The sequence below is a fragment of the Prinia subflava genome, chromosome 23, assembly GCF_021018805.1.
Source record: "Prinia subflava isolate CZ2003 ecotype Zambia chromosome 23, Cam_Psub_1.2, whole genome shotgun sequence".
Lineage (NCBI taxonomy): Eukaryota > Metazoa > Chordata > Aves > Passeriformes > Cisticolidae > Prinia > Prinia subflava.
Genome location: NC_086269.1, coordinates 1,713,724 through 1,769,489, shown reverse-complemented (window position 1 = coordinate 1,769,489; position 55,766 = coordinate 1,713,724). Strand labels below are relative to the sequence as shown.

At 54.4% G+C, this 55,766-nt stretch overlaps 2 protein-coding genes and 1 long non-coding RNA gene across 12 annotated transcripts; 1 reads left to right on the top strand and 2 right to left on the bottom strand.

Annotated features, from left to right (window-relative positions):
• Window positions 1-2,999: 2,999 nt before the first annotated feature.
• LOC134561270 (Krueppel-like factor 15) lies at window positions 3,000-9,747 on the bottom strand. Of its 7 annotated transcripts, none has more exons than XR_010082882.1 (5): window positions 9,612-9,745; window positions 7,901-8,043; window positions 6,568-7,502; window positions 3,726-6,123; window positions 3,000-3,641 (listed from the first exon to the last, which is right to left on the bottom strand). XR_010082882.1 is itself a non-coding variant. In XM_063418126.1 (4 exons), the coding sequence occupies exons 3-4, from the start codon at window positions 7,437-7,439 to the stop codon at window positions 5,946-5,948; spliced, it is 1,050 nt and encodes a 349-aa protein (XP_063274196.1). In that variant the 5' UTR covers window positions 7,440-7,502; window positions 7,901-8,043; window positions 9,612-9,745; the 3' UTR covers window positions 3,000-5,945. The 7 variants fall into 7 exon arrangements, 2 of the variants coding, with proteins under 2 accessions (XP_063274196.1, XP_063274197.1); XR_010082885.1 differs by having other exon boundaries at window positions 3,000-3,500; window positions 3,748-6,123; XR_010082883.1 differs by having other exon boundaries at window positions 3,000-3,727; window positions 3,760-6,123.
• Window positions 9,748-9,925: 178 nt separating this feature from the next.
• LOC134561282 (uncharacterized) lies at window positions 9,926-13,014 on the top strand. Of its 2 annotated transcripts, none has more exons than XR_010082894.1 (2): window positions 9,926-9,995; window positions 10,065-13,014. It is a non-coding gene; the product is annotated as an uncharacterized LOC134561282 (long non-coding RNA). The 2 variants fall into 2 exon arrangements; XR_010082893.1 differs by having other exon boundaries at window positions 9,962-9,995; window positions 10,030-13,014.
• A 54-nt stretch (window positions 13,015-13,068) lies between these two features.
• Window positions 13,069-37,797, bottom strand: SLC45A3 (solute carrier family 45 member 3). Of its 3 annotated transcripts, XM_063418108.1 has the most exons (6): window positions 37,739-37,797; window positions 37,222-37,302; window positions 20,630-21,020; window positions 18,733-19,536; window positions 16,297-16,562; window positions 13,069-14,494 (listed from the first exon to the last, which is right to left on the bottom strand). In XM_063418108.1, exons 3-6 carry the CDS (start codon window positions 20,775-20,777, stop codon window positions 14,021-14,023), a joined length of 1,692 nt encoding a protein of 563 aa, XP_063274178.1. In that variant the 5' UTR covers window positions 20,778-21,020; window positions 37,222-37,302; window positions 37,739-37,797; the 3' UTR covers window positions 13,069-14,020. The 3 variants fall into 3 exon arrangements, with proteins under 3 accessions (XP_063274178.1, XP_063274176.1, XP_063274177.1); XM_063418106.1 differs by lacking the exon at window positions 37,739-37,797 and having other exon boundaries at window positions 37,222-37,707; XM_063418107.1 differs by lacking the exons at window positions 37,222-37,302; window positions 37,739-37,797 and adding an exon at window positions 23,312-23,535.
• Between the last annotated feature and the right edge of the window lie 17,969 nt (window positions 37,798-55,766).

Here is a 55,766-nt window from a genome sequence, read left to right as displayed (position 1 = left end):
TCGGGGAAATTCACAGAGAAAAAAACCCAACGTTTCCAAAAGCAAACCAAAATCGGGGATGTGGAATCACGGCTCTGATTCCCCCTCGGCTTTTCCCACCTCGTCCTTGCTGAGCCAAGAAAGGCTGGATTTTCTGGGGAGCAGGGAAAGATGAAACTTTTCTGGGGAGCAGAGGAGGATGAAGATTTTCTGGAGGACAGGGAAGGATGAAGATTTTCTGGAGGACAGGGAAGGATGAAGATTTTCTGGGGGACAGGGAAGGATGAAGCTGTTTTGGGGAGCAGGGAAGGATGAAGCTGTTCTGGGGAGCAGGGGAGGATGAAACTTTTCTGGGGGAAAGGGAAGGATGAAGATTTTCTGGAGGACAGGGAAGGATGAAGATTTTCTGGAGGACAGGGAAGGATGAAGCTTTCCTGTGGCACTGCCAGCCCCTGGATCAAACAGCACCAAAGAGCTGACCAAGCTCCATCACCCTCATCCTCTCCCATGGGAAATCTTCCCCAGGAAAGGCACTTTGGGCCAAACTTCAGGAAGCAAAAAGGGCTTTACCTGCAGTGGAGAGCAGCTCCCAGGAAAGGTGGATCCCTGCAAATCCTGCTAAGGACAAAAGCCCACGGCACGACAGGGACAAAAGCCACTCATTCACCAGCCCTGTCCCACACCGTGATGTTCCTTCCCTGCTCCTGCCCTAGGAGAGCCTCCTCAGCATGCTGATTATCAAGGAATAATTCCCCCAGCCCAGCCAGCTGTTTTAATTAACTCCTTTGTTCATTAAGCTGCTGTGCCCTGAGCCCTCCCAGCCCTGGGCACAGCCTCAGGTGGGAGCTCCTGCAACTCCAGGTCGGGATAAACCCACATTTTGTGGTGTTTTGTGCTCAGTGATGGCTCCAGGAGAGCTTGGAGCTTCCCCTGGGATTTGTGTGGCCCAAAAAGGGGCTCCTGTCCCTCTTCCTCCCCGTTTCAGGCACACAGAGTGCTGTGGGGACATCACCCTGCCCACAGGGCTGCAAAGCTGCTGTTTCCCATCACCAGCTCCCACCTTTTGTCACTCAGGGCCAGGAGCTGGCCCAGCCGGTGGCTGGAGGAGCTCTCCATGTTCCCTCTCTCATTTTCGGATCCCATTCCCACAAAGACCCTCCCCTGCTCCTCCAGCTCTGATTTTCTCCCCGCCTCGAGCCAAATTCTGCTGCTGAAGCACTGCGAGCAGCAGAAACTCCTCCAGGAACTGCATTTCCCCCCAATAAAACCGAAACCTGGAAGGGAGAATCATTAATAAAAATCCAGTTTTGACTTTATTAGGGGAAAAAAAAAAAAAAAAGAAAGAATGAAAGAGCCCCTTGAAGCCCTGATCCACCTTTGTGTTCCCAAAGGGGCTCTCAATCAGGATTTGCAGTGGCCCTCGGCTCATCGTGCAGGATGAGCAGCCAGCACGAGCTCGCCGTGGGCAGCCCGGGGATGTCACTGCTGTCACTCGTGCGGTGCTGCCGCGGAGGCTCTGCTGCTCCTGCTCTCCCCACGGCCCCAGCTGCAAATTTAGCAACAGCGCCCGAGCTCCTCTTTGTGCTCTCCCACGTCCTGCCCTGCCGCAGCTCCCGCCTGCCTGCGCAGCTCCTGCAGAGCTCTGCTTAGCAACCCGGCAGCCTCGGGCTGCAGCGCCGGCTGCTGCCCTTCCCTCCCTGCCCTTCCCTCCCTGCCCTTCCCTCCCTGCCCTTCCCTCCCTGCCATTCCCTCCCTGCCATTCCTGGTCCTCCCATTCCCATTCCCCTCCTGACATTTCCACTCCTTCCCATTCCTGGTCTTCCCATTCCCATTCCCATTCCCATTCCCATTCCCATTCCCATTCCCATTCCCATTCCCATTCCCATTCCCATTCCCATTCCCATTCTCATTCCCACTCCTGCCATTCCCACCCTTCCCATTCCTGGTCCTCCCATTCCCATTCCCATTCCCATTCCCATTCCCATTCCCATTCCCATTCCCATTCCCATTCCCATTCCCATTCCCATTCCCCTCCTGCCATTCCCACTCCTGTCATTCCCACTCTTGTCATTCCTGGTCCTCCCATTCCCATTCCTGCTCCTGCCCTTCCCATTCCTTCCCATTCCTGGTCCTGCCATTCCCATTTCCCTCCTGCCATTCCCATTCTTCCATTCCCCCTCCTGCCATTCCCATTCCTCCTATTCCTATTCCTATTCCTATTCCTATTCCTATTCCTATTCCTATTCCTATTCCTATTCCTATTCCTATTCCTATTCCTATTCCTGCTCCTGCCATTCCATTCCATTCCATTCCATTCCATTCCGTTCCGTTCCGTTCCGTTCCGTTCCGTTCCATTCCATTCCATTCCATTCCATTCCATTCCATTCCATTCCATTCCATTCCATTCCATTCCATTCCATTCCATTCCTACTCCTGCCATTCCCACACCTCCCATTCCTGCTCCTGCCATTCCCACTCCTATTCCCACTCTTCCCATTCCCCTCCTGCCATTCCCACTCTTTCCATTCCCACTCCTGCCACTCCTGGTCCTCCCGTTCTGTTCCCATTCCATTCCATTCCATTCCATTCCATTCCATTCCATTCCATTCCATTCCATTCCATTCCATTCCATTCCCACACCTCCCATTCCCACTCTTCCCATTCCCACTCCCTTCATTCCCACTCCTTCCCATTCCATTCCCACTGCTGCCATTCCCCCTCCTCCAGGTGGCCAGCCCAGGGCCCTGCTCCCTTCCAGCACCCCCAGGGCCAGGTGCTCACCTGGTGACACTCGTGTCACCCCCTGGCAGCCCTGGGCGGGCGGGAGGAGCCTCATCCCTGCTGCTGCCACAGGGCTCAGGAACATTTCCGTGGAGCAGCATCCCGACTGGAGCAGGGGAGAGGTAATTACAGAGCCCTGAGCAAACCTTTCAAACCATCCAGAGTCCCCCAGAGGGAAGCAGGTGAGGCTCCGACAGGCATTGCACAAGAGATACGGATCTAGGGTGGTTTATTTTGTAAAAATATCTCCTCTCCCTTTGCGGTTGGCGGAAAAGGATGGAAAAACAAACCAGGGGAGCTCCAAGTCCCTGCTCCCAGCGCTCCCAGCCCTGTGTTCCCCAGCAAAACCAACCCAGGAGCAGCGTGGATCCTCTGGAGAGCGGAGAGGGGCCTTGGATTGAGGATGAGACCCAAAACTTCCCCCTCCAAAATCTGGAAACTCTGCCGTGTGCGCGTTGCCTTGGGCTGGGAGCGGAGGGAGGCAGGACGGGGCAGGTCCGGGACGGGCAGGGAGCGCTGAGAGGAGCAGGGGGATGGATGAAGGCAGAGACGGGCGTGAGTCAGGCTGGCACGGGGCCCGGGCACAGAGCCCGCGGCACAGAGGGCACGGGGCGAGTCTGAGCCGGGCACGAACCACGGCAACAAAAGGAATGGGCTGGGGCAGAGCCGGCTGCTCACCCTGCAGCATCACCCAACAGGGGTGGGGCTCCCCGCTGGATCCTGCTCACACCTGGTCACACCTGGGACCACATCTGGTCACAACTGGGGTCACATTGGGGTCACAGCTGTGATCACATCTGCTCATATCTAGGATCACCTGGGGTCACATCTGGTCACATCTGTTCATACCTGGGATCATCTAGGGTCACACCTGGGGTCACCTGCTCGTATCTGCTCACACCTGGTCACACCTGAGGTCATGCCTGGTCATATCTGAGGTCACACCTGGTCACATCTGGGGTCACACCTGGCCACACTTGGTCACACCTGGGGTCACACCTGGGGTCATGCCTGGTCATATCTGGTCATACCTGGGGTCACACCTGCTCATATCTGGGGTCACACCTGGGGTCACCTGCTCATATCTGCTCACACCTGGTCACACCTGGCCAGCCCAGAGCAGCGCTGCAGCACCCACAGCACACGGGGACAGCTCCCAGGGCAGCTCAGCTCTCCAGGAAATCCCTGGGAAAGGCTCCCGGCAGGAACAGCTCTGCAAACACTGCCAGGAGCCCCCGGGGCTCTCACACCTCCACCTGCACACCCGGGGACAGAGCCCTGCCACAGGCGGCGGTGGCAGCACAGCCGAGCCACACCTGGGGCTCAGCAGGGAGGGCTCAGCCCTGCCAGGCCCTGGGGAGAGCCTGGAGCTGAGGAGAGCAGTGGGACTCCTGCCACAAGCCCTGCCCGGGCATCCAGGGCGGCAGGGACGCGGGTGGATTTTGGGAATCACCCTGAGGACTCTCCTCAGGAGCAGCCACAGCCCATTCCCCGGGCCAGGAGCCATCCCTCAGCTGCTGTTTCCACAAGGAAGGATCCAAACCCCAAGCCAGCTTTGGTTACATTTCTCCTCAGCATCTGTGCACAGGGAGTTTGGGGTTTGGAGGAATTTTTAGCTGTTTGTGGGGGAAAGGACACTTCTCCTGCTCGTACAGCAGCAGGTGCCAGGCTGGATTGTGGCCCTGGAGTGACAAACTGCAGGAGGAGCCCTCAGTGCAGCCTCAGAGCTGAGAAGGGCCCTGCCCTGTCGGTCTCCAGCTCCTTTGGGGAAGGAATCAGCATCCCCAAATATTTTAGAATAACAAATAAATGCAGGATTTTCAGCTGCCTTGCTCCTCTTTCCTTGGAGCTCTGCTGGGACACCACAGCCACCTCCAGCCCCATAAGGGCTGAGCCCTTCCCAGCCTCACGTTTCTCACCCAGAATTTTGGTGCCTCACCCAGGGGAGCTCCTCTCAGCCCTCAGAGCAGGACACCACCTCCATTTCCACCCCTGCAGCCTCCTCCTTCCTCAGGGCCAGCAGGGAACATCCTCTGCTCTCCAAACCCGCCCTCCACGGGGCAGCCAGAAGACCTGAGCTGATTTCGGGTTCAACTCGACCTCCCCTCTCCCCACAGCAGCTCAAGGGCAGCTCCTGGAGCTGTGCCCTGCCAGGGCATCAGCGAGAGGGCACCAGCACAGCCCGGAGCCTGCAGGCACCGAAATCCAGGCTGGCACAGCCCCGTGGAAAGGGCAGCAGCCCTCCCGCAGCTCCTGACGCCGATCCCGTGTTTGTACAAGCACCTCGCTCCCTCCCAGGTGTTTGCAGAGGCTCGGGGAGTTGGCAGCCCAGCGAGGAGCTGGCCTTTAATTAACCAAAAGGCAAACAGGGGGAGGACGTCAGCAGCCTGAGAGCTGCTCTGCTGCCCTGGCTGGGGCTCTCAGCTCCTCGGGGCTCCTCGCACATCCTTGGGAATGTCCTTCTGTGGTGGGAAGGGCTTGGCTGGTGCTGCCCGCTGTTCTCCTGGTGCCTTTGAGGCTCCACAAAATCCGGCTCCTGTCCCTGTGGTGTTGTCGAGCAGCCAGAGGACACCACAGTGTCCAGGGCCAGCCAGGTGAGAAACCACCAGCACCCCAAAAAAAGCAGATTTAGGGACAAAACAACCATGTTGGGAAGTGTCAATATTGGTTTCAGCCCCCATCCATCCCCATCCCATCAGGGATGCAGGGACAGGACACAGGGAACGGCTTCCCACTGCCAGAGGGCAGGGATGGATTTGAGGATGGAATTCCTGGCTCTGAGGGGGATGAGGGGCTGGGGTGGAATTCCATGGATCCCTGGAGGTGTCCCAGGCCAGGTTGGAGCAGCCTGGGATAGCGGGAATTGCCCCTGCCCATGGGATGAGCTTTAAGGTCTCTCCCAACCCAAACCATTCTGGGATTCAGGGATCCTGAAACACCTGATCCCTGTTTTTCAGCGTGACCCCAATTTCCCCCACACACCCCAAACCCACGCTGGTTTCCATCACGTGTATTTCAAAGAGGGACAGAAAGGCCACAAACAACCCGGGAATACCATCACCCTCGAAAAGAGGGACAACAAAATCTCCTGTCACTTGTCCAGGAGTCATCTCCCCCTCCTCAGCAGCGCTTCCTGCTCTGAATCCCCCTCCCTGGCACCTCCCTGGAGGGACGAGCAGCAGGAATTAACTCCTGCTGCCCCCTGGCAGCGTCCGCGGGCTGCAGGGCTGGCCCCGGTGGATCTTCAGGTGCTTGGCCAGGTGGTCACTGCGGGCAAACCTCTTCTCGCAGGCCGTGCACTGGTAGGGCTTGACCCCGGAGTGGGAGCGCTTGTGGCGGGAGAGCTCATCCGAGCGGGAGAACCTGCGGGAGGAGGGGGCAGCGCTGGCACCGTGAGCCTGGCACGGGGCAGGCTCGGATCTGTCCCTGTCACTGCCTCCTGCGCCACCCCTGGCCCTACAGAGGCACCCCCGGCTCCCGAGATCAACCCCCCCAAGGGTTTGGGAGTGGAAGAGAATTCACCCACTGAGATCTGAATTTCTTCCCCTCGCTCTCAAAGGATGCTGTCCACCTATTTCCTCCGGTTGTTTTCCCTGCCTGGAACCTTCCGGCAGCGGAGAGGCCCAGACGAAGAGAGGAAAATTGGGTTTTTTTGGGAAAAGAGCTCAGGCTGGCAATGCCCAAAGGCTCCACGGGGTGGGAATGCTTTCCTGGAACTCCAGCAGCGTCGCTTGGGGAGGGAAGGTTTCTTTTCCCTGGGGCTGCGGATCCTCCCCGCGAATTCCCCACCCGGGGACCCGCACTCACCTCCAGCCGCAGTCGGGCCAGGCGCAGGTGTAGGGTTTTTCCCCCGTGTGGCGGCGGAAATGCGCCTTCAGGTGCGAGCTCTTGGAGTAAACCTTCCCGCAGCCCGGGTGGGCGCAGCGGTGGGCGCGGAGCGGGCCGGGGGAGCCCTGCGGAGCCCCGGGGGCCGCCCCCGCCTCCCGCGCGTCCCCCGGGGCCGCGGGCAGCGGCGCGATCCGGATGTATTTCTGGTCCAGGACGGGGCCGGGGGGCTGCAGCTGAGGGATGAGGGGCAGATTCGGGCCCTGCAGGCTGATCAGCAGCTGGGCCACCCTGACACCCCCAGCCTGTGCCGGGGAGGGGATGCTGTCCATGGGGAGAGGCTGGAGCTGCAGGACAACGGGGATGCTGCCAGCAGCCGCTGCCTGGTCAGCGGCAGCGTTTGGGATGTGTCCTCCCTCTCCCTGGTGCGCCCTGGGGATGAGCTGTGCCCCAGAGCTGAGCTCAGCTCTGCTCTCCACCTTCCACCCCGCAGGGTGAGGCTCTCCCGCTCCATCCCTGGGGAGCTCTGCCTTCTCCCTGAGGAACTCCTCGATCTCCTCCAGCGTGGGGATGAAGTCCTGGGAGAGGCAGAAGTCGGGCAGCCTGAGCTGGGCCTCGCTGAGCTGGGCTTTGGGGGGCTCTGCCTTGGCACCGGGCAGCGGGATGCCCTCGGCGTGGCCGGTGCTGCCCGCCAGGACGTGGCCAGAGCCCTCTGGGTGGGCACAAGGCCGGTCACCGGCGTGTCCTGGCAGAAGGGACGGTGGCATCCTGCACTGCAGGGCACTGGCCAAGCTCTCGAGCAGGGAAGGGCCGGTCAGGGAGGGCAGCAGGTCCTGGCAGCTCACAGAGACCATTTGGTGCCTCCCCGCACGCAGCTCTTGGCTCAGGAGAGCTCAGCTGGGGAAGTCTTCGTTCATCTGCGAGGCAACAGCACCAAGGTTATTTCCAAACGAGAAAACAAACACTCAAACCTCAACCTTTTCACAGAACCAGGCTGTGCACCGAAAAGAAAACAGCAGAACCTGGCAGCGGCCTTTGTTTTCAGAGTCTGCTGCTGAGAAAACACGGCCTGACCGCTTTCCTCCGCTGGCTGCCAGCAAAGAGGCAGAACCCCCCAAGAAACAAACTGCTCTGGGGAGTTGATGGAGGCACAAACACACAAAGAAACCCTTCATCCCTCCCTGTGCCACCCACGCCGGGGGGCAGCTCCGGCGCAGGGGGCGACTCCTGATTAGCCAGGAGTTAATTGCGATCCCGCTGTGGCAAACGTGGGCAGGAGCACGCCCCAGCACGGGGCTGGCTCAGGGCTCCTCACCTGCACAGGTAACACCGGGCAGCTGCGAGGCGCCGCTGCCAGCCCGCCCCGGGGGCACGGCGGTGCCCGGGCACGGCGCGGCTCTGCCCGGGCAGCTCCGCCCGGCCCCGCTCACACCTCGCCGGGGGTCAGCTCCGGGGCTCCTGGGGACACAAACAGCGCTGAGACAAAGTGCAGTGTGGCCGGGGGGAGCTCAGGAGGGCACTGGGGCTCAGGGGGTGGGAGGGAGGTGTCCAAGGACCCCCAGAGCAGCCACACGCTGTCCCTGTCCCCGTCCTGCTCTGCAGCTCCAGAGATTTGTTTGTATTTAATACAGAAATGGAGTTTCCAGGGAAAAGGAACCACCTTTGTCCAAGTCCCCTAAGAATCCCTTTTCCATGAGGTTTCTGAGGAGCTGCAAACCAGTCTGGCCAGTCCTGGTTATCAGCGCTCCCCTGGGTCCTGGGAGCTGCCAGAGGGAATTTTGGAGCACTCTGGGTGCCACATAAATGCTCTTCTCTTTAGGAAATAACCCTCACACCATTCCAAACCCTCCAGGAACAAGATGCAGGGGTGTTCCTGGTGCTGCTCAGTGTGTCCAGCACAGCTCTGCACCAACGAGGGACTGTCACTGTCACTGTCACACCAGAGGTGAGCAGGTGTGCAGGCCAATCTCAGCCCCCAGGCTTCAAATTTTCATCACAGCCCAAATCTGTGCTCTGAACAACCTCCTCCAGGCAGCTCCACTCCTTCCTCCACTCCAGTTTTGGGATCTTTTGTCTTTTCTTCTCCATCTCCTCTCTCTGCAGGGAAAGCCTCCCCCCTCTGGCTACCAAAGGCTCCTCTTTACCTCTCCCAGAGTGTCCTAAAACCTGATTTTCCAACCAGCTCAGGGATCTCCATCCCTCCAGCGTATCCCCAGGACAGCTGAATTAAACTCTAAACTCATGGAGCACAACCCTCCTGCTGAGCTGAGAGCAGGAATAAAAGTGTGACCAGAGGGCAGGAAGGTGCAGAGGGTCAGGACTGAGGAGATCTGAGCAGGGCAGCCCTGGGGGAGCTCTTGGAGTGCTCTGCTCCTCATTTTCCCTTCTCATTTGGGGCAGTGGTGATGCCCCAGCTGGCAGAGCAGAGCTGTGGGGCAGGGTGGCACATTCCTGTCCTGTCACAGGTGTCACTGCCCTGCCAACCCGAGTGCTGTCACCTCAAAGCCACTGTGAGGAAACGGAGCCCTGGCCCTCACTGCAAGGACAGCGTCCTTTGCATTTTTGTTCCTCGGGGTTTTTCCAAGCCCCGAGAGCCCCGGGCTGCTGCAGGGGAGCAGCACATGTGCAGCCCGAGCACATGGAGAGCCAGCGCTGCCCAAGGTCAGCCAGCGAGCGGCGGGAGCCGGGAACGCAGCCGAGGGTCACGGTCCCCTCCCGTGACCGAGCAACGCCAACAAACACCTGGAACTCGGCAGAGCGGGGCTCACCCGGGCCCGCGCAGAGCCGGGGCCCGCCGAGCCTCTGGGGACAAACCCCGCGGTCCCAGCCGCTGCCACGCGTGGCCCATCAAAAGCGACGCCCAAGGACAAGCGAGGCTCCGGCCCCAGCGCAGCCCCCGGCCCCGGCGGGGCTCGGAGCCGGGCCGAGCCGGGCACACCGAGCCCGGTGCTGCCAACCCCTCCCCGCCGCCCCCGAGCCCCCGGGGAGCGCTGCCGGCGGCTCCCCGCGCCCCCCGCGCCCCTTACCCCGCTCCGCCGCCCGCGGGTCCCGCGGCTCCGCCGGGGGCGGCTCCCGGCCCGCCCCGCCCCGCCGAGGGCTCGGCCGCGGCCGCCGATCCCATTGGCACGGGAGCGCCGAGCCGGGAGGGGCACGGGATGTCCCGGCACGGTCCCGGCACGGTCCCGGAGGAGATCCCGGAGCAGCTCCCGCCACCCCGCCGCTGTTTCCTCCTGCTGCTCGCTGACCCTGGAAGCGCTCCGGGTCTCTCCAGCGTTTCAGGAAAAGGAGGCGAGTCCCTGCAGGTGCCGGCAGCGGATCCAGGTGTGCGGGAGCTTTGGAATCGGGATAGATCCAGATGTGCGGGGGGGTGAATTCAGGTGGATCCAGATGTGCGGGAGCTTTTGGATCGGGTGTGCGGGAGGTTTTGAATCCGGGTGGATCCAGATGTGCGGGGAGGTTTTGAATCCGGGTGGATCCAGATGTGCGGGGAGGTTTTGAATCCGGGTGGATCCAGATGTGCGGGGAGGTTTTGAATCCGGGTGGATCCAGATGTGCGTTTTTGGGCAGGGCCGTAGCGCTCGGATGCTGCTGACGGGACAATGAGTGAGGTCTGTCCTTGTCGCGGCTTTGGGGTCCCCGAGGGTGGCTTTGGGCTGAGCCCCCTCCACAGCACACCGAGTTCCTCTGCTCCCGGAGAAACGTGAGATTTGGGGCCTGAACAAAACACCTAGGCCAGGGTGAGGCTTCGAATTTACAAAAACCAAAGCAAAATCAAAAAAAAGAGAGATGCCAGCGCTGAAGGTGCACAGGAAGGGCGGCCCGTGGCTGTCCCCGAGTGTCACTGAGTGTCACCCACCCCGCGGCACAGCCTGGCAGTGCCTGACATTACTGCTGATAACATCGGATAAGTATTGATAATAATTAACAATACTTATTTGTGGCCTCGCAGAGATTGGGAAGGTCTCGGAATCCTAAGGTACCCCCGGCTGCGGCGGTTCAGTCGCGGAGGGCTCTGATTTACACCGTGTCACAAAATTCCCGGGGACAACAGCCGGGAGCGGCTCCTGCTCGGGTGGGGCGAGCGAGGTCGGAGCTTTTTTGGGGGAAAGGAGCGGCTGTGCTGCTCCAGGGCCGCGGGGAAGAGCCCGGCCCTTGCCCCGGGGACACCGGCGGCACCCGGAGCCGCGACACCGCCACCCGGAGCCCTCTGGCCACGCCCACTGCGCAGATTTCCCGCCCACAAAACACTAACCCCGCCCCCGGCCACGCCCATGACCACACCCCGCCCCGCCCCTTTGTCCCTGGCCACGCCCCAATCCCCGCCCCATGACTCCTCCCCTTGCAAAGCCCCTCCCCCCCGACCACACCCATGAATTGGCCCCGCCCCCTGACCTTGCTCCCGCCTATATCCCCATCCCAAAAGTGAAATCCAGGCCACGCCCCCTCGGCCACGCCCACCCCTCATCCATTGACCACACCCCGTCCACGTCAATCATTTATTGGACACGCCCCGAACCGCTCCCTCATTAATTAACCGCGCCCTCGCCACGTCAGTCATGCCTTGGCCACGCCCATCGGTATTTGGCCACGCCCATCGCCCGTTGGCCACGCCCCTTCCCTCCCGCGCGGTGGTGGCGCCCCCTCGCGGCCAGCTCAGGCGTTTTTTCCCTTTTTCCACATCTTTTATTTTTCCTTTTTTCCACATCTTTTATTTTTCCCCCTCCCTTTTTTCCATAAAAATTTTGTCATAAAAGCCTTCCTCTCGCGCCGTATACAAAATATTCACTCTAGCGAATAAATAAAACACGAACGGGCAGGATGTGACCAGCATCCATCCATCCATCCCCCCAGTCCTTCCCTGTCCCGGGGATTCACAACAGCGAATTCACACAGCAGCTCTCCCTCCTCCACACTCCAAACGCGACAAAGGAAAGGTGAGGCAGGAGTCACCTGTGAGGGAGAGATTCACCTCATACCTGGAGGGGAAAAACTCCTGCTCAGCAGCCCTGAGGGGCTCCTACCCAAACCTGGATATAAAGGACAAAATCCCAGAGAAATCCTGTGCTCACACAGGAATATCAGTGACAGCAGGGAAGGGATGCTCTTACCCAGACTAGAACATCCATTGCTGGTCATACACGTGGTCCTGATGCAGAAATTTTCTTAGAAGAAGCCAAAAAAAGCCAATTTTGTGAAGATTTCCCCTCTCCCTCACCCTGATCTCCCTTTACAAGCCCCAGCTCTGAGCGCCTCTGACCCTTTTATCACCTGGGGGTGTGAAATGAAGAATTTAAGGCCTTTCCCACCAAACCCCTTCACCTGAAGCTCAGTGTGGAAGCACCTGAGGCACTTAAATATCAAAAGCATTCCCTGTGCAGGGGAAAGTTCCTCATACTTATATCAGAAATATTCAAAATAAAGGGGTTTTCAGCCTTGGAAAGAATTAATTCAAGGACACCCCACCTCTGGCAAAATAGGATTTTGTCTGGAATCCTCCCTGCAGTGGGGTAGGAAGTGCAGACCCCACAGCCGTTTCTGGAAGTGGTTAAGCCAAATCTGTCCCCAAGGCAGCCCTTGCTGTGGGAAAGGGAGGCTGGCAGCCCTATAATTTGAGAAGAACTAAAACAAAAACAGTGACCCCTGACGGGAAAAGGGACAATTCCAAACCTTTGAGGGCCCGGCTCAGACAGCAGGGGAGTCACCCCGGCCTCCCTGCCAAGGGACAGGCTGACAAAACTCTGCCAAAATAGCAACATCTCTCCCTCCAGCCGACCTCAGCAGCGCCTCTGGCTGCCCACACACCTCCACAAAAACAGAAATCGCTCACAAACAGCCTTGAGCCCGGGCAGAGCCGGGTTATTGTGGAGTTTTTGTGCTCACAGCACCGACCCAGCCTTTCCTCTGCACGCTGTGGATCATTCCTGAGCAGGGCCAGCGCCTCAGCTCCTCCTCGGGAGCTCCTGGAGAGGTGGGAATGTGGCAGCAGCGGGTTTGTCCCAGCTGGGGACAGGGAGTGGGACTGGCCAGGGGGACTCTGCTGGGGGACTCAGGGCTGGGAGCCAGAACAGCCTGGAGGGTCGGGTTAGGGCAGCAGGAGCTGCTGTGCCTCAGTGAGAATAAAATCCATTTTAACAAAGCCCAAACAGCCACAGGCAGTGACCAGGACTGAGTTTAACTCGCTCAGGAACTCAGGAGAGCTCCTCCTGCTCTGCTTCACTGCCACAGGACTGAAAACCCCTCTGGGGACAGATTTCCCTCGTGTGTGGCAGCATCTTTTAGGGGCACAGAGCCTGGATCCATGAGGGGAGAGAGCAACTGCAGGCCCAGGCACTGAGGTGAGGAGTGAGAGGTCAGAGTGACTGGGAACTGTGTGAGGAAAGGTAAAAACAATCATTAAAAAAATAAAAAAATAAATAAAGCTCAGAAGTTCTCTCTATCTGATGCAAGCTGGTAAATAGGTAAAGGTTAAGTCACCTTTTGGAACTGGTCCTGATGAGATGTTCCTTGTTTTTTTTTCCCAAAACAAGGCACAGTAACTTCTCTCCTGGATGGTTTTGGGTCGAGGTGGGGAAGGGCAGCAGGGCAGAAATGTGGGTGCACACCCGGGCACCCCCTCAGCCAAACCTCGGCCGCCCCCTACCTCCTTCCCCCCAGGAAATCTCCTCCCAGCGCCCCATTTGCTGAAGGATTGCCCAAGAAATTGGGTAAAACTGCAGCGAGCAGGGGGAGAGGGAACAGCTGGAGGAGAGGAGAGGGGAGAGGGAACAGCTGGAGGAGAGGAGAGGGGAGAGGGGAGAGAGGGGAGAGAGGGGAGAGAGGGGAGAGAGGGGAGAGAGGGGAGAGAGGGGAGAGAGGGGAGAGAGGGGAGAGAGGGGAGAGAGGGGAGAGAGGGGAGAGAGGGGAGAGAGGGGAGAGAGGGGAGAGAGGGGAGAGAGGGGAGAGAGGGGAGAGAGGGGAGAGAGGGGAGGGGAGAGGAGAGGAGAGAGGGGAGAGGGGAGAGGGGAGCCAGTGATTGTTCCCCTCCCTGTGCCCTGCTCAGAGCACGACCCGTTCTACCCGAGGGAACCCCAATTCCCCTCTCCCCCTGCAGAACCCCTTTGGTGCTGCCGTGCCCGCTCCCCCTGCTGAAGGCACCTTTGGAAAGCACTTCTGGCCTGAGGAAAACACCCCAAAGCCTCTTATTTACACCTGAGATTAACCCCGCGGTGCCCTTGGTCCTGGAGCCAGTGTGGGCACACACGGGTGGCTCTGTGGCACACACATGGGTGGCCCTGTGGCACTCACAGGTGGCCCTGTGGCACACACACACACGGGTGGCCCTGTGGCACACACAAGTGGCCCTGTGGCACACACACACAGCTGGCCCTGTAGCACACACAGCTGGCCCTGTGGCACACACACAGCTGGCTCTGCCACCCACGGGGCGGCCCTGCTGTCACACGGAGCACTTGGCCATGTCACCCTTGTCAAAGACCACTTTGGTGGCGAAGTAGATGGCCACGAGCCCGAGGCCAGCAGCAGACACCATGTAGGCAGTGACGGACTGGGTGAGCTGCACGATGGAGCCCATGAGCAGCGAGGGCAGCACCTGGGACAGGAGGAAGGCGCTGTCCAGGATGGCCAGGTCCAGGCAGATCCCCCGGCCGGGAGCCCCTGGCTCCGGCTCTCCCACCACGATCCGCAGGGAGACGTCGCAGGAGGAGCTGACGCACAGAGCCGAGCTGGACACGGCCGGAGAGGAGGAGGAGGAGGGTGAGGATGAAGGGGAGGAGGAGGAGAAGAGGCTCCCAGTGTGGCCGTTCTGGTAAGGCAGCTTCTGGCTGGAGAGCAGCCCCTTGGGGAAGGCTGAGTTCTTGTCCAGCAGGGCGGCGTCTTCCTCCTCTTTCCTCTTGTATTTGTGCAGGAACACCTGCGGGGAGGAGGGAGAGGGAGGGAGGAGTGTGAGGAAGGAGCTGGAGGGAGGGAGGGGTGTGAGGAAGGAGCTGGAGGGAGGGAGGGGTGTGAGGAAGGAGCTGGAGGGAGGGAGGGGTGTGAGGAAGGAGCTGGAGGGAGGGAGGAGTGTGAGGAAGGAGCTGGAGGGAGGGAGGTGTGTGAGGAAGGAGCTGAAGGGAGGGAGGGGTGTGAGGAAGGAGCTGGAGGGAGGGAGGGGTGTGAGGAAGGAGCTGGGAGGGAGGGAGGGGTGTGAGGAAGGAGCTGGGAGGGAGGGAGGGGTGTGAGGAAGGAGCTGGAGGGAGGGAGGGAGGGAGGTGAGGAAGGAGCTGGAGGGAGGGAGGTGAGGAAGGAGCTGGAGGGAGGGAGGGGTGTGAGGAAGGAGCTGGCACTCCCAGGGGAGGCCCTGTTTTTGTGCAGGGGAGCAGAACCGGAGCTCTGTGTGTGTTCAGGGCAGTGCCAGCCTGAGCCTGGCCCACGTGAGCCGGGCTCTGGGAGCCAGGCTGGCTCTTCCCGACTGGCACGGGATCCAAAGCAGCCCTGACTCACCGGGGGAGCCCAGCCAAGCCGGGCCTGGGCTGGGCTCAGCAGCCCAAAGCCAGCCCGGGGACATTTCATGCTTTTGTCACCTCCTCCGTGGGTGCCAAAGGAACCTGAGCTGAGCCCATCCCGAAATCCCCTGAGGCAGGGCAGAGCCGGGGTCTGCTGTGGGATATCAGCCCGGGCAGTGCAAACAGGAATGTTTGGGGTTTGTGGGGTGGGTAAACAGGAACCCAACCCCAGAGCCCGGGGTGAGCAGCCACGTCTCATCTGGGATGCTTAAAAGTGCCACCAGCTGGGACACAGAGTCCTGGGAACTCAGGGAAGGGCTCTTTTCTCATCCGTGCAACAAACCTCAGCCAAGCTGCCTCATCTGCCTGCCCAGATCCTCCTCACTCTGTCCATGAAAAGGGGGCAGAGGGAACCAAACCCTTTTATTTCTCCCTCTTTTTCTGCCTGGCTCTGCTCGAGCTGTGAGGTCCCTGCAGAATTCCCACAGAACATTTGTAACACCAACACACCACGGGCAGGAGACAGCAGAGCCAGCTGTGCCCTCCCTCCCTGCACTCCCAGCCTTGGGAATGTGGCCTTCCCTTCCCAGCCCGTGCAGTTTGAGTTTTGTTCCATCAATAAAACATCCACGGGAGAAGCTGCAGCTCCTGCCAAGCCCAAGGTGCCCTCACGCCCCTGTCCTGACAGGATTCCTGGTGCCAGCTGGGATGGGCTGTTCCCAAGGGTTTGCTCAGTGGGGACATCTGGAATCCTGTGGTGACAGCTCCCACTCATCCCATGGCACAGCCAAGCGCTGCCCTTGGGATGAAAGAGCTGCTCCCAAACCACAAATTAATTCTGAATTTGCAGCACGAGAGGAACTCCCACTAATGCAGCGTGCAGCTCAGGAACCTCCTAGGATTTCTGCACGAGGAGAACATCTGTGGGACAGGGCTACGAGCTTTTGTGCTGGTGTCACAAGTTTCAAATAAAACAAAATGAAAGGGTTTCTTTTCCTTGGAGCTAAGGGAATAGGGAGGGGTTTGGTTTTCATTTTCCTGATCATGGTGCTGTGGATGAAAAGTGCAAAGCAGAACCTGTGAGGGCTGAAAATCCTTGAGTTTTGTAGCACCTCAGGCTGGCAGAGCTGCAGAATTCACAGGGGGATAACTAAACCAGGCCAGTTTCCCTAAAATATGGGAAAAATATAAAAAATAGGCAGGACAAGGCTGCCCTGGAGCAGATCCCCACCTGTTTGTCGTGGTGGTAGAAGGATGCCAGCGTGTAGGGCAGGATCTGCAGGGCGGAGAAGGTGAAGCCCGTCAGGGCAGCGGAGATGGTGACAACGGTGACACTGCGGGACAGGCACATGACGGAGGCGGCCCCGGGGAAGGACACCACGCTGGCCAGGTACACGGCCCGCGAGCCAAAGCGCTTCACCAGCCTGTCCATGATTGTCGAGAAGAAGATGGAGGTGATGCACTGCAGGAAGAGCCCCAGGCTGCCCATCCGGACACCTGCGGGTGCAGAGGGGGGATGGAGACTGCCCCGGCTGTGCCCCGGGTTCACACAGCCAAGCATCCTTCCCTCGGTGCCTAACCCCAAAAACATCCTTCCCTCGGTCCCTAAGCCCAAAAACATCCTTCCCTTGGTGCCTAACCCCAAAAACATCCTTCCCTCAGTCCCAAACCCCAAAAACATCCTGCCCTCGGTGCCTAACCCCAAAAACATCCTTCCCTCAGTCCCAAATCCCCAAAAACATCCTTCCCTCGGTCCCTAACCCCAAAAACGTCCTTCCCTCGGTCCCTAACCCCGGAAATATCCTTCCCTCGGTCCCAAATCCCCAAAAACATCCTGCCCTCGGTCCCATACCCCAAAAACGTCCTTCCCTCTCCATCAGTCCCGAACTCCAAAATCATCCTTCCCTCTCCATCAGTCCCGAACTCCAAACCATCCTTCCCTGCCAGTCCCTAACTCCAAAATCATCCTTCCCTGTCAGTCCCTAATTCCAAAAACATCCTTCCCTGTCAGTCCCTAACTCAAAAATCATCCTTCTCTTGGTCCCAAATCCCCAAATTTCCTTCTCTCCCTGTCAGTATCTAACCCCAAAATGTCCTTCCCTCTCCATCAGTCCCTAACCCCAAACCATCCTTCCCTGTCAGTCCCAAATCCCAAACCATCCTTCCCTCTGCTTCAGTCCCTAACTCCAAAATTATCCTTCTCTTGGTCCCAAATCCCCAAATTTCCTTCCCTCTCCATCAGTCCCAAACCCCAAACCGTTCTTCCCTCTGCTTCAGTCCCAAACTCCTGAACATCAAGCGAGGCACAGCCCGGGTTGGCTCAGGGAGCAGAGCAGCACCACCAACCAAACCCCGGGGCTGCAGCAGCCTCCCCCAGCTCCCTCCCTGCACCGTGGGCACCCCGCTCCCACTGCTGGCAACCAAATGCCACCTCTGGGAGCCACTGCTTGTCCCTTCCTCCTGCTCTTGCCCCAGGGCCTGTCACCTGCTGCTGAACCAGGATCTGTCGTTATCTGATGCCGGAGGCAGCAGCAGAACAAAGGCAGGAGGAATTGTGCCCGAGCCAAGGTAAAGCACAGAACGTGCTCCAAACGGCGCATCCGGCAGCAATCCGGACCTTACCCTTTCGCAAAGATCTCTCAGATTTCAGGGAATTAAAGCCTTTAACTCTTTGGAGCGGGGATCATTACTCAACACGTGTTTCTATGCCAGCCGGCACAATGGAGGGCTGACCTGCTGGCAGCTAAACAGTGCGGGTGTTAAATAATAATTAAGCTGCCTCTAAGTCAAACAGACACCCGGCACAAAGGGGCAGTGTGCTGCAGGGCCCTCCGAGTGGAGAACGGCAGGGGCAGGGCTGGAAGGTGCCTCCAGAATAAAGGATTTGGATTAGGGAGAGGAAAAGAGCGGTTGGGAGAGGGGGCAAGGCTGTGGCACAAGGCAGCAGGGAAAATGGGACTGCAGGGAACACCTGCCAGCAGGTGAAGGGCTGCAGTGTCCCGGGGTGGGCGTGTGGCAGCTCCTTGAGCCCTGGAGAGGGGCTGAGAGCAGGGAAAGAGCTCCCAGGACCAGCTGGGAGGTGGGAAGGAGCAGCAGATCCAACCTCGGTGCTGGGGAGCACAGCCTGGCTTCCCCAGCCTGCTGAGCCCGCCCCAATAAATGTTTCTATCCCAGGAATAGAGCTGAGCCCACCTCAAGCTCCCAGGAAATGTTTCTATCCCTGGGAACAGAGCTGAGCCCACCCCAATAAATGTTTTAACCCAGGAATAGAGCTGAGCCCAGCTTGAGCTTCCAATGAATGTTTTAACCCAGGGAACAGAGCTGAGCCCATGCTGAGCTCCCAATAAATGTTTATATCCTGGGGAACAGAGCTGAGCCCAGCCTGAACTCCCAGGAAATGTTTTAACCCAGGAACAGAGCTGAGCCCACCCCAATAAATGTTTCTATCCTGGGGACTGAGTTGAGCCCACCTCGATCTCCCAATAAATGTTTCTGTCCTGGGGAACAGAGCTGAGCCCACTCCAATAAATGTTTTAACCCAGAGAACAGAGCTGAGCCCAGCTTGAACTCCCAATAATAAATGTTTTAACCCAGGGAGCAGAGCTGAGCCCACCCCGAGCTCCCAGGAAATGTTTCCATCCCGGGGAACCCCCGGCTCTCTCCTCACCCTCATCGTAGCGGCGCCTGGCCTCGGTGCCCGGCTTGGCCCTGGGCACGCCGTGGTACAGCCCCTCCCCGACGAAATCCGTGTAGAACAGCATGAAGGTCATGAGGGCCATCCAGCTGCACAGCTCGGCCACGAAGAGGCGGCGGATGACGCCGGGCACGCGGCAGCAGAGGCCGTGCAGCCGCGGCAGCAGCGCGCACAACTCGCGCAGCGCCCGCAGCGCCCGCAGCACGCACGGCCCCCGTGTCACCCTGCAGCAGCACTGCCACCGCTTCGGGGACACGTCCCTGACAGCCGCGATGTCACCGTGAGCGGCCTCCTCCGCCACGAAGAGCGTGGCCAGCACGCAGGCGAGGAAGATGAGGGCCAGCAGGCTGAAGAGGCAGCTCTGCTGCCCGCCCAGGTAGGGAGCCAGGAAGGCCCAGTCGATGGCCGGCAGCAGGTAGCCCACGCAGCCGCCCAGGCTGACCATGAGGGCGTACAGGGAGAAAGCCTGGCGGCAGCTGTCGGGCTCCTGGCACAGGTCGGAGAGCAGCGCCTCCAGGGGGGTGAAGCACACCTGGCCGCAGAAATCCAGCAGGCTCACGCCGAGGATGAGGAAGGTGATCTCCAGGGCGCTGCGGGGGCGCGGGGATGAGCAGAGGCCGGCCAGGCGGGCGGCGTGCGGGATGAGGAAGAGGCTGAGCAGCACGCCCAGGCACAGCAGCCACATCAGCGGCCGCCGGCGGCCGTAGCTGCTGCGCCAGTGGTCGCTGGCAGAGCCGATGAGAGGCACGAAAAGCAGCCCCAGGACGGGGCCTATCCCTAGGGAGAGACAGCAAAGTGTTACAGGGTCTGTGTGAGCCCTAAAAAAGGGATGTTTCATCAGTTTGAAAGGTTTCAGCGAGTCACAACCCCTGCGGGGACTCTCCACAACCCCAACTCTCCCTGCCCTTCGTTGTGGGCTTGGGATTTCTGTGTCTGAGAGATTTCAGCCTGCTGGCAGCTGGTAACTTTTTTCCCCAAGGGAAAATTTCTCAAGAAAGCTTCTTCTCAAAACAGTCTTGGCAAACAACTGCCCTTCCTCAAAGCAATCTTTCTCCAGGTGGTCTTTTGCCTTTCTAGTTCTCAAAAAACCCCAATTTTGGCTGTTTCTGTAATTTAACCAATGGAATTGGGGAGGTGTTGTTCCTATTCTCCAATCATGTTAAGTCTGTATTGGAATAATAAGTATAAATAGTATATAAATAAGTGTAAGTAGTAGTAATAATTAGACAATAAAGCTTTTTTTATGCTCTTTGCCTTCTGGAATATTTGGAGCCTCTCATCTTTTTTTGTGTCCTACAATGACACTTACTCACCCCCCACCCGTCCAGATTGGGAGGTTTTAAGAAAAAAAAAAGAAAAAAAAAAGAAAAAAAAAAGAAAAAAAAAAAAGAAAAAGAAAAAAAAGGGAAAAAGAAAAAAGAAAAAAAGGGAAAAAAGGGAAGAAAGAGGAGAAAAAAGGAGAAGAAAAAGGGAAAAAAAGGAAAAAAGGAAAAAAAAGGAAAAAAAGGAAAAAAAAGGAAAAAAAGGAAAAAAAAAGGAAAAAAAAAGGAAAAAAAAAGGAAAAAAAAAGGAAAAAAAAAGGAAAAAAAAAGGAAAAAAAAAGGAAAAAAAAAGGAAAAAAAAAGGAAAAAAAAGGAAAAAAAAGGAAAAAAAGGAAAAAAAGGAAAAAAAAGGAAAAAAAAGGAAAAAAAAGGAAAAAAAAGGAAAAAAAGGAAAAAAAGGAAAAAAAAGGGAAAAAAAAGGGAAAAAAAAGGGAAAAAAAAGGGAAAAAAAGGGAAAAAAAGGGAAAAAAAGGGAAAAAAAGGGAAAAAAAGGAAAAAAAAGGGGAAAAAAAGGAAAAAAAAAAAAAGAGGTGACAAAAGCTGCCTACCCAAAACCATGGTCATGAACTTCTCCTCCAGGCCCACCTCCAGCAGCAGCGGCGGCACGCAGGTGATGCCGGCGGCCAGGCACACCTCCAGGCCGAAGGTCAGCGCGTTGGCCAGCAGCAGCTGGGCCCGGCGGCTCTGCAGGGACATCCTGCTGTCCCCAGCCCGGCCCTGGCCACGCCGCCCCGAGCCCTCAGCGGGGCAGGGCCGTGTCCTGCCCGCTGCGGAGCTGCCACGGGCGTCCCCCGGGCCGGGATCGGCGCTTCCCTCCCCGGGCTGCCGGGGAAACGCCGCTTCCCATTTTATCAACGGCGGAGGAAGCGTCTTCTCCTCTTCCTCTTCTCCAGGCAGGGATCCCGCTGCAGGCCTGGCCTGCTGCTCACGGGCTGTGGGCTGTGGGGAGAGAGCGTTAAACGCAGCAGGGGACAGTGACACAGCAGGGGACACAGCAGGGGACACAGAAGAGGACACAGCAGGTGACACAGCAGGGGACACAGCAGGGGACACAGCAGGGGACACAGCAGGTGACACAGCAGGTGACACAGGGACGTGGCACTGCTGGCAGGGACAGTCCCCATCCCGAGAGAGGGGCAGGCTGATGGAGCAAAGCTCCATCCGTGCTGGGTTTGTGTCCAAGGGTTTGTGAGAGGGTTTGGGAAAAGCCAATCCTGCCCTCGAGGGTCTCTCCATCCTGCCCGGCTGCCTCTTCCAGATGGCAGAGGGACAAAGGGTTTGGGGTCTCCTGTCACAGGGAAATCACCTAAGAGCCCCCTCCGAGCATCAGGGCAGCGCCTGCAGCCACACGGGGTCACCTCCAGAGCCCCTTCCTGGTGACCAGGACCCCTCCCGTGCTGCTCCAGAGCCATCCCTGGTGACCAGGACCCCTCCCGTGCTGCTCCAGAGCCATCCCTGGTGACCAGGACCCCTCCTGTGCTGCTCCAGAGCCCCTTCCCAGTGACCAGGACCCCTCCTGTGCTGCTCCAGAGCCATCCCTGGTGACCAGGACCCCTCCTGTGCTGCTCCAGAGCCATCCCTGGTGACCAGGACAGCTCCTGTGCTGCTCCAGAGCCATCCCTGGTGACCAGGACACCTCCCGTGCTGCTCCAGAGCCATCCCTGGTGACCAGGACCCCTCCCGTGCTGCTCCAGAGCCATCCCTGGTGACCAGGACCCCTCCTGTGCTGCTCCAGAGCCATCCCCGGTGACCAGGACCCCTCCTGTGCTGCTCCAGAGCCATCCCTGGTGACCAGGACACCTCCGTGCTGCTCCCCAGGCTCTGGGGATGGAATTCCACCCCAATCCCATCCCCAGCTCCGGGATGGGGCTCAGGGAACAGACGGTGCCTCCGCGGAGTTTCACAAACAAACCTGACCCACTTTAGCCTCATCTAACAGCGAATGGTAATTACCTTACTCATTAGACTGAGTCATTTATTTGCCCTGTAACTGCTCCCTTCTCTCCGGAGGGGAGAGGCCGCGGGATGGGGACAGGGCTGAGCAGGGAGCAGCCAGTCCCAAACGACAGAAACCCTCCAAGGTCCCAGAGAAATGTGCTAAGGACACCTCGGGGAGGTGACACTGGTGTCACCTGGTGACATCAGCGCTCCCTGAGCCCCCCTCGCTGCCCAGGGGTGTGCAGGCAGGTACAGACTGCAGAGTTTGGGCACTTTTGTCCCTCTCCCCGCGTCACCATCAGTGGATAACCCACGAGGGGGAGGCTGGCAGGACGGGGACGAGGCTCAGCCACCCCTCCCTGCCTCCTCAAGTGCCACTGCTGAGCTCAGGAGCTGCCAGTGCCACCCAATAAACACCGAATATTCCCCTTTGGGGACCCTTCAGCTCCCCTCAGCTGCCGCACAAGGTCCCTCCCTTCAACCACCGCCAACATTTAAACTCAAACAGCGACGATTCTGCTTTAATCACCAGAGGAGGCTTCAAAGGAAGCCTGGATGGCCCCGGGCTGAGCATCCCTTGGGGGCTGGGGGCAGCGCCCACCTTGCTCAGATGTGGCTCCCACACAGGATGTGCCAGCCTGGCTCTGACAGGGGTGAGCCCAGCTGCATCCCAGCCCTGGCATCAGGAATTTCGGCTCCAGCCGAGTTTCAGCTGGAATTGCAGCCCCACAAACCTGGGTGCTGTTCCCAGAGTCACAAAGGCAAAATTCGACCTCAAAGGGGGATGTGATGTTCACTGCCTGCTGTACTCTGGGTCTGGAGAGCTCAGAGAGGGGGATTTACCCCAAAATAAACCCCAAAAATGCCTCACACAGATTAAAGATTGTTTTCCTCCCTTTCACTGCTGTGGGGAGGCTGCAGGGATTTGTCCATCTGCCTGAGATTTCCAGCTTGGAGGCAGAGCTGGATTTATCTGCAGGTAAGGACAGACCTCTCCTCCCCCTCCACACCCCCAGAGGGCTTTGAGGAGAAAATAAACCCCGAAGCAATAATCCTGAACAGGCAGAGGTGAGAAGCCTCAGCTGCAATAAAGCTGCAGGAAAAACTGCAGCAGGTGATGAACTTCCCTGCTGGAGCCAAACTTCAGCCCAACACCCATTAATTACACTTAATTTTATCCACAGAACAGAGACAGGGAAAGGTGCTGAGTAAAAAAATCACCCGGGCTGCTCCTTTGTGAGGGCAGGGGCTGGGAAAGGGAGATTTGGGAGGCTCAGGGAGCCAGGACTCACCTCATCCCTGGCAGGTGCTCCCTGCAGCCCAGCCCGGGCTCAGCAGGAGCTGCTGCAGGGTTTGCAGGGCAGCAGAGGTGGAACCAGCACAGGTTTGGTTCCAGGGCCCTCCCTTTGTGCTGATAACTGCAGAGTTGTTGACTCCACGCCACTCCTGTGCCCACTGAGGGCTGGGCAAACCCTGCTGGCACCCCCTGGCAGGGTGCTGCCCTGAGGAAACCCCAGCTCTGGGCTCACACCTCAATTTCCCCCCCCTCAAAATAAAAAAATCCCCTGATATTCACATTTCTCACCCCTCTTGGATGGTGCTGCAGCAGAATTTAGGACGTGGGGTTGGTATTTTCTTTTTAAACCCAGCAAGATGCAGTGTTGCAGGTGCCAGGCTGGCCCTGAGTGACAGCAGCAAGACCAAACCCCCTCTCCTCAAACCCCTAACCCAAATTCCCTTTTCCCAGGGGGATTTATCCCCTGGGCTGTGCAGGACTGTGTGGCTCTGGCGTGGAAGGAGTCAGGAAAATCCATCCCCAGCTGGGAGATGCTGGTGGGGCAGCAGCAGGCAGAGCCCGGCCAGGGGAGCTGGCAGCCCCCTGCCCATCCCCGAGGATTTTGGGGACCCCCACAGCCCCAGCTGGCGCTGGCACTGATCCCCCTCCGGCCTCAGTTTCCCCAAATTCCCACAACAGGAACAGAACTTGTCCTTTCCTCCTCAAGGACAGCACAGCAGCCCCCAAAAAGGGATTTTTTTTGTGGTTTCCTGCACTGGGGAGCAGAAGGGAGCCACATGTGGGGCTTTCCCACAGCTGTCCCCTGGCGTGCCACGGGACAGCGGCTGCTGCTCTTCCCTTCCCCTCCCCAGGGAGAACCAAACCCTCCCCAGACCCACTCTGGGCTCTCTGGATTGCTTTTAAAGCTTTTAAAGCTTGCAAACCTGACCTTCCCTCCTGAGGGAGAACCAAACCCTCCCCAGACCCACTCTGGGCTCTCTGGATCACTTTTAAAGCTTTTAAAGCTTCCAAACCCGACCTTCCCTCCCCTCTCCCTGCAGAGAAACAGCAGATCCACTCCCGAGGCTGCCTCACCTGGCAGCCAGGTGGGAGGGCGGGTCCGGGGCAGGAGCAAAGCCCTGCTGGACAAAGGCAGCGGAGAGGAGGAAGCCAGGGAAGCTTTTAGGAAAAAACAATCCCAAAACACCTGGAAAAGGTGGATGTGCACTGATGGACACACACACTGAAGCCTCTCCTCTCCCCAATCCCCTAAACCTTCCCAACACAGGGCCGTGGAGGAAATCACATCTCAGCAGTGCTCAGAGTGAGGGCTGGTTATTTTAAAAAGAAAATGTGGGTGAGCTTACATGGCAGAGGAAAAACCTCTTTATTCCTGGAAGGATCCACGTCCTGCTACTCCACAATCCCTGCTCCTGGTGCAGAGGGACCAGGGGATGATGTTAGAGGGGCTGCAGGCTTTGATTTGGAGTGGTTGTGGTTCCTCCACAGCTCAGGGATCAGGCAGCAGGGAATTCGATCCAGGGTGAGGATGCTGAGGCTCTGGAGGTTTTCCAGAGAAAATGTGGCTGCCCCATCCCTGGAAGTGCCCAAGCCCAGGCTGGAGCAGAAAAGAATGGATTTTAGATCCCTTCCAACCCAGACCATTTGATGATTTTATTATTAATTATTTCTGACCTTATTCCCTTAGGAAAAAATGAGATTTTAGATCCTTTCCAACCCAGACCATTTGATGGTTTTATTATTAATTATTTCTGACCTTATTCCCTTGGGAAGGGACTCCCTTGGCTCAGGTGGGGCTGCTCCAGGTGCGTTCAGACCCTCACCTGCCCTGCCCGGGCCAGCTCTGGCACACAGAGAGGGGGGAAGGCAAAGGCTTCCCCTTCACAACCCCAACCTTCCACTTCCAACCTTCCACGGGGCTCTTTATGAATTCCCTGGAAGCCCTTTGGAAGAAAGGGTGGGAGAGGAGCCGGAGGGGAGGGGCTGGGGGCCTTTCACAGCTATCAGTGCGCATTCAGCGGCGCTGAATGGGAAATGCACCATGGAGAATAGCTCTGGCAGGCTCCTCGGGGGGGATGGAAAACTCACCTGACCCCTCCTGACCCCCTCCCTGCCCTCCCAAATCCCCTTGACCCCATTCACAGAGCAGGGAGCTCGCCAGGGGAGGGGAGAAGGGTGAGTTGTGTGGGCTCTCTGAATTAACTCCGCGTTTCCTTCCAGCCCCGGGGCTCCACTCTTAAGCTGCAGCCACTGGAAATCTCCTCTGGGGAGAGCCGGGGGGGTTGGGATTCCCTCCCTCAGCCCCCAGGGCAGGGTCCAGCAGCTGGGATCCATCAGGGAGATGCTGCAGGAGCACCCAGGGGCTGTTCCCGCTGACAGCTCCGAGTTCCAACAGGGAACCCCTGGGATCTGTCAGGACTGGGGCACCCCGCTGCTTCCAGGGCTAAAATCCTGAGCTGTCACAGAGTCACCACCAGGATGAGGAGAACTCCAAGATCATCGAGTCCAACCCAGCCCAAACACCTCAACTAAACCCTGAGTGCCACCTCCAATCTTTCCTTAAACACCTCCAGGGGTGGTGGCTCCATCACCTCCCCAGGCAGACCATTACAACACTTTATCACCTTTCTGTGAAAATCTTTTTCCTGATATCCAACCTGTATTTCCCTTGTATTTCCCTCAGCTTGAGGCTTTGTCCTCTCCTTCTGTCAGTGCTGTCCAGGCCCGTTCCCGTTGCAGAGGCACAGAGGGGTCCCTGCCACAGACACAGGGCCGAGGGCACCTCCCGGTGGGAATGCACATTCCAGAGGGAACATTTGGAAAATCCCTGCCCTGCCTGGGACCTCACGCTCCTTCCAGAGCTGCACCAACAGCCCCAGGGCTGCTTTCACCTCATCCCACAGCACAAACATCACACAGAGAGCAGAGCCCAGGCTCCTGTACCCGCCCCTGGCACAGGAACTGCTCCTGCCGGGAGCCCTGGTGCCAGCAGGGAGGGGTGAGCTCCAGCCAGGCCTCCTCCTCCTCCTCCTCCTCCTCCTTCTCCTTCTCCTCCTTCTCCTCCTTCACCCTCGGGCTGCCCGCGCCATCCATGCCAGGAGCACTGACAGGAGATGGGCACAGCTGGAGATGGGCACAACAGCTGGAGATGGGGGCACACAGCAGAAGGGCACAGCTGGAGATGGGCACAACAGCTGGAGAGGGGGGCACAGCTGGAGAGGGGCACGCACAGAGCTGGAGCTGGGCACAGCTGGAGCCGGGCACCACAGCTGCACAGCTGGAGATGGGTGCGCACAGCTGGAGATGGGCACACACAGCTGGAAATGGGCACCACAGCTGGAGATGGGGGCACACACAGCTGCAGATGGGGGCACAGCTGGAGCTGGGCACACACAGCTGGAGCTGGGCGCACACACAGCTGGACAGCTGGAAATGGGCACCACAGCTGGAGATGGGGGCACACACAGCTGGAGCTGGGTGCACACAGCTGGAAATGGGCACAACAGCTGGAGATGGGCACCCCAAACCCTGCAGCCAGCAGGGCCCAGGGCCGGTGGGATGACCCAACCCTCCCCTCCCCAGGAGCACCCCGAAGATGAGGGCAGGTCCGGGGTGGGGTGAAAAGCCCCCACAAAGCCGAGCTCAGCGCAGAGGATCCCACCTGGGCTGCAGGAGCCACTCTGGATTTGTGCTGGTGCCCAGCGGGGCCTGGCAGTGCTCAGGACTGGAATCTGCTCACCAAACCTCACCAAGAAAAACCTCCCAGGCTCCTCAACACCCCCAAACAGCTCAACAGCCCCAGAGCAGCAGCACTGCAGCCCCGGGAGCCTCAGCCCTGCCGGTCACGCTCCCCTGAGCCGTGTCAGGGCTACTGCAGGCAGCCCCAGCCAGGCTTGGCTGCCTCCCCAGCACAGCCCAGCTTTGTTTTGCTGCTGCACGACCCCGGCTCTCGCTTTCATTCACGGGAGGAGCCCCCGTTCCGGAGCGGGAGGGGAAATGAGATGATCTGCTTCTGCTTTTCACCCATTTCTGCTCTTTAAAGCCTGTGCCCATCACCCCTGGCACTTGATCCAAATCAACCTCTCCCCCGGCCTTTCTTCTCCGCTTATTATTATTTTTTTTTTCTTTCTTTTAAAGCAGAAGAATCAAAATGTAAATTGAACTGGAAAGGGGGGAAAAAAATCAGCCCCCTCCAGGTGCCCCCTTCTCCTCGGCGTGGGGACGGGCACAGATTATATCCGGCACCACATGACCAGGGCCTGTATTTATGTGTCAGAGTGTAAAACCCACCCTGCTGAGCTGCCTTTTCTCTGCCTGGGGCTGGGGGCTTCTGCTCTGCGTCTCCTCAAACAGCCCCACAAAGGGGATTAAGGAGAGCCCCTCAGCCCCGCAGAGTAATCCATCAAATTATCCCTTGTTGGCGTTGCTGTCCTCTTCAGGGAAAAAAAAAAAAAAAAAAAAAAAAAAGGAAAAAGAAAAAAAAACCCGACATAAAAAAGCCCTCCAAAAAGCTTTTAAAGGCACTGAAATTACACTTGAGCCTGAAACACTCCATCCAGCTGCTGGAGCCCACTGCACAATGGGCTGGTTGTAAAGGGAATCCCGGGAAGTGAGAGGGGCAAAGGAAAAAGAGATGGACACTTAAAAAGGGCAGCGGCCTCCCCACGGCTGCCAGGCCCAGAGGAGCCTCAGCCCCGGCCCAGGGAGGCTGCCTGGACACCCCAGTCACCCACTGGGAGGGAGTTTGGGCTCTGGGATGGGTTTGCTGTGCCCTGAGGGACCCACAGAAAAGGTGGGGCTGGTGAAGGTCTGCATTGGAGGGGAGCCCTGCAGGGAGACCAGCACTGTCATCCCCTGTCCTCGCTGTCCCCAGAGCCCTGGGACTGGACACCCCCTGTCCTCAATGTCCCCAGAGCCCTGGGACTGGACAGGCACCCCCTGTCCCCAGAGCCCTGGGACTGGACTGTCACCCCCTGTCCTCGCTGTCCCCAGAGCCCTGGGACTGGACACCCCCTGTCCTCGCTGTCCCCAGAGCCCTGGGACTGGACACCCCCTGTCCTTGGTGTCCCCAGAGCCCTGGGACTGGACAGTCACCCCCTGTCCTCGCTGTCCCCAGAGCCCTGGGACTGGACAGTCACCCCCTGTCCTCGCTGTCCCCAGAGCCCTGGGACTGGACAGTCACCCCCTGTCCTTGCTGTCCCCAGAGCCCTGGGACTGGACACCCCCTGTCCTCGCTGTCCCCAGAGCCCTGGGACTGGACACCCCCTGTCCTCGCTGTCCCCAGAGCCCTGGGACTGGACACCCCCTGTCCTCAATGTCCCCAGAGCCCTGGGACTGGACAGTCACCCCCTGTCCTCGCTGTCCCCAGAGCCCTGGGACTGGACAGCCACCCCCTGTCCTCAGTGTCCCCAGAGCCCTGGGACTGGACAGTCACCCCCTGTCCCCAGAGCCCTGGGACTGGACAGTCACCCCCTGTCCTCGCTGTCCCCAGAGCCCTGGGACTGGACAGTCACCCCCTGTCCTTGGTGTCCCCAGAGCCCTGGGACTGGACTGTCACCCCCTGTCCTCACTGTCCCCAGAGCCCTGGGACAGTCACCCCTGTCCTCGCTGTCCCCAGAGCCCTGGGACAGCCCCTCAACACCCCCAGCAGGAGCAGCAGCGCTGCCCAGGGCTCAGGGAATCTCCACCAGTGACCCCACAATGCCAAACACTCCCCAAACCCCAGGACTCTGCTTTTCCCTTTTCTGCAGCTCCCTAAGTGACACCGGAGCCCCTGAGCTGTCACCGCCCTGCTCTAGGGGTGAATCCCCCTCTCCCCCAGCCTGAGCCAGCACTGGGGATTTCCTGCTGAAATCTTTTGGGGAAAATCCCTCAGCCAAGCAGGGATCACAAATTTCTTTTGGATGTTGCTTACCCAGCAATGTGGCACAGGGACAGAGCAGAGCAAAGCGGTGCTGGTGGCACTCAGGGCACGCACGAGGCTGCAGCCACAGCTCAGCCCTGAACGCTCTGACAAAACCTCTGAGCATTAATATCAATAAATACCCCCCAGTGCTGAGTAAAAGAGAATAATTTCCCTGTCTGCCACTGCTCTGCTGTGTCTGCTCACAGCCGGGGAGATGGGAAGTGAAACTGCAGCTTCTCGTCTGGAGCAGAAACGCTGAGATGGGGATGTCTGACCTAACCTGGCTCCTCCGCGGGTTCCTGGAGCTCTGCCCCGGCATTCCCGGGTTTATCTGGGATGTGACAGCCCCGGGACTGGATTTGGGGAGGGGGGGACAGTCCTGGTGTCTGAGCAAAAACCGGCGGCCGGAGCAAAGGCCAAGGCTGGACCAAGGCTGCAAATCCAACCTGGAGTGACTGCGGCAGGGCAGGAACAGATTGTGGGGTTCAGAGGGATCAGGGGGTGTCCCCGAGCCCCAGAGGGACGAGGGGGTGTCCCTGATCCCAAGGAGGGATGAGGGGGTGTCCCTGAGCCCCAGAGGGAGGAGGGGGTGTCCCTGAGCCCCAGAGGGACGAGGGGGTGTCCCTGATCCCAAGGAGGGATGAGGGGGAGTCCCTGAGCCCCAGAGGGATGAGGGGGTGTCCCCGAGCCCCGGGAGGGACGAGGGGGTGTCCCCGAGCCCCGGGAGGGACGAGGGGGTGTCCCTGAGCCCCAGAGGGACGAGGGGGTGTCCCCGAGCCCCAGAGGGACGAGGGGGTGTCCCCGAGCCCCAGAGGGACGAGGGGGTGTCCCCGAGCCCCCAGAGGGACGAGGGGGTGTCCCTGATCCCCAGAGGGATGAGGGGGTGTCCCCGAGCCCCAGAGGGACGAGGGGGTGTCCCCGAGCCCCAGAGGGACGAGGGGGTGTCCCTGAGCCCCCAGAGGGACGAGGGGGTGTCCCCGAGCCCCAGAGGGACGAGGGGGTGTCCCCGAGCCCCAGAGGGACGAGGGGGTGTCCCCGAGCCCCAGAGGGACGAGGGGGTGTCCCTGATCCCAGGGAGGGACGAGGGGGTGTCCCCAAGCCCAATCTGTGCCCACACAGGGCTCAGACAAATTTCACCCAGCACTGAGCTCCAGCTACCCCTGCTTTTGCCAGGAGCTCATTCCTTGGGGAAAAAAGGGAAAAACACCCCAAACTCCACAATCCTCGGGGAGCCACACCTCAGAGCAGGGTTTGGGAGCCTGGCCTGGTGCTGCTCCTCAGAGGAGACCCCTGGAGCTCTGTGAGAACACGAATGTCCCTGAGTGCTCACACCCTGCACGGATCTCAGTCCCTGCACTCACTGGATTTCTGTTTTTCCTGTTTTCCTTTTTTTTTTCTTGTCTGCTCCTGCAGACAAACCAGCACTGAGAACTTCAGCTCCCAACAAAACAAAGGTGGGAAAAATAAAACAAAACCAACCCCAAAGCAGCTCCCTTGATTGAAGGGAAAAACTCTGGCCATGGAGGGGAGTTGGTACCAACATCCCAACATTGTCACATCAGCACCCTCCGGCACAGGGGAGGGTGTGCAGGGAATAAAGGGAATTTTCTGGGGTTTTAAGGGCAAAAATCCCCATTTCAGAGCTGTAAAAAAAAAGCAGTTTGAAGTGCTCTGCCTCCTGCCTGCAGCACATCAGCTCCTGGGGTTAATGAGGGCCCTCAGATCACTGCTGGAGCACGGGGAGAATTCTCCTTATCGTGGCAGAGCAGCCACGAGGGCTGGCTCTGAACACAGGAGATGCCACGATTTCATTTCTGCCTGATAATTGCAAAGATAAGGAGAAATCAGATTATTTTTTTTATTTTTATTTTCTAAGGCAGATAAGTTTCACTGGAAGGTCTTGATGGAGAATTTAAGGAGCTTTTTTCTTTCCCCCTCCTCACTATCGGTGTGATGTGCTGTGGACTCACAATATTGCAGGGGGTTTAAGATTCACCAAAAAAACAAAACAAAAAACAAAAAAAAAAAAAACCAAAACAAACAAAAAACTAAAAAAAACCCCAAAAAACAAAAAACCAAAAAAAACCCAAAAAACCAACCAAACAAAAAAAACCCCAAAACAAAACAAAACCAAACAAACAAACAAAAAAACACCAAAAAACAAAAAAACCCAAAAAAACAAAAAAAAACCCAAAAAACAAAAAACAAACAAACAAACAAACAAAAAAAAAAAAGAGGAAAAAAAAGAAAAAAAGAAAAAAAAGAAAAAAAGAAAAATAAAGAAAATAAAAAAAAAAGCATGAGGAATAACTGGAAGGGAAAATTTCCACTTAAAAAAACAAACCAAAACCAAAACCACCATGGCTCAAAGCTGCCATTTCTGCAGGAGGTGGATGGAGTGAGGCATTTTTACCACCCCCTCGCTCCCCACCCAAACAGGAACCTCACTTCTATTTTGAGCCCTGGAAAAGAACATCAGCCCTGAATTATTGGCTTTTTTTTACTAATCATCCATGCGGTTCAAGTTCAAGGCTGCCTGGATTTTGCAGAGCCTTTGAGGGATGGAGGGACGGGCAGGGGAGAGCTGGGAGAGCTGAAATCCCTCCGGGAAAAATCAGAGATGGGAGTTTGTGCCTGGAGGACGGGGCAGGGTTTTTTCTCTTTTTTCTCTCCGTGCCAGGCTCGCTGTTTGCTGGGGTAAAGTTCAGAGGGCCACAAAGGAGAGCAGAGAGAGCCGGGATGTTCCTGCAGCGTGCCCTGGGCACACGGCCAGGGCACCTGGGGCAAGCTGTGCCCGGGGGCAGCTGGCCAAGGGCTCGGGGGGCACGGCCAGCACGCCCTGCTTGCCCAAAGGGCTCCACCTCTGCTCTCAGGGATGGACAGGAGGGTCTGGGGCAGCACCAGGGCAGAGAAATCCCCACCCTGAGGTGACCCCGTCTGCAGTGGCAGCTCCTTCTCCAGCCCGGCATTCCCAGAGTGATGGAAAAGGCACAAAATCATCACCGGGGATAAAAAAATCACTCACAAGGGCTGGGAGAGGCCCCCTGGAGTCATGAAAGGTCATTCCCCGTGGAATCATCTGCTCCCAACAGCAAACACCTCCAAGGGGTGTCACATCAGCACCCTCTGGCAGAGGGGAAGGCGTGCAGGGAATAAAGGGAATTTTCCGGGCTGTTTTAAGGGCAAAAATCCCCATTTCAGAGCTGTAAAAAGAAGCAGTTTTGAGTGCCTGGGGTAGCAAAAGCCACATCCACATCCTGCAGCCTGAATGGAGGCACCTCAAGCACCGGGGCTGCAGGGATTTCCCCTGAAACCCACGGGCCAGAGGGATTTAAAAGCTGGGAAGTGTCCGTCTGTCCTTCCTCCCGTCCCTGCAGTGATCCCCGTGCCATTCCCGTGCTCTCCTCTCCTTTGCACACTCAGAGCCTCTCCAGCCTCTCTCCTCACTCCATTCCCGTGGAAGGACATCCATGAATTGCTCAGCCCTGGGGGCACAGCAGCCTTTTGTCCCAGCCTCACCACACAGGACTCGTTTGTCACCAGCGTCCCCAAAGCCACCTCTGGAGCCCTGCCCTGTCCCAGCCCGTACCTGGCACTGCTGCCACTGTCCCCTCCCTGTCCCTTTGTGCTCTGGAGCCACCGCTGGCCCCGTGAGCACAACAATCCTTGAGCACAACAATCCTTTATTCTCTTTTCTCCAAAGGGAGAATTGGGTGATTCGTGCCAGGATCTGGAGTGAGGTGGAGCAGTGGTCACAGGGAGGTCCTGGAGGTCACCAAAAACCATTTTGGGGATCTCCTCCCCACCCTGAGGTGACCCCATCTGCAGTGGCAGGTCCTTCTCCAGCCCAGCATTCCCAGAGTGATGGAAAAGGCACAAAATCATCACAGGGGATAAAATCACTCACAAGGGATAAAATCACTCACAAGGGATAAAAATCACTCACAAGGGATAAAAATCACTCACAAGGGATAAAAATCACTCACAAGGGATAAAAATCACTCACAAGGTCCTGTTAAGGTTTGGCCATGCTTGCTCCAAATCCCACCCAAGAGCCAGCTCCGCTCATTAATCCTAAATTAAAAACGGGGGGAATTGGGATGCAAAACAGCAGCAGAGGTGAGGTCTGAGCCTCGTCTCACCTCCTCACGCAGCCAGGCAGATCCCAGCAGGATTCACTGCTCGTGTTTGGGAAGGGAAGTGTGACCCAGGGGTTTTCCTGCACGCCCCGTTTCACCCGGAGTCTCAATCGTAAATCGAGAGCAGGATTTCAGTGCTGCTCCTGGAGCTGCCTCCAGCCTGAGAACGTGAATTCCTCTGAGATTGGAGTCCCTGCACTCACTGGATTTGTGACAACCTGCACAGATTTCAGTCCCCGCACTCAGTGGATTTCTGACAACCTGCACAGATTTCAGTCCCTGCACTCACTGGATTTCTGACAACCTGCACAGATTTCAGCCACTGCACTCACTGGATTTCTGACAACCTGCAGGGGTTTCAGTCCCTGCACTCACTGGATTTCTGACAACCTGCAGGGATTTCAGTCCCTGCACTCACTGGATTTCTGACAACCTGCACAGATTTCAGTCCCTGCACTCACTGGATTTGTGACAACCTGCAGGGATTTCAGTCCCTGCACTCACTGGATTTGTGACAACCTGCACGGATTTCAGTCCCTGCACTCACTGGATTTCTGACAACCTCCCCAGATTTCAGTCCCTGCACTCACTGGACTTCTGACAACCTGCAGGGATTTCGGTCCCTGCACTCACTGGATTTCTGGTTTTCCTCAAGCTCCTGCAGACAAACCACCACGGAGAACTTCAGCTCCCAACAAAACAAAGGTGGGGAAAAAAAACCAAACCAACAACCCCAAATCAGCTCCCTTGATTGAAGGGCAAAATTTCCACACCTCACAAACCAGCTCCAGCTCCCAGCATTGTTTTAAGTCGCTATTTTCAAATAAACCTCATTACTTTGCCAGAGGCCATCCTTAAACCTCCCAAGTATTCCAGCCCTGGCAACGATGAGAATTCATCTGCAAGCCCCCAAAAATCCCCCAAAATCCCCCCAAAATCCCCGATCAACAACCCACGAGGCTTCCCTGGATGAAGGACAGGGCCAGGCCTTGGGATGGGGACTGAGAGAACTTTTCTGAGCTCATGAGCAGCGAGAGGGAGGAAGAGAAGCAGCTCAGGGCTGCACATCAGGCACCTGCTCCTTGCTGTGTGATCCCAGCCCCGAGACAAAGGAGCCTTTGGCACCACATTCCTCCTGATTTTGCCAGACAATCCTCACGGGGGTCTGGTTCTCCTCTCCTGCAGGCTGGCAAAACCTTAAGCAAATATTTGGGAACGGCGAGAGGAGCTGATATTTTCGGGTGTGAAAATAAAGGAGGAAGGGCACGAACGAGGGGAGCTCCACGAACAGGGATGGGACTCAGAGCTGTGCTCAGCTTTGTTTTCTGAGCAAGCAACTCCAAAGCTCAGGGCACAACAGCGACTCCTCCACGGCCCAGGAGCAGCACGAGGAGCAGGACAGGTTCCACAGGGTCAGAAAACCAAACACTGGGGCACAGAACTCTTAAATAATCCTGAATTTCACTGCTCTTCCTGTTCTTTCCTTCCTGGTGAGTGCGAGATTGTGCAGATCCAGCCTTGACTGCTTGGCAGGGACGGATTTAAACTTTCCCTCTGTGTCTCAAAATTCCTCCCTGAAGGTCTCCATCCCCTTCCCCGCTGGGCTGGGGGTCCCTGTCCTCCCGTGGGTGTTGTGGATGTCTGATATCAACCAGGAACCAAGAAATGAGCCCTGGGCAGAGCTGAGAGCTGCTCACGAGCCGCTCATGACTCCCTTGCTCCACACCCAGCTTTAATCATGGGTTCATCGGGGCTGAGGGGTCACAAGACTGGCCAGGGTGGCTGTTTGGGCTGGGTTTTAGTTGTTTAGGCTGAGTTTTAGCTCCCAGGAGCTGTCCTAGGCTGGCTGCCCTCTCCACGAGCCACGGGGCACCCGCTGGGATTCTTTCCAAACAGGGCAAATCCAGCCCGGTTTGGGTTTCTGTGCCTCCCTCTCCATCCCTCCTGCTCTCCCTGCTCCTCACCAGAGCAGAGGCTCCCTCAGAGCCCCGAATCCACCACAAACCTCCCCAAATTTCACCCAGCTTTGCCTCAATATCACCTCAGCCAAGGCGAGGAGACAGCAACCCACCAAAGAGCACCCAAAGGTGCCCCCACTCCCGGGGGGAAACACAACCCCAGAGCTCTGAGCCACCCCCACTGCGACAAAAACACTGCAGACCCCTGGAGGGAATAAATCAGAGAGTGGAACAGACCCTGAGCACAGCACTGAGTCAGATTTCTGTTTTTCCTGCAGCTTTTATATTATATTTTATTTTTATTATATTTTCCTTTTTCCCTGGAGAACTTCAGCTCCCAACAAAACAAAGGTGGGGGGAAAAAAACCCCTCCCAAAGCAGCTCCTTTATTATTTTAAAGGAATAAATAATTGAAAGAAAAAAATAATTGTCATTTTTAAGGGCACTCCCAGTGCCATCAGGCATGAGAGCCCACCCTGAGCTCCGTGCTGAGGCTTTGGCTGAAGGGAAAAGAGATGAAATTCTGGGAAAAAAAACCTCAGAGCTCCCCTCCTCCCTCCCCAGCACTGCCACTTGAGTGCTCCCGAGAAATAAACAGTTTGGGGAAAAGGTTACCGAGAGTTTATGCTAAACACCATTTCCTAGGGACGCTGGTGAAGATGGAGCAGACCCAGGGCTGTTTTTTAACTCGGGGATCAGCCCAGGGATTCCAGCCTCCCCCACCGTGGGCACAGCACGGACACAGACAAAAATAAAAATAAAAACTGATACTGATAAAAACTGATTTTCCTCTTTCAACACGCTGCTGCTGGTGGTCCTGCAGATGCTGGGAACACCTGGAGGCTCAGGTGCCTTCCCTGGGACCTGTGCAGAGGACACAGCCCCCGCAGGAGCCCCTGCACAGCCCCCTGTGCAGGGAACACCCCCAAGGAGGATTTCCCCCTAAATTTCAAGGTTTATACCCTGAAATACAGGGATTTATACGCCCTGTAAAGCTCCCATTTAATTCTGAGCCCATTTAATTTAACCTTATTAATTCTGGGGATTCTTGTTATCCATATCAAATTTCTAATCCTTTTTTTTCCCACTCCAAATCCCATAAGCCAAGCGCTCCTGGCTCCCACGAGGCAGTAAAATCCAGAGTTTTAGGCAGGGTTGGCAATCTGGCTCCAGTGCCACTCCCTCAGCGAGGGGAAGCAGCTCTGGATGATGCCAGAAAGTTCAGGTAGCATCACATATTAAAAAAAAATATATAAATAAAAAGAAAGAACAAAAAATTGCAGGTGGGGCGAATAATGGAAAAGGTTTCAAGGCTGGTACACGTTTTTCAGGAGTGTCTGCATGACTTCAGTGCCCAGGTCATTTGGGTACTTTTGAAGTTCTTACTCATGCTCTATTTCTATAAATTCGGAGATATTCTCACGTTACACAGGTAAAAACTGCTTTCCTGAACCACAAAACAGATTAAAAATGGGATTTTGAGCCTGGCCACCTTCTCTGTGCTGCTAACAGGTCCAGGGGAGCACCAGGGAAGCTGCTCGTGGTGTTTCCCTTCTAATTTCGTGTTTGTTTGAAACATAAAAATGAAAATCGAGCACCTCGCCCGGTCTGGCCACCAGCAGCATAAAATGAATAAATTCATTTTCGTGCTTCTCCCTTTCTCCTAAAGCTGTCATCCATCAAAAGACAAACGAGCCTGGTAATTTGTGTTCATCATCAACAACCAAAGCGTTTCACCACCAAAACCTCGAGCCCTGCCCAAGTCAGGGACCCCCGGGTCACCCCCGATGTGGCATTTTAGGGACAGCAGACCCCACCGGGCCGGAGGGGAGGCACCAAACCCCCCCAAACCCACACCCGGGGGGATGAAAACGCCCCGCGTGGGCTCCGAGGATTCACTGACCTGTCCCTGCGAGTCCTCAGGATTTTTGGGAGCCCATCCCGCTCGGAAGTCCCGAAAGCAGCGCGGCCACCGCGGGTGTCCCTGCGGGAAGGGGAAGGTTGGGAAGAGCTCCGGGCACGGGCGCTGCGTGGGGAGGGCAGGGCAGGGCAGGACCCTCCCACAGCCCCACCCGCGCCCGTTCCCGCTCCTCTCCTGACTTGTGGGATTTTTTTGTTGTTTTTTTGTTGTTTTCCCGCAGCAGCTCCAGCGCTGGAGCATCAGACCCGGAGCGCCTCCTCCTCCTCCGGCCGGGCAGCGCTCGATGCCGGCTGCGACCGCAAGCGCGACCCCCCTAGAGCCCCCCGATCCCCCGGAGCCCCCCGGGGAAGGCGGCAGGAGCCGCGTCCCGGCACGACCGGCGGCGTCCCGGGGCTCGGCGGGGTCCGGGGGAGCCGCATCCCGGGGGAGCCGCATCCCGGGGGAGCCGCATCCCGGGGGAGCCGCATCCCCCCCGACCCCTGCCCGTGCCCGGCCGTACCTCTGCGGCAGCCGGTGCCCAGCCGGTGCCCAAGCGGGGCTCAGTCCGGTGCCCAGGGGGGGCTCAGTCCGGTGCCCAGCCGGTGCCCAGGGGGGGCTCAGCCGGTGCCCAAGCGGGGCTCAGTCCGGTGCCCAGGGGGGGCTCAGCCGGTGCCCAAGCGGGGCTCAGCTGGTGCCCAGGCCGGGCTCAGCCGGTGCCCAAGCGGGGCTCAGCCGGTGCCCAGGCCGGGCTCAGCCGGTGCCCAGGCCGGGCTCAGCCGGTGCCCAGGCGGGGTTCAGCGGTGCCCAGGCCGGGCTCAGCCCGGTGCCCGCGCCCCGGCCCGGTTTAAAAGCGCCGGTTGTCCCGGCAGGGAGCATGCGCTGCCGCGGGCGGAGCGCCCCGGGCCGCCGCCCCCGCCCCCGCAGCTCCGCCGGGGGAGCATCCCCGGGGACACCGGCGACAGCGGCCCCGGTGCCACCGGCCCCGGCGGGGACACCAGCCCCGGTGCCACCGCCCCACAGGGACACCGGTCCCGGTGCCGCGTTCCTCACTGGGAGAACCGCCCCGATCTCGCAGTCCCGAACCTCGCAGCCCCCGCAGGGACACCGGTCCCGGTCCCGCACTTCTCTAGGGGAAAACAGCCCCGATCCCGCAGTCCCGATCCCGCAGCCCCGCAGGGAGAACATCCCCATCCCGCAGCCCCGTTCCCGCACTCCTCGCCGGGATATCAGCCCCATCCCCGCACCGCTGAGGCCGAACCCCTCCGGTTCCGCAGCCCCAATCCCCGCAGACCCCTCCGGTTCCGCAGCCCCGTTCCCCGTAGCCCCAGGGCCCCGCAAACCCCTCCGGTTCCTCAGCCCCAATCCCCGCAGACCCCTCCGGTTCAGCAGCCCCTTTTCCCGCAGCCCCAGGGCCCCGCAAACCCCTCCGGTTCCGCAGCCCCGTTCCCCGCACCCTCAGCCCCAATCCCCGCAGACCCCTCCGGTTCCTCAGCCCCAATCCCCGCAGACCCCTCCGGTTCCGCGGCCCCGTTCCCTCCGCCGCATCCCCGAGCCCTCCCCGCTGCCGGTCCATCCCTCAGGACCATTCACCCCCAATTCCCGGCCTTTATTTTTTTTTAAATCCCCGTTTCTCCCATCCCTTTCTCTTCCCCCCTTCCCGCCGAGCGTTACCCTCGGCGGGAGCGGCTCCGGGGTTTGTTTGGGTTTTCTGAGCCCGCGGTTCCCTGTAATGACCTGCACTGGATGCAAATTGGGCTGCGGCTCTGGGAAGTTTGTGACCTGACCCTGGACATTATTCATGGTGGATGAGTGCTTAAACCCACATGGCGTGCGAGGGAGAGGGACACAAAACGGAGACATTTCCACAGAGAGAGATCCAGACACTGTATCAGCACCTAACACGAAAACCAGCAGCTGAACTGGACCCTAAACTGAGGAAAAATCAACATTTTATTCACCCACATCTCCTCGAGATGAGAGCCCTCCGACAGAGCAGCCTCCCCCAAACATCTGCAGCAATAAATATCTTTATTTTGTGTGTGTGTGTGAATAAAATGAGAGGAGAAACGAGGCAGGAATGCGGTGGAGAGGAGCAGCTGCTCCTCAGTGAACGTTTGCCAGCACTGGGGCTGAAGTTCTCCAGCTGAAGACTTCAAAAAGTCACCAAAACTCTCGTGCTGCTCTGAGCTGTTTAAATCTTTGGCCTTTTGTTTTGTGACAGATTCGAGCAGCTCTGGGAGCCACAGGAGCATTACAAAAATTGGGTATTTTAAATCTTCACAGGGTCCCTCCTTTGGAGAAACTTCGGAGCTCTCGAGGTCAAAATTCCCATTTCAAAATTCACATTTCAGCTGGGGTCTACAGGACGGTGTTTTTTTGGTTTTTTTTTCGCTGGAAGCAGCTGTTCCCTCCCCAGGTTTGCTGGAAGGACTCGCCCTGCACAGAAAAAAGCAGAGGAGCACCTGAATTTCCTGTCACTTGAGCTGATGGGAGCTCACTCGCTGGGGTGGCTGAGGAGGAGAAATGACACTGCTGCTTCCCTGGAAAAAAAAAAAAATAAAAAGGCATTTTTGGCAGTCCAGATGCAGATAGGAACTCAATAATAAAAAAAAACCAAAACCAAATTTAAAAAAAAAGCTGGAGAGCTGGGCTATGACTTCAGCTGGGAAAGGGCCAGAATCCAAATTTGGGTGGGGAGAGCTGCCCCTGTTTTTCAGTCAGAGAAGTTTACAAGCAATTAAAGAGCTATTAGTGCCGGGAATTTTTGTTGTTTTTTTCTATTTTCCTGCCTCTTTAGCACTGGAGCAAACGACTGTGCCAAGGTGGATTCCCAAACGGAGCTGCAGGGCTCCGTGGTCAGTGAATTTCAGTTTCCAGCCTTCTATTCCTGGCTCTGAGTCACTGGGTGATGCTGGCTGGGACGGTTTGGGAGCAGAAATTACAGCCTGTGGTGGTGCTGGACACTCCTGGGTGTCCCTGCGAGGGTGGCACAGGCCAGGGAGGGGGTGACAGCTCCGGGGACATCTGCAGGACAGGGGGAGGGAGGGCACAGGGAGCCTCGTTCCTCTCAAAAGCCACCAGATGAGTGAACTTTTATTAATTCACAGCAGCACAGGAGAATGAAACTGTGGATCAGCAAATTGTTTAGGTGGGAAATTAATTATTAGAATTATTGAGGTGGGAAAATCCCTGCAGGGTCAGCAAATCTGAGCTGTGCCCAGTCCCCAGCCCTGAGCACTCGGTGCCACCTCCAGGGACGGGCACTGCAAACCTCCCTGGGCATTTCCAGGGCCTGAGCTCCTTTTCCATGAGGAAATTCCCACTGGTGTCCACCCTCTGAGGCTGTTCCCCCTTGTCCTTCCCCTTTTCCTGCCAGCAGAGCCTTCCCACCCCTGGCTCCATTTTCCCTGCTGTCCCACGCTCGGGGGGCAACGTGCTGATAAAGGAATTTTTATGGTAAAAATCTCTTGAAATTGCAGCCAGGCTCTCCTGGAGAGCAGCCGTGGGTTGGAGCCGCAGCTCTGTTCTCCCTCTCCCAAGAGGAATTTTCCCTCTGTGACCTTTATCTCCTCTGCTTCTGGCCCTGTGAGGAGCTCTGAGTGCAGGGAGCCTAAATTTGGGAACCCAAACAGAGCCTGGCCTTATTTAACTGAATATTAACTTATTTTATTTAACTAGAACCAGTCCTGGGCTTAAAAATGGGTAATTTTTTCTGAAGCAGGGCCACCACAGGAGTGTGCAAAGCAGAATTATTTATCGAGCAGAGGAAACCCGGAGCCAACGGCGCTCTCAGCTGCTGCTGCCCGATTAGATGGAGCAGAGATCAGGCCTGGGCTAAATCAGATTAATCCAGCCAGAACATTGCCAGGGTCAGGCAGCATCACCTGGCCAAGAAAATGAAAATGCAGGAGGAGCCTGAGCCTCCCCCCGGGCTCAGGAGGGGCTGTGACAGCTCAGGTCCCCCCAGATCCCCTCCCCACAGATTTTGGGGATGCTCTGGAAGCCCCAGCAGGGGTTGAGGTGCCTTTAATCCCATTTTGTGCCTCCCCACAGAAGATGCGAGCCCTGAGCTCGGCTGTGACTCACAGCCCAAACCTTCCTGGAGCTGAGAGCACAAACCCGAGCTCAGCACCCCACCCAGCCAGGCTGGAGCGCGGATTCACCAAAATTCCAGACCCCGAGGTGGAAAAGGGGCAGAGAAATTCAGAATAAACTCATTTTAGGGGTGTCCAGTGCTGCTGCCTTGGGTACAGGGCTGGGAATTCCCACTGGGGCTTCTAGAAGGATCTCCCCTGATGAGCTGATGGTTTAAAAATTTCTGTGCTAGTCAGGAGCGATGCTGGGCTTTGCTTAATCGTGTTTAAATCACTTTTGAAAGAGGGAAGAGCCCCTGGAAGGAGCTGCAGCAGCTCAGGCTGTTTGAGCTCTTCAGGGCTGATCTTGGCGCTCTCTCCGAACAGGAAATGTGATTTTTGTCTGAGCACTGCGCCCTTCAGAGCGTGGGGAGCCAAAAATGAGCAGCCCTGGGGGGGCAGGGGGTACACGCTGGGACCCTCCAGCACACACAAAAAATATAAAATACAATTGGAAAATCACTGCCCGTTTCCATCCTTGCCACCTTTCAGTTCTGGCACAATCACCTTAGGGGCCACTGTGTAAATGAAGCATCAAAAATAACTATTTTAATTCTTTTTTACTAAGCTTTTTTGTTGTTGTTGTTTTGGGTTTATCTTTTTTTTTTTCCTTTTTAAAAATATCAACGTTTTGGTTGTAGAGGAAAGCTCTGAAACCACGACTGGCCATAAACTGCCAAACCCAGGGAGCAATTTCTTTATTTTTTTTTTAAATCAACTGGGAGCCTCAAGGCTTCCACAGCCCAGGGGTTCTGAGATTTTGTGAAGCTTGTCTGGAGCAGGATCTGGTTCTGAGGGATTTTCTCGTTTGTGGGGCCGTGGGGTCACTCAGAGGCTCCAAGGCCTTTGCAGCCGAGCAAACAGAGCTGCAAAATCCTCATTGATCCTGGCCCGGCTCCTGTTTGCTGCCCAGCACCTGCAGAGAGCAGGGAGATCCTGGGGCTGAAACCAGCCCTGAAATCCCGGAAATTTCTGCTCTGTTATTTACAGAGAGCAGCACAAACATTGCAGCATCCCCCGCTGCTGCCAGGGCTGCATTCCAACCTCTGCCTGGCCCTGCTGCCCCCAGGGACTGGGGAGTGTCCCCAGAGCTGTGACTGACCCCAAGCTCTGAGAGGTGTCCCCAAAGCTGTGAGTGTCCCTTTGTCCCTTCCCTTCCCTTCCCTTCCCTTCCCTTCCCTTCCCTTCCCTTCCCTTCCCTTCCCTTCCCTTCCCTTCCCTTCCCTTCCCTTCCCTTCCCTTCCCTTCCCTTCCCTTCCCAAACCTTCCCAAACCTTCCCTTCCCTTCCCTTCCCTTCCCTTCCCTTCCCTTCCCTTCCCTTCCCTTCCCTTCCCTTCCCTTCCCTTCCCTTCCCTTCCCTTCCCTTCCCTTCCCTTCCCTTCCCTTCCCTTCCCTTCCCTTCCCTTCCCTTCCCTTCCCTTCCCTTCCCTTCCCTTCCCTTCCCTTCCCTTCCCTTCCCTTCCCAAACCTTCCCAAACCTTCCCAAACCTTCCCAAACCTTCCCAAACCTTCCCAAACCTTCCCAAACCTTCCCAAACCTTCCCAAACCTTCCCTTCCCAAACCTTCCCTTCCCAAACCTTCCCTTCCCAAACCTTCCCCCATTTCCCATTTCCCCTCCAGTTGATATCCTGACCTTCCCCAGCCCTTCTCCCTTTCCCCTTTCCCATTCCCCATTTCCCATTTCCCATTCCCCATCCCCATTTCCCCTTTCCCATTTCCCATTCCCCATTCCCCATTTCCCATTTCCCATTTCCCATTTCCCATTTCCCATTCCCCATTCCCCATTTCCCATTCCCCATTCCCCATTTCCCCTTTCCCATTCCCCATTCCCCATTTCCCCTTTCCCATTCCCCATTTCCCCTTTCCCATTCCCCATTTCCCCTTTCCCATTTCCCGTTCCCCTTTCCCATTTACCATTTCCATTTCCCCATTCCCCATTTCCCATTTTCCCTTTCCCATTCCCATTCCCCATTTCCCATTTCCCATTCCCATTTCCCATTTCCCATTTTCCCTTTCCCATTCCCCATTTCCCATTTCCCATTCCCCATTTCCCATTCCCCATTTCCATTTTCCCATTTCCCATTTTCCCTTTCCCATTCCCCATTTCCCATTTCCCATTCCCCATTTCCCATTCCCCATTTCCCATTTTCCCATTTCCCATTCCCCATTCCCCATTTCCCATTTCCCATTTCCCCATTCCCCATTCCCCATTTCCCCTTTCCCATTTCCCATTCCCCATTTCCCATTTCCCCATTTCCCATTTCCCCATTCCCCATTCCCCATTTCCCCATTCCCATTTCCCCGTTCCCCATTCCCCATTTCCCCTTTCCCATTCCCCATTTCCCATTTTCCCATTCCCCATTTCCCCATTCCCATCCCCATTTTCCCATTCCCCATTCCCCATTCCCCATTCCCCATTCCCCTTTCCCATTTCCCATTTTCCCATTCCCATTTCCCCTCTCCGTGCAGAATTTGGGGCCCATCCTCTCACCAACCCCCCCCAATTCCCCGTCCTGGGCGCAGCAGGAAACCCGAGAGAGCCAAGGACAATCAAACATTTACAGAGGAGAAGGAAATTCTGGTCTGACCAGTCCATCAGGAACAATTCCCGTTCCCAGAGGGTGAAAATGGGATTTTTCCTTTCCTCTTTTGTTCTGGGGCTGCCAGGCCGATCCTTGCAGGTAAACAGCAGAGCCCCGTTCATGGGACACAGTGCAAATAAATAAAAATAAAAATAAAAGTAAAAATAAAAATAAAAATAAAAATAAAAATAAAAATAAAAATAAAAATAAAAATAAAAATAAAAATAAAAATAAAAATAAAAATAAAAATATTTAAAAATATTTTAAAAATATTTAAAAATATTTAAAAAATATTTTAAAAATATTATAAAAATAAAAATAAAAATAAAAATAAAAATAAAAATAAAAATAAAAATAAAAATATAAATATAAATATAAATATAAATATAAATATAAATATAAATATAAATATAAATATAAATATAAATATAAATATAAATATAAATATAAATATAAATATAAATATAAATATAAATATCCCCCGGTGTTTATCCTGCAGGCAGGAAACGATTGCAGGACAAGGACACCCCAGGCCTGCTCCTCTCCTGAGGCTTGGAAGCAGCTCTTGGATAAAATCCATATTTTTAAATTTTTTGTGTGTGTGTTTTGTTTTTGGTTTTGTTTTTTGTTTGTTTTTGGGGTTTTTGGGGTTTTTTTTTTGTGTGTGTGTGTTTTGTGGGGGTTTTTTGGGATTTTTTTGATTTTTTTTTTGTTTTTTGTGGGTTTTTTTGGTTTTGGGGGGTTTTTTGTGTGTGTTTTTTGGGGGGGGGTTTTGTGTGGTTTTTTTTGGTTTTTGTTTTGTTTTGGTTTGGTTTTTTAGGGTTTTTTTTGTTTTTTGGGAGGATGAATCCTGCCTTGCCGTAGCTGCAGGAGGATGAGGCCAATCCACCTGCCTGCCCTGAGAGGGATCCATCAGGACTGGCAGAACCTTAATTCTATTTCTTTAATTAAAATAAAGGCTGAGCAAAAGAACAATAAGAGAATTTCCCATTAAATCTCACAGGGCAAAAATAATTTTGTGATTTTCTCTCGTTTGCTCATCCCCATCCCAGGTTTCTCTGTCGCCCCTTCTCTTCTTTCATCTCATTAAAAGTTATTTTCTTTCCTTTTTCATTCCTTTGGGATTTTTGTTGCTATTCCAGCACCAGGAGTGGAGCAGCACCCAAGGAAATTTTCTTTTTCCTTCTGGCACCTTGTTGGCCAAAAGAAGGAAATGGGGAAATGTTTCTAAGTCACTTCAGTGGTTTTATTTAAAGGTGTAAAACCAGTTTAAAGGGAGGGAAAGAACTGAGTTATTTCCAAATGTGAGACCTGCTCTGCCTCAGAGAAATGTGTTAAATTAATTTAAAATTAATGGGCTGAACTGGGAACAGAAGCTGCTTCAAATCCAGTGTCGTGATGAGTAGTGAAGTGAAATTAGGAATAAATAAATAAAATAGAAAAAAAAATCTTTTTTTGCCAGTTTAGGGAAAAAGCAGTGACAGCTCTGTCTGGTAAATTGGATTATAGAGAAATTATCCCTTCATTCATTTCTCAGGAAGTGAAGCAGAAACTCCACAATAAAATCACCTTCATAAAACACTCAGAAAACCATTCAGCTTAAAAAAAAACCCCACAAAACCAACCTAGAATCCCAAGGAGAGAGTTTAAAAAACAAAAATAATTCAATACTGATCTCACAAGAGGAGGAAAACAGAAGTTCTCAGGCTCAAACCACAATTTGCAATTAATCAAAAATATCTGGAAAGGGTTGTAACGAGCAAAACCAAAAGAGTTCTGTGGTCAGGGGAGGCATTTGCTGATAAAAAAACCCAAAATTTTCTCCCAGGGCTGAGGAAACGCTGCAGGGGAAAAAGAGAGGGTGGCACAGGAACTGTGATGCTGCTGGAGCTGTTATCTGCCCCCAGCACGAGGCTGAACGGCGAGAGATAATTCAAATAAAATCAGATATTTAGATAAATATTCTGAATTTAATATCAGAATATCAGGAGATATAATAAATATCTGAATTCAGATAAAATCAGATCTTCAGATAAATATTCTGAATTTAATATCAGAATATCAGGAGATCTAATAAATATCTGAATTCAGATAAAATCAGATCTTCAGATAAATATTCTGAATTTAATATCAGAGCATCAGAAGATCTAATAAATATCTGAATTCAGATAAAATCAGATCTTCAGATAAATATTCTGAATTTAATATCAGAGTATCAGAAGATCTAATAAATATCTGAATTCAGATAAAATCAGATCTTCAGATAAATATTCTGAATTTAATATCAGAGTATCAGGAGATCTAATAAATATCTGAATTCAGATAAAATCCCAGCCCCTCGCCTGGGTTCATCAGACCCCCGAGGATGTGAAGGCAGCTCTTGGTTATCTGGCAAAATTCAGAGTTTTGGAGGGAAAATGAAATATTCCTGAGGCAGAGGAGGGATGAGTCTGGGCAGGGTTTTCTCCCTCCAGAAAGGAGAGAGAAATGCAAAGGATATTTTGGGGCCAAGGGCAAATCGAGCTAAAAACTGAGATAAATTGAGTTAAAACTGAGCTAAAGTGAGTTAAAACTGAGCTAAATGGAGCTAAAAATTGAGCTAAATCTGAGCTAAAAACTGAGCTAAAGTGAGTTAAAACTGAGCTAAATGGAGCTAAAATTTGAGATAAATCTGAGCTAAAAACTGAGCTAAATGGAGCTAAAAATTGAGCTAAATGGAGTTAAAAATTGAGCTAAATCTGAGCTAAAAGCTTCAATTTCAGCATCAACTTTCTGAGGAGCTCTCCCTGCCCTGCATCCATGGGGGAGTGAATTCCACAGCAGCACTTGAACTTGACCTCCCTGGATGGGAAGAGGGAAAAAGAAACCCAAACACACAAAAAAAAAATTCATTTCCTGGGCTACACAAAACCCCGGAGCTGGAGCTGAGAGGGAGCCCCGGGTGTGGCTGTGAACCCTCAATCCCAGAGCAGGGAACTGAAATAATCCCACATTTCAGAGCAGGGAATAAAACAAATTCCCTATCCCAGAGGAGGGAATCGAACAAATTCCACATCCCAGAGGAGAAAACCAAACAAATTCCACATTCCAGAGCAGGAAACGAAAACAATCCCACATTTCAGAGCAGGGAATAGAACAAATTCCCTATCCCAGAGGAGGGAATTTAACAAATTCCACATCCCAGAGGAGGGAACAAAACCAATTCCACATCTCAGAGCAGGGAACCAAACAAATCCCATATTCCAGAGTAGGGAGCCAAACAAATTCCCCATTCCAGAGCAGGGAACCAAAAAATTCCACATTTCAGAGCAGGGAATCGAACAAATTCCATATCCCAGAGGAGGGAACCAAACAAATCCCATATCCCAGAGTAGGGAGCCAAACAAATTCCCCATTCCAGAGCAGGAAACAAAACAAATTCCCTATCCCAGAGCAGGGAACCAAACAAATCCCATATCCCAGAGGAGGGAACTAAAACAAATCTCATATCCCAGAGTAGGGAATCGAAAAAATCTCATATCCCAGAGGAGGGAACCAAACAAATCCCCCATTCCAGAGCAGGAAACTAAAACAAATCCCCCATTCCAGAGGAGTAACCAAACAAATCCCAAATCCCAAAGTAGGGAACCAAACAAATCTCATAGCCCAGAGGAGGGAACCAAACAAATTCCATATTCCAGAGGAGGGAACAAAACCAATCTCATATCCCAGAGTACAGAACCAAAGAAATCCCCCATTCCAGTGCAGGAAACAAAACAAATTCCACATCTCAGAGCAGGGAACCAAACAAATCCCATATCCCAGAGGAGGGAATCGAAAAAAATCTCATATCCCAGAGGAGGGAACCAAACAAATTCCATATCCCAGAGTAGGGAATCGAAAAAATCTCATATCCCAGAGTACAGAACCAAACAAATTCCACATCCCAGAGCAGGAAACAAAACAAATTCCACATCCCAGAGGAGGGAACCAAACCAATTCTGCACCCCAGAGCTCCCAGGCTCTTCCAGCAGGGAGCTCAGAGCAGACACAGAACTCAGAGAGGTTCTGCACCCCTGCACCAACCCCACAGCAATTCCAGTTCTCTGGTGAGTTTATCCCGCTGGGGACACGCACAGAGATCCCAAATTCCAGTGGAAGAAGTAAAAAACCCCAAACCTGCTCATTTTTGCAGTTTGCTGTGTCAGGGGTGTGTCTAAAGCCAGGATTTTAAAGGGCAGGGAATGCCCTGGGAGAACACAGATTCCTGAGTTTTTCCAGGTTTCCTTCAAGGTGCAGGATAGGCAGGAACAGAATCAGAGAAATTCAGGGAATACCCTGAGCTAGGACCCACAGGGATCCTTGCCCAGACACCCCAAAATCCACCCTGGGCACCCCTGGGAGCTGTCCTGGAGCTCGGGCAGATCCCATTTCCTGGAGAGCCTTTTCCAGCCCCCTCTGGGATGAAGAACTTTTCCCAAATATCCACCCCAAACCTCCCCTGGCGCAGCTGCAGCCCTGCCCGGGTGCTGTCCTTGCTCAGGAAATCAACTCCAGCCCTAAAAATCAACTCCAGCCCATTTTCTTTTCCAAGGACACCCCCGTGGCTCTGATCCCATCCTGGGTCCCACCTTTGGACTGGATTTTTCATCGCTGAGACCAAACAGCGCCGAGAGAAACACAAACAGGATATTCCAGAGGCAAAATTCCCTTGGATTGGAACCCGCCTGGGAGAGTTTTCTGCCAAGGGAATCTGATTCCCCAATTTGGCAGCTCCTGCTGGAGTTCTTGAACCTCATCCGTGTCTCCTGCTCATCCAGCAAATCCCAAAACAAATCAGCTTTTTGTGGGATTAATTCTCTGGGAATGCTAAAAAGGGAATTTTATTAGGGGAGTTTGAACTTCTGCAGGATGGAGCAGCAGGAAACGCAGCGGGCTCAGAGCAGGGGAGAGGGAAAAGAGGATGGAAAGTGGGGAAGGATGGAAATTCCCGAAGGAAACTCCAGATGAGGAATCCGTGTCAGGATGGGAGCCTGGAGCTGCAGATCGAGGTGGGAATTTCACCTGCCTGGGGGGCTGGAAAGGAAAAGGAGGAAAAGCCAAAAGCTGCAGGATGGAACCGCTCTGATCCCGTCATTCCAGAGCTCCAAAAGCCGGGGGGCACTGCCGGCAGCCCCAAACAGATCCAGAACCTCCCTGTGGGACTGGAAAAGGGAATGGGAAGAGCAGAACCAGAATCTGGGTTCACACTGGGCACCGGGGATGCCACTCCCGAATTACCCCAAATTTACCCCAAATTTACCCCGGATTTATCAGCCGGTCCCTGCTGCTCCTGCCGGGCCAGTGCAGCTCCAAATATTCCCAGATTTCGGCCCCATTCCCGCTGTGTCCCGCTGAGCTGGGACAAGGACACAGCACCCCAAAGTCGCTCATTCCTGAGGGTCACAAACGCGTTTTTCCATCCCAAACCCTTTGGAAAACTCCCCTGGGCATCCCAGCAGCAGCTGCAGCCAAATCCCAGCGGAACAAACCCTCCCATGCTCATCCCAACAGCCACAAATCCAATTTTCAACGCCAGGAGTGCCCCTGGCCGTGCCAGGGCGCCGCTTTTGGGGGAAATTCCGGAGATTTTCAGCCCAAGGGAGGCGGGAGCGCCCCCGCAGCGCCCCCTGGTGGCACCGAAATGAGGCAGAATCGGGAAAATCGCACCGGGAGCGAAAATCGCAAAATCGGAGCGAGCATGGGGCAGGAAAACGGGACGGGATCTGCTCCAGGGGGGTTTAAAAATCCAAATTCCCTGTGTGACCCCCAGAGTGTCCCCCTACCCCAATCCCAATGACAACACCCAAGGATGGTTTATCCCAAATTCCCGATGAATTTTTCCATCGGGACAGGCTCTGGAGCTGTCGGGACACACCAGGGGAAGCTCCCGGAGGAGCAGGGACATCCCAGGGGATTTGTCCCCCTCCTCTCATCTCTCCCTCAAATTGGTTTTGGACTTTAAAATTTCAATTTATGACTGCAGGAAGAGCCTGGGGAAAGCACAATTTTCTGAATTATTTAATTCCCACACGTCAGTTCTCAGAAAAAAAAAGTCACACCTGGCCCAAAGGTGACCTCCCCTCCTCAGAAAATTCCAGTTTTGGGGATTTCACCCCAAAACTCTCAGAGACCCTGGAAGATGAACACAGTTTAAATCTCAAGGGATGAATCCCCCCGGAGCAGCAGAAAAACGACACAAGTCGTGCTCATGGGTTATAAAAGCCCTTTTATAAAGCCATTTTTAACCAAAACCAAAAAGTTTACAAAAGAAAATAAAAGATACAGAAGAATGAGTTGCTTAATATATCCCAAAAAAGGAGAAAAATAAAAGAGGGGACACAATTCCAACATGCTGAACAATAAAGGGTTCATATTTTTTTTTTTCCTCGTGGTTCTTCTTTTTAATACAAAATACAAGCGAAGGATACACATACTCAAAACAGAGCTCAGGAGCAGGTTTGCAGTCCCGGGAACCCTTTTTCAATCAAAGCAAAGCAGGGGTTTTGTTATTTTATTTTTTTTTTTTCGTTTTGTTTTGTTTTTCTTTCTTTGCAGGTACATACAGAGACTCGGAATATTTCAAATTAATTAGCACAAAAGACCATCACACAATTCTACCGATGAATGTTTGCAGCTAGAAAGTCACGAACGTGGTCATGTTCACTTCAACCCCTTAAAAACCAAGAAGTGTTTTGTTTTTTTTAATTTTAAATAAAGCATTAATGTTACATTCAGACTTAACTCCTAGTACCATGCTAGATCTCAGTGTTGTCCAGAGTTCCCAACCCCACAGTGATGACTGTTTGCAGCTGCCCCTTTTTTCTGCTTTTGAAATAAAAATTCTAAAAAAAAAAAACAAATAATAAAAATTAAAAAGGACAGGGAGGGGAACTGCAAAGAGCCTGAATTTTATTCTTTTTTTTTAATTTTTTTTTTTTCCAAAAGCTCACCAGGGGATTGCAAATACTCAAGACAAAATATTCATTGCATACCAGAAAACGCTGCCAGTCTCCTCCTCCACCTTCACACTGCTCACTCAGGGTTTGCTGTGACACCATGGCAAACAACAACAAAAAAAATTACGTAGCTCTTATTTACAATTAATTTTTCTTTTTGTAACAATTGCTTCTGCAGGAAGGGGAGAGGGGAAGGGGAAAAAAAAAAAAAAAGAAAAAAGAAAGCGAAACCTCACAAATGCTGAGAACACAAAGGGGAGGGGATGTCAGACGCTCCCGCACTCACACACCGAAGATTTCGGGGGGTTTTACACACATTTAAGTCTGGCTTAAGCTGAATTTCAGGATCTCCACCCACCCTCTTCCCTCCCCCCTCCCAAAATATATTTATAAAAACCCCTGGCCCCTCTGTACAAAGCGTTTGCAGTCACACTGAGCATGCTGGGCACCGCCACCGGGGCACGCCTGGCCTGGCCACCACCCACATCCCTGCTTTGACAGGAAAAAAATCCCATGGAAAGACATTCAGCTACTGAAATGGGAATTTTGGGGGTTGAGTTGGGCTCGGGGAGGTCTCTGAAGGGCACTGTCGGCTCTCCCTGCTCTGATGGGGTGAAAAAACCCCAAAATTCCTGCTGGGCAGGCAGAGCAGTGTTGGTGCTGCTCTGTTCCATCAGCACTGGGGTTTGAAGCTCCTAAAACTGCAGGGAAACTCTCCGAGCTGAGGGAAAGGCTCGGTTTGGTCAGATGCACTCAGAAATTTGGATTTTCACCTACAAAAGTGACAGCAACTCCTCTCCCAAAGTCACACACCCCAAACGCCACCACAGTGTCCCCTCAAACTGCTCCACTTCCTCCCCTCTCTGAGAAATGAACAAATTCTCCATTAAAAATTAAAACTCCTGGATCAGTTTGTAGCTTTTAGGAACTGTGTGTTCAACCTAGGATCTGTTAGAGAAATAAAACAGAGGACAGAAAGCAAAGCACCGGTTTTGTACAGCTCCAGAAGCTTCCAGCATGGTCAAGATTATTCCTTCCCTCCCTCTCCTGGCTGCCTCTGGGGCTTTTGTACCTTTGTGCCATCAGTGGAGGGAGTATTAAAACAAAAAAAGGGGAAAAAAGAGAAAAAAAAGGAAAAAAAACACCCCAGGAATTCCAGATTTGTGTCCCTGCCTTGATGGCTGCTCCTCTCCCCTCTCTCTGCCTTGAGGAAATTAAAATAAATTCAAAGCTCCTCATCTGCCCCATTTTGAAGCCCCTCTTAACTCAGCACTGTTGTCACTCTCCTCTGACCCCCTGGCACTGAACCAAACCATCTTTAGCACAAAATCCCAGCTGAAATTGCAGATTTTGACTGATTTTGGCAAGTTCAAGGCAGGACCTGGGCATAAACCAGAGCTGTGGATTCAGGGACAGGATGGGAGTTCTGAGCTGAAATTTTAAGAGCAAGACCAGGGCAGGGCTGGAGTTGACTGAATTTTTGAATAAATCCATTTTACCTCTCTGCAAAGGCTCCAGAATTACAGCTGTGGGACAGAGAATCTTTCCAAAGCCTCCTCCTGTGAATGAAACTTTCTGCTCCACCAAAATCTCCCCGTGCTCCTAAAGAAAGGAATTTTCCCAGCTTTCCTTCCAGAATGTTTAATACAAATTAATCCCAATGGGCAGTTAAAAAGGTGAAGTCTGCTGCTGCTGAAAAATGATGTTAAAATAAAAATATTCAAAATAATAAAAGTATTCAGCTTGGCAATTTTCTCCTGTCTGTAAAGATGTGGAACTGCTGAATTTCTAACAGAGAGCGTTAGGGCTTAGTGTCTGCTCTATCAGCAAAATAGGTTTAGAGAAAAGTCACAAAATCCTCAAAATCCGGGATTTTCACAGTGTTTGGGTTGTGAGACACTCAGGAAGAGGCATCAGGCAGCCTCCAACACATCAGAAATGAAATGTGTGAGAAAGTTTAGTAAAATACAGGGCCAGGATAGAACAATCCCAAAGCTGAACTGAAATAACAGAAAAATGATGTTTCACAGCTTAAACTTTTTTTAACTGTGTTAGAAAACAAAAATAAACCAGGCAAAAATATATTTGAGGTGAGAGCCAAAAAATACAGCTGTAAATAATAGATAAATAATAATACAGCAGAAAACATCTGCTGTGGCAGGTGGAGAACCAGAGCACCTGGAATTCTCCTTGCACACTTAAATTCCAAAAAAACCCCTAAAAACCCAATGGAGGAGCTTGGAACAGTCTGGACTGCAGGGGAACAACTCAGAGATTTGCACAAGTGTTTGCTACCCCCTAAATGGTTTTTATTTTTGAAATGTGGCCATTTTTTCCCCAGAATTACCCAAGAAGGTGAGGGAATTTCTGTTCTCTCAGAAATACAGCAGGTGGGAAGAGGTGTGGGACAGGAGAGGGGATTACATTTTCTTTTTTTAAGATTGAGATTTCCCTGCAGCCTGAAGCTGTTCTGAAAAAAAAAATATATATAAAAACCAAACCACCTTCAAAAAACAAAATTAAAAAAAAAATAGATTTACAATGAAACAACATCATCTTTATTGTAATGGCAACAGTAGTTCCATGAGAGTCAAGAACGTCAGAGAACTTCAATTTTTATAAGGTAAAGGAATTCACCAGCCTCAATAAAATGCAGGGCTAGGGAATCACACAGGACAATCGTTCCACTCCACCCCTGTGCTCAGCAAATTCAGCTCCCTACGGATTCAGGGTCCTTTTCCTGATCTATATTTAGTGTTTCCCAGCTGGGAACTCTCCAAAATCCCACACAGGATCCCAAAGCTGCTGCCAGGGGCACCAGAAATCCCAACTTGTTCATAGCTGCCTTTTGTCACCTTCCAGAGGCTGGTTACACAATGGGGAGTTGTGTGACAAAAAAATAACAACTGCAAAAACCAGGAGGATGCAAAGCTGGAACAGAATGTGAGCAATGGACAGAGCACAGAGGGTTTAAGGAAAAAAAATAAAAATAAAAATAAAAATAAAAATGGCAGGTCCAGTTTTCAGTGTTTCCACCAACAAAGGTGGTAGGAAACTGTCTGAGGGTGGGAAAAGCGAGGTTTGTGGAGTTCAGTGAGGTTTAGGAAATAAAAAAAGGACAAAAGGATACGGCTGCTTGGATAAACACATGGAAATGCCAGCACACACCTCGAGTGCCCTGCTCTGCCAGGGACATCCCAGCTCCAGCTGCTCCCAGCTCAGGGGGCAGCAGCAGGGCTGGGAGCTGATCCCACAGATCCCAGAGATCCCAGAGATCCCACAGCAGGGCTGGGAGCTGATCCCACAGATCCCAGAGATCCCACAGCAGGGCTGGGAGCTGATCCCACAGACCCCAGAGATCCCAAAGCAGGGCTGGGAGCTGATCCCAGAGATCCCACAGCAGGGCTGGGAGCTGATCCCAGAGATCCTAAAGCAGGGCTGGGAGCTGATCCCAGAGATCCTAAAGCAGGGCTGGGAGCTGATCCCACAGATCCCAAAGCAGGGCTGGGAGCTGATCCCAGAGATCCCACAGCAGGGCTGGGAGCTGATCCCAGAGATCCTAAAGCAGGGCTGGGAGCTGATCCCAGAGATCCTAAAGCAGGGCTGGGAGCTGATCCCACAGATCCCAGAGATCCCAAAGCAGGGCTGGGAGCTGATCCCAGAGATCCCACAGCAGGGCTGGGAGCTGATCCCAGAGATCCCACAGCAGGGCTGGGAGCTGATCCCAGAGATCCCAAAGCAGGGGTGGGAGCTGATCCTAGAGGAAGGAGGGGAGGAGCAGATCCCACAGGAAGGGTGGGACCAGATCTCACAGGCAGGAGGGGAGTGAGCAAATCCCACAGATCCCACAGGCAGGGTGAGGAGCTGATCCCACAGATCCCAGACAGGATGAGGAACTGATCCCACAGATCCTATAGACAGGATGGGAGATCCCACAGACCCCACAAGGAGCAGGGTGGGAACAGATCCCACAGACAGGAGGGGAGCAGATCTCACAGGCAGGAGGGGAGTGAGCAAATCCCACAGGCAGGGTGAGGAGCAGATCCCAGACAGGACAAGGAACAGATCCCACAGGCAGGACGAGGAGCAGATCCCACAGATCCCAGGCAGGGTGAGGAGCAGATCCCACAGGGAGCAGGGTGGGCACAGGGCACAGGGATCCCTGGAGCTTTGCTGAGGGAGGAGGGAGGGAAGGAAGGGAATCACTCCAGCCTGACTCAGGGGATCTCAGCAACCACAGCACTGCAGGAATCCTCTGCTCACACCCACAAGAGGACACCCCTCGCCCCAAAAGCTGAAGAATTCCATTTTACATTATCCCTTAATTTTTTTTTTCCTTGGAAAAATCTGTAATAAAAACGTTTTCCACGATACCCAATGGAAAGCAGTTTGAAAATGATTTTGCAATTTCTCTTCCCTGTTCTGCCCCTCTAAGAAAGAATCAAGTAAGGGTGCATGGATGGGGGAAGGCTGCAGGTGAAAATCTGAATTTTTCTGGAATGGGCTGCAATTTGCCTACAGCAGAAGAGTTTTCTATCCAGCAGAGACAAAACATCTCCCATCCTGACTGGAGGGTCTTTTCTAAATCAAAGACACTGCAGCATCTTTCTTGATTGCTTTCCATGAAAAACGTGCCTGAATCCAAGAATCACAGGATTTCTCCCCATGTTCCATCCTCCTCCATTGGAATTACATCAATTTTTGCTGAGAGTGAACTCCTCTCAAAGTCTGTTAAAGCAGAGGTTCATTTTTTTTCCCATATATTCCAAATACAGAATAATAGTTTTAAACAGCTCTTACCAGTACTGGGAAAAAATCTATTCTACTTAAGGATTTGTAAGTATGGTTTCCACA

Coding starts and splice junctions, on each gene's coding strand:
- LOC134561270 (XM_063418127.1), bottom strand. CDS start 7,439: ATGGTCTCTGTGAGCTGCCAGGACCTGCTGCCCTCCCTGACCGGCCCT. Junction 6,124..6,567: donor TGGCCCGACTGCGGCTGGAG/GTGAGTGCGGGT, acceptor CTCCTCCCGCAG/GTTCTCCCGCTCGGATGAGC.
- SLC45A3 (XM_063418106.1), bottom strand. CDS start 37,674: ATGCGGCTCCCCCGGGATGCGGCTCCCCCGGACCCCGCCGAGCCCCGG. Junction 19,537..20,629: donor GTTCATGACCATGGTTTTGG/GTAGGCAGCTTT, acceptor GTCTCTCCCTAG/GGATAGGCCCCGTCCTGGGG. Junction 16,563..18,732: donor CAGGCGCCGCTACGATGAGG/GTGAGGAGAGAG, acceptor CTGCACCCGCAG/GTGTCCGGATGGGCAGCCTG.